Source organism: Stomoxys calcitrans, chromosome 4 (genome assembly GCF_963082655.1).
Source record: "Stomoxys calcitrans chromosome 4, idStoCalc2.1, whole genome shotgun sequence".
NCBI classification, from domain to species: Eukaryota; Metazoa; Arthropoda; class Insecta; order Diptera; family Muscidae; genus Stomoxys; species Stomoxys calcitrans.
In genome coordinates, this window is record NC_081555.1 from 72,414,277 (window position 1) to 72,486,365 (window position 72,089).

Sequence of the window (72,089 nt, forward strand, 5' to 3'; positions counted from 1 at the left end):
TGCAACTTTAGAATAATACAATAGGTTCAGAGAACATGTTGCTTTGGTATAGGAGGACCGATGAGAACCACGTCCACTAAAGCACTGGAGATTATACTAGATATTCAACCCATAGACATACAGATTAAGTGTGAGGCAGCCATTGTGGCTATTAGACTGAAGACGATGGTAGAATGGATTAAAGATAGAAACAGATTATACCATCGCGAGATTAAAGCCTTCTCTGAGAATGGCACGATTTATATCGTTTGAGCGCCGGATCTCGTCCAGAGGACTGCCGTCAAAAAACTTGGTTAACCCGGGTGGACGCAGTCCGAGGCAAGAGCGTGGGCTACAAACGCGCTTGTAACACTGTGGAATTGCGAAACGGTCGGAAGGACGACGAAAATCAAAAGGGGCGATCCGGGACGTGAGGAGACGAGCCTATTACTGAAAGGAAGCAAGATCATAAAAGATTTCGGTATCATAACAGAACGTATAGGACTACTAGCTCACTAATGCCAAATCGGTGCGGCAAGTGATACCATGTATAGGGCATGTGGAGAAGATAATGAGGCGTTGGAGCATTTCCTATGTCATTGCCCGGCTTTCTCGGCTAACAGGCACTAGTACTTAGGCGAGGATGCAATACCAGACATGAACGTGATATGAAAACCAATTAGGGGTTTTGTAACCGGAATTCCTGACTTAAATTTTATTTTTCGAGGTTAATTTTTTTAGTATTTAGAACAACAAGCCGATAGATTCTAAGATCATTGACTTAAGGAATACTGGACTTTGTTAATACTCTCTTGCAAATGTTGCCCTTGACATTACACTAACGAGCAGGAGCTAACTTCTCACATATCAAAGAGTGCAGCCCGATTTATGTTTAAGCTCAATGATAAAGGGCCTCTTTTCTATAGCCGAGTACTAACGGCATATCGTTGTGCGACACCTATTTGGGGGCAGTTTTTACATGGTATTGTACCTCACAAATGTCGCCAGTATAAGGAGGAGAAAACCACCGCTGAACATTTTTTTTGATGGTCTCGCCAAGATTCGAACCCAAGCGTCCAGCGTCATAGTCTGACATGTTAGCCTCTGCGCTACGGTGGCCAGCAGCCAGTGTGAAATATTTCTATTCACATCTATATCTTCTATGAAAAAAAAAACGCCTGTATCATCATAAATATCGTTTTGAGTTGAATGTCTCGGACAGTTTATTTTATAATATACTAGCTGAATCGGGTCCGCTCCGCTGTGCCTGCCTATACTGTATATGGAACAAAATTATCCTTTAAATATTTATATTCAACAACTAAAGAGCTCTTAGTGAAATACCATGCAACGAAAATAGTATATGTATTGTATATCGCTTGACTAACATTATAGTGTAACAATATTAATTCCTTTATCTGAATCCCATATGATCTTTACTGGTCTATGAATTCTCTAGAGGGTTTGGGTCATTTAAGCTTGGATGTTAGATATACTCCATTCTTAATGGATTTTATTTAAGCCCGATATTCTCCCTCCCCCAAAAACGTGGTCCTGAAAATGGATATGGGCTATTCCCAAGCACCTTCCATTTAAGCCCCATATTGCCATGATCGGTAAATATGAATGTCCGATTAAGGGGTGTTTTCGGGGGTGAGGAGATCCCCCAGACACTAAAGACATCAGCACAACTTATATCAATATTATTTAAACCCCATATGGCCATTGGTTCAAGGGGAGTTTAAGGGATGAGGCGTCTCCCAAACACTTGACTCCTAAAATGGTTATCAACTTCGTTTTCTAATCTCAAATACCTTTCACTTGAGACCTATATTCTATGGTCGATAAATTTGTATTCTTTTGGGGGTGTTTTGGGAAAAGGTCGGTGCCCCAAATAAATGGTCCCACATTTGGATATCATATTCATATTCTACCCCCTTATACCTATATTTAAGCCCCATATTGCAATGGTCTGTAAATAATTGCTGTTTGTGAAGTATTTTGGGGAAAGGGTAGATGCCCAGAAAATTGGTCCCGAAAGTGGGTATCAATTTTGTGGTCTACTCCCCGATGCCTTTCATTTTAGCCCCACATTGCATGGTCTGTCACTATGGCGTGCTCTACTTTAAAATATAATTTATTTCAATCCCATATCACCATTGTTCTCAAAACTATATAAAATTTGTTTTCTAATCTCTAATGCCTCTCATTTAAATCCCTTTTTGCAAAATTTAGCAAATTTGTCTGGTTTCGGTATGGGCCGTGAATACTATCAATATTAAGCTCCACTCGCTTTAAGACCCACTTTTTCCAGAATATTGTTATCACATTCATGCTTAACTCCCAAAGACCATTCATTTAAGCCCCATATTGCTATGGTCGTAAGTTTATCCTCTTTGGACACTCAAATACCTGTTATTTGAGCCCAAATTGCCATGGTCGGTAAATATATCCGATTTAGAAGTGTCTTGGGGGTGGTCCGGCAATTGGATATCAGATACGTTTTCTAATCTTAAATACCTTCCATTTGAGTCCCATATTGGTAGGTTTTGGGTGGGGCGGCCCCCCTAGGAACCCCTTCCGATATTTGGATACCAATTTTTTTTTAGGTTACTATAAGAGAGCACACAAAATTTCGCTTAAATCGCGCCACCGATCTCCGAGGTCTGGCATATCTGAAAATTAGGGTAATGGGATTAGAGTGTCCGCCCGCACCCTTAAGATAAAAAAATGAAGTTCCCTATTTTCACCATGGATCCATAACGCACCACCAGTGAAAATTTCAAAAAAAACGGTTTAGCCGTTTTTGAGTCTATACGGAAAATACAAACTGACAAACAAATACAAATCCTTTTTTTTATATAAGAGGAAGATATATAAGATATACACATACAGTGGAAGTGAAGAGCTGGTTTGAAAGATGTCAAGCTTGTGCTAGTGCCGAGCTTACATAGTAGACACGTTTTCACTGTATATTCCATATAAGTACAACCTACACAATGTGTGGCCCTTTAAGACTCCACACCTAATATGGTTGAAAAGACGAAATGTGCCCCATAGTGGTTGCTGTGTTGTGACCTCTGGCTTTTCTATTCCATCGCAAAGTTTCCGATCATTAGCTCGGCTCTAAAGACAAACAAACGAAAAATTGTGAAATAAAATGATCATCGCCCTAAAGGCTGGTACTATATTCGCTTTTCGTAATATTTTCCGCCGATTACTTTTTATACCCTCCACCGTAGGATGGGGGTACGCTATTGTAATTTCGTCATTCTGTTTCTAACTCCTCGAAATATTCGTGTAATACCCCATAAAGTATAAATATTCTTGATCGTCATGACATTTGAAGTCGATCTAGCCATGTCCGTCCGTCTGTCTGTCGAATGCTCGCTAACTTTCGAAGCAGTAAAGCTAGCCGCTTGATATTTTGCACAACTGCACAACTACTTCAATGTAGGTCGGTTGAGATTGTAAATGGGCAATATCGGTCCATGTTTTCATATTGCTGCCATATAAACCGATCTTGGATCTTGACTTCTTGAGCCACTAGAGGGCACAAGTCTTATCCGATTTGGCTAAAATTTTTATTATGACTTCCAACAATTGTGCTGAGTATGGTTGAAATCGATCGGTCTATAACCTGATATAGCTGTCATATAAACCTATCTGGGGTGTTGACTTCTTGAGCGTCTAGAGGGCGCAATTCCTTTCCGATTTGGCTGAAATTTTGCACGACGTGTTAGGTTATGACTTCCAACAACTGTGTTAAGCATGCTTTAAATCGGTCCATAACCTGATATAGCTGCCATATAAACCGATCTTGAATCTTGACTTCTTGAGTCACTAGATGGCGCAATTCATAACCGATTTAGTTGAAATTTTGCATGAGGTGTTTTGTTATGACTTCTAACAACTGTGTCAAATATGGTTCAAATCGATCCATAACCTGATATTGCTGCCATTTTAACCGATCTGGGATCTTGAATTTTTGAGCCTGCAGAGGGCGTACTTAATATCTGATATCCGACCTTCAACATACGTGTCAAATATGGTCTGAAGCGGTTTATAGCCTTATACTGCTCCTATATAAACCGATATCTCTATTGTACTTCTTGAGTTCCTAAAGGGCGCAGTTTTGCACGAATTGACTGAAATTTTACACAATGACTTCTACTATGGTCTCCAACATTCAAATCAATGTAGTCTTTCAAAAAGTAATTGAGAAAAACATAGGTTTTCAACGGTGAGAAACGAAATTTACCAGCCACAGTAGGCAAAAAAAGCTTGAACATAAACGTATTGTTATTAAGTGTAACACAGCTGCCAATATTTTTAACATTTAAATATAATAAAAAAAAAATAAAGCATACTTTTAGTCACCTAAAAAATACAGCACTCAGTCAACATATTTTAACCAATTAGAAATAATTTAAGATGAAAAGTTAAATTCCAAATGAAATACTTACTGTGAACATTTATATACAACGAACGATAGGTTATAACCACATTTTGCCATGCCAATTGTATATAACAGCATGTTCGACTGTTAAAATCGCGGATTTTGTTTCTACCGGTACCTTCAGTGATGGTGCTCTTCAAATAATTACCTAAAAAGAGTCTCATCGATTTCGCCTAATGCGAATATAAGCATCAAGTTTTTCCATCATCTGTTTTTATGCCCTCAAACATAGGATAGGTGTATAGTAATTTCGACATTACGTTTGAAACACTTCCAAATAATGGTCCCTGACCCCATGAAGTATATATCCTGGACTAACGTGACATCTTAAGTCGACGTGCGTAAAAATTAAGAATCAATCAGCAATCAAAATTTGAAACGAAGGTGGTGTTCGTTAGAGAATAAGAAATTAAATTTTAAACAAGTAGAGAAGGCAAAAATCTGACGGAGCCGGGTATATAATACCCTGATACTGCCCTATAAATGGAAATTGGGAGCCATACCTCATTCAGAACCGAATTTAGTGGACTTCGGTAGAGGTTTTCAGATGGGTTATAAACCAATTCGTATCAAATTTCGAGCAAATGTCTTCAAAATTGTAATAACAAGGCTCTATGTGTGCAATTAGGAGGGTATATATGTATATAGAAGCTAAATAGAATCTAAGCCGATTTTGATAAAATTTATCAAAAATTTATTGACAGAGATTTATATAGCGTATGGCGATAGTCACGAAGACTATCGGTTGACAAATGAACATATATATAGGAGCTTTATCTTAATCTGCACCGAGTTCGGCCAAACTCTTTAGGAATTGTGGTTGTCGTCGAGAAAAGCATTGCGCAAATTTTTTCGGACGATTGGTGAATAAATGTGCTTGCGGTGGCTCTAGAAGTGAAAATCGGGTGAAATATACATATGAGAGCTATATCTAAATCTAAACCGATTTATTTGAAATTCATCCGTAATATCAAGATTCATAAGAAAATCCTTCCTGCCAAATTTCAAAAGAATCGGTAAACACATAACCACATTATTGCAATATTACTCAAAATCGACGAACTTAAAAATGGGAACTATATCTAAATCTGAACAGATGTTTTCCAATTTCAATAGGCTTCGTCTCTTGGCTTTAAAAAATGCCATTGTCAAATTTAAAGATGACTGGATGTAAATTGTGACCTGTATGTTGTTCACAAATTATCATGGACAGACAGACGGACATAGCTAAATCGAATCAAAAAGTGATTCTGAGTCGATCAGTATACTTATCTGTGGGTCTAGCTCTCTTTTTTCTGGGTGTCACAAACAAGTGCACTAAGTTATAATACCCTGTACCACAGTAGTGGTATAGGTTATAAATAGCATATTTTTTAAAGTTTAGGTTCTTTCGCTCGTTTTCCTACGAATAAAGAAAAATTTTAAATATTGGACCAAGTTTTTTTTCAGTTTAAGATATTACAAGCTCTATATTTTACAGGAAGAATCATGACGATGGTCCTATAAATGCTTATTTGACACCACTTAAAAATTTGAACTGCTCGAGGTGTTCAACATTTACGCCCCATGTCAGCCTATGGAACTGCTAGAGTCTCCAAATTTAGCATACTCATTGGAAACCATCTTAACGTTCACTATGCCATAGTAGCGCAGAGTTTAGCATGTCCACCTATGACGCCGAAAGCCTGGGTTAGAATCCTGGCGAGAACATAAGAAAAAAACAAACAATACAAGTTGGCCCGGGCCGCATCTTGGAAACCCACCACCGTGGATTCTGCTGGGAGCTATATCAGGTTCTGACCGATTTGAATGGTACTAAACAGCCAAATCGGATGAAAATTGAGGCTTCCAGAGGCTCAAGAATTCAAACCGGGAGATCGGTTTAAATGGGAGCTAAATCATGGTATAGACCGATTTAAACGGTACTTAACATAGTTATTCGAAGTCATAACAGAATACTGAGTGCAAAATATTAAATCGGACAGAAATTACGGATTTCAGGCGCTCAAGAAGTCTAATCGGGAGATCGGTTTATATGGGAGCTATATCTAAATCTGAACCGGTATGACCCATTTGCAACCCCCAACGACTTACATCAATATTAAGTACATTAAGTATATTTCAAACGGATAGCTTTACGCGTTCCACCGCTATCGTGATTTCAACAGACGGACATGACCAGATCGACAATGGCGCAAGTACGGTCAGCTAAATGCATTCGAATTATATTAAGGAGCAATCAAAGAGCGTATTTTGAAAATTTGGCGAGGGTATAAAAGGGTATATTTTTTATTTTCCGTCAAAGCTGAAGATAGTGAAAATTTGGTACTTTTTAAAGAGTAATTTACCTAGAGAAGCTCAAAGAAATCATTATTATTTTGTTTGATAATTCTAATACATTTAAGTGTATCTATCAATAGAAAAAATAAAATGTGACAATTCCTTATCTAGTTTTGGAGGTGTTACACTTGAAAACGGACCAATTTATCTAAAAATCTTCGAAACTAAAAATCTAACATTTCTATGGGTAGCATTTTTGAAATCATTTGAAAGTTTTAGCAAAGTTTGGTCGTCCAAAAACTGCTGTTGTACCAAAGAGCATAATGCGGTGAGGTAATGCAAGATCCTTGGGCAAAGGTTTGTTCTCGTTGGATTCCCCCCCCCCCCCCCCCAATTTGACAATCACTCAAAAGAAGGCTCGGATCGATTAGTACGAAGAAATGTTGAAAAAATACGATCGCGGTGTTTTAAAATACGTACAGCGGGCGAGTCATGGATCTAAGCGGATGAGACCGAAACAAAATAACAATAGACCGTGTGGGTTGTTCGAGGAAGAAACACTTCAAAGCAAATGGTCGTTTATTTCTTCAGCAAAACTGGTAATGCGGCGACTGTTTTGCTTGAGCAACGGTCAATTCTCAGTAGTATATGATAATTTGATTGCCTGAAGTCTTGGGAGAAATTCGAAAAACGAACAAGAGAAGACGAATCATTGTTCACCATGACAATGCGAGCTCTCACATGCCAGCTCAAACCAGTGTCTTTTTGACAAGCCAAAACGTCGAATTGATGGTTTATCCGCCGCACAGACCTGACTTAGCACGGGGTTATCATTAACCTATCGCCATAATATTTCGTATTTTGCCTTTTGGGACAAAAAGAAATGGGTATGCGTTTCAAAAAAAAAAAAAAAAAAAAAATTTAACTTTTTGTTGAAGTTTACCCCTGTTCCTTAGTGGAATGTTCATGGGCAAAACTTGCATTTTGTTTTTTGGGAGACCGTAGTATACATATTCATGTGGCCCTGTCCCCCTGCCTGTCAGTTGAAATTACACTACAGTCATTAAAAATTAAGATATTAAGATGGAACTTTGCATAGAAAAATATTTAACCATAAGCTAATTAAGTAAATAGATGGACTGTATCAGGCTATATCTTTAAAATGTCCTAATATAGACCGATCTTCTGATATAGATCCTAAGCCTATAAAAGGCGAATTTATTATGCCATTGAATTTAATGAATTTTTATATCCACCATCATAGGAAGTGGTGCAACTTATCAAGTTATTCCGTATGTAATTTCTCAAAATATTGATCTGGATAGAGCCATGCCCGTCCGTGTACCATGGATTCTGCTAAAAATTTATACAAAATAAATAAAGTTGGAGGGCATAATTTTATTCTATATACCAAACTTCCGTCAAAACAGCAAAAATTAAAGTTTCTAGGAACCGAACAAGGATGATCGAGAGACCTGTTTACATAGGAGCTACATCAGGTTATGGACTGATTTGAATCGTATTTGTCATAGTTGTTGGAAGTCGTAACAGAACACCGCATGCAAAGTTTCAGCCAAATCGGACAAAAATTGCTACTTTTAAGGGCTCAAGAAGTCAAATCGGGAGATCGGTTTATACGGGAGCTATATCAGGCTATGGACCGATTTGGACTGTACTTGGTACAGTTGTTGAAAGTCATAACAGAACATGCTCAATTTCAGCCTAATCGGGCAGACATTGCTCCTTGTAAGGACTCAAGATGTCAAATCGGCCGATCGGTTTATATGGAAGCTATATCAAGTTACAGACTGATTCGAACCGTACTTTCAGCCAAATCGGACAAAAATTGAGGCTTCCAGGGCTCAAGAAGTCAAATCGGGAAATCGGTTTATATGGGGGCTATATCTAAATCTGAACCGATCCCTAACGACCTACATCAAGTGTCTATGCAAAATTTCAAGCGGCTGGCTTTACGCGTTCGACCGCGATTTCAACAAACGAACGGACGGAGATGGCTAGATCGACTCAGAACGTCGAGATTATTAAAATATATATTCTTTATGGGGTCTTAGACGAATATTTCGAGGTGTTATAAATGGAATGACTAGATTAGTATACCCCCATCCTATGGTGGTGGGTTCAAGTACACAACAAAATGAGTTTGGCAAGGTTGATGTGTTTGTTGTTCTTAGCATTGATGGTTTGTTTGTATTAAAATAGTGGAAAGTAAGGCTTTCATCTCTCTTACTGCGCTAAGGAAAGTTAGAGGACTTTTTGAGCCCAGTTTCAAAACAAAGACGTGCTCTACACCGTACTCTATGGTCTTTGGGTATGTAGGGCACCTTAATAAATTTGACAAAGATGCTGATGAAGTTACAGTCAGTCAAAGTGTTTCGAATAAAAACACACACTTGCTCAACGTTCGTAAGTTCTCTGCTATGCTATTCTTTAAATATGTCCTCGAGCTGGAAGAAGTTTGAAAAATCACTAAAAAAAGTTTCTAAAGATCAAAATAAAACAGACAAATATGAACAAAATATTTTAAGCCAAAGGAAATGTTTGTCTAAAAAGCCGGAAATTGATCATCTTTTAAATAAATTTGCTAATCTTCGGCTCGTATCTTTCAAATTAGGACAACAATTTTTTCAGTGTAGCTTCCATATATGTATATTTGGCTTTTGTGAAAAATTTTATTGATCTTTCATCAGATCTAAATAAATATAATGCTTTTACATATCGTTTAAGCAATATGCATTGTTGCCAAGTCACAACTTTTTAAGCCAAAGGAAATGTTTGTCTAAAAGGCCGGAAATTGATCATCTTTTAATTAAATTTGCTTATCTTCGGCTCGTATCTTTCAAATTAGGATAACAATTTTTTCAGTGTAGCTTCCATATATGAAAATCTGGCTTTTGTGCAAAATTTTATATATCTTTCACCAGAACTAAATAAATATAATGCTTTTACATATCGTTTATGCAATACGCATTGCTGCCAAGTCCCAATTTTATTCTAACCCTTTAAAAATATTGCTGGAAATTTTCCATTTGGTATCTAAGTAAGGTGAGAAAATTTAAATTTGAGCAGGTATTCATACATAAGAAGAAGACAAAAGGGAATGATCTACAATCATATCCATTTGTTCCTTCCTTTTACAAGAATTCGTCTGCAGACCTGAAAAATACATCCACATTGGCTCAACATAAGGCCTTCATAATAATTATGTTATTACCTTAAAGAAATAGATTACACAATTATTGCTTTTGTAATTTATTTTATTGTTACATCTTCCAATGTGGAATTAAATTTTAGTATTAAATGCATGCGGAGGATTAAGATAAAAACATTTTGTCTTTGTTAATTGACATCAACATTAAAAAATAATTTACGCTTTTTATTTAAGATATTAAATCTTATCTTAATAATTATAATTGAAATAAAAACACATTTGTGGTCTCCTACTTTTAAGTTTGGAAGCTTGTGTGAGTATCAAGATATGCTGTGGAGAGTCAAAGGCTTCAAACTTATGAATAGGGTCATTACCCATGTAATACAAGATGAGTAAGGTATTTTCTTTTGCCAGGTTTGGTTCTGGTAAATGCTTTTGGTGATTTGTTATCTAAACAGAATAAAGTGAAATAATTATTTTTCGAATTAATTAAAACAATTGTATCCAAAAATGGATACAATATGAAGGACTTGTTGTTGTATTGTTAAATATTTTTGGTTCTGGATAATGCTTTTGGTGAGTTGTTATTTAAAATAAATTTAAATGGAATAATTCTGCTTAAAACTAACGAAATGAGCAGTACTAATGTAACAATATTAAAATCGATACAATAAGGGATCTTCTTAATTCAAAAGACTTTTTGTTTTTATAAATACAAAAATAAAAATATGTACCATGACTCGTCAAAAAAATATAAAAAATAATATATATATATATTAAAATTATTATATCATAATGTATTTAAACATTAACGTGATCATGACAAAAGTGTCTATAACATAAAACAGTGATTACAGTAATACGGCCAAACCCGATTTTCCATACATGAAAATTGTATGTCAAAAGGAAAATGATTTCGGTATTTTGTAAAATGTTTACAAAAAATCGTCTAGTGGAACGTTTTTTGTCTTACAAAAAGGATAATAATTTTTTTCGAAAGTACAATTTGTAATGATTTAAAATGATGTCGAAAGACAACATTCTCTTTCATATGAAAGGAATTTATACTTCAATAATGTCACAACTAAAAAACTGTGAGATGTAATTAAAATTATGCTTAAAATTGATTTAAAAATTAGTGTGATAACATAGATTAGCATGCACCTCTCTTACTCAGATGAAGGGTTTGTTACACCAGCTTCAAATTTCATTTTGCTACTTTCCTCGGTTTGCCATTACTCTTCTTAATAACCTACTGTAGTTTTCAGATTTACTGCAATGTTTTAGAAAATTTCATTTAAATTCTAATATTTTCTAAAACATTGCAGTTTTGCAACCATTAGTGAAAATAACGAACTAATGATTGAAAGACTCAATGAGTTATTAATGGCAAAACGAACTTTTTCGAAGGAAGTATATAACTGTTGCCTAATGTTGGGATAAAGGAAAATCTTACAAGTCCTTTTTAAGAAGTGGAATAATTGTTTTCAAATATAGACGAATAGAAAAAATAATGTAATAGATAATATAATCATAGAACATAGGTTAGCTGAAGTACAGTCATAGTTTACAATCAGACTCATAATTTATTCCATTGTGATACCACAGTTGGGTATAGACCAAAGCAGCTGACGGAAATCGAACCCTCGTCCCTCGCACTGGTAAGTTGATTTCGCTAACAACTCAGCTAATGCGCCGCTTAGCATACAACTTCATCTGGTTAAAAATGGTATTTATGGCTACTGAAGCTATTTTTTCCGAAGATCCAAGATTTTTCCGCCATCCAATCAAATAAACGGGGATCTGAAATAGAGTTAACAAGCCTTTTAAAGACTTATAATTAACTCCACAAACTGGATCAATGAATTTCTCTCGTAGATGCCACAAATTTGTCTGAAAAAGAATAAAGCCATTAATAGTGTACAAAGAAAAAAAAAATAATAAATATAAAAATTCTTAAAAAAAATTTATATTACATCTTGTACTGTAAATTAAATTTTTTCAGAATACAATATAACAAAACTTTTAAGAATTTAATAAATTTTCAATGATTTTGAACAACATCAGATTACTTATTTAAATAATAATATAAAAAAAAAAACAAATAAAAGCGCGTTAAACGCCCAAGCCGAATCTTATATACCCTCCACCACGGATCGCATGTGAAAAGTTCTTTGAATGACTTTCAAATATATAGGATCCCAAGATGGAGGCCATCGTGGCGCAAAGGTTAGAATGTGCGCCTATAACGCCTAACACCTGAGTTCAAATCCCGAATGCTTGCCTCGTTTGTGAGATATCCTGCCATGTCGAAACTTCCAAATAGTGTCGCTATGCAACACGCCGTTCCGTCTCGGTATATTGAGCAGCTCGGACGAGTACGTATGGTAAACTGGGAAAGTGATAAGTTTTAAAACTTCAGTGCACAAATGCTGGTACGTCCAATGACAAAAATCATTAGAACAACACACAAATGGCTGCCAGGTATAAGAAAACACAACAAAAATTTCTAAAGCACATTTATTGCTTGATAACATTTACGCGATAAAGAAATATCCATCACAAAAAGGGTATTTAAATATGCGAAAACAACAATAACCAGATTCTGTTTCATTCATAGCATAACGAACACAGCACACCCAACCAAATTTGTTATTTAAAACAGCAAAAATGTTTGCTAAAACAGCAGTTTTTGTCTGCTGAAAATGGGAAAGCAGATATTACTGCTGATTCAGCATACATAGGGCTGCTGTATTAGCAAACATCACTTACTGCTATTTCAACCAAGAAAATCTGCTGTTTTGAATACACAAGTCTGCTGAAAAAGAAAAATTGTATGCTACTTTTTCCAGTTGCATGTTACTTGTTTCGATTAATTTAGGCATATTTTTAGAAATTTTGTTGGAAGAGTTGATTTTAATGTGGAATATTACTGTAAAGAAGCTAACTGATCCATCCATTGGTAAACATTTCGAAATGTGGCTGAGCTCGCTCGCTTTTTTCTGTATTGCCCTACTAATGTGCACATTACTGGCATGACCTTTTGTATCTAAATTTAAAGAAACAAGTAAGAGCGTGCTAAGTTCGGCCGGGCCGAATCTTATATACCCTCCATGTTCGCATCTGTCGAGTTCTTAGACGCATATTTCGAGGTGTTAAAAACAGAATGATGAAATTAGTATACCCCCATCCTATGGTGGAGGATATAAAAAGGTTATGGAAGTATATATTCAGTGGTGATTATAAACATCCACTGAGACACACATTTATATATGTGTTCTATTTTTTCTTCTGACATCCCCTTCTTAATTAAGCAGGAGCCATTTTTAGCAAAAAACAGACTTTTCAGCAGTTAGCCTGCTACTCTGAAATTGCAGTACTACTGCTGTAAAAGCAGAACTACTGTTACAAAAAATTACTGCTACTACTACTATTCAGAAGAAAGTGTTTGCTATTTTCACCAAATTTTTTTCTTAAGTGCAGATCAAAATACAAAACCATAATAGAGTTGTGCGAAAATGAAGGCTTTAAATATAATTGTGTATCATAACATCGAAATAAATCCAAATAAATTCTAAAAGAATTTGAATTACCAGCTGAGATCTGCTTATAGTTCGTAAAAATTTGAGTTAAAATATTTTACAACATTAAATTGAACTTGCCATCCTTTTCAAAATGCATAACGTTTGACGTTAAATTAATGTATGATTAAGTAATGAATTCCAAAGTAGATGGCCTAACGCAATAAATATGATTTCTTTCTATGATTCAGAAACCTACGACTTTAACATGAAATAAGAGTTTTTCCAGAAATCTCACCATTTTATAAAAATAAGTATTTTGTTTAAAAATAAGATCTTAGTGAAATTGCGGACTTTTGAAAGTCAATTTTCCCACAAAATTTGAAAATTTTTATTTAATTAGTTTCATTCGTCCACTTTAAGCCAAGCAAAAAGCATAGTGCTAGCTATTTCCTAACTCGTGCTAGTTTGTCTGAAACAGATCTATTTTTCGGTATTATTTCTACCCATTCGGCGATAATGGTTTAAATGGCCGATGCAATATGGGCGAAAATGAGAAAATGTGGCCAAATTCGATAAAAACTGCAAAAGTACTCCGATTTGGATGACATTTGAATCAATTGCAGAAGACATTGTATTTCTATTTATTTATTATGACATAAGGACACCCTGCAGTGATACAGGGTTCAACAAAGAATGTCAAAAAACTCGAAAATATAATGTTCTTGGCATCGTTTACGTTATAGGACTTTTGAGACACAAAATCAAATTGCATAATTTTTTTCTTGTATCGAAAGAACTCATCGTGATGAATAAAATTGAATTAAAAAAAACAAGCCTTATTTGTAGATTATATAGAGATATATTGGCTACCATGCCAATATAATAAGATGTTTTACCACATGATCTGCGATTTTTTGTCATTGAGAAATTAATTTCTAAGCAAAGTATTGAAGAACTATTGTTGAATCATGCCGCCTTCAGGCCTTAAGTTGCTGGTTGAAACCGCCTCTTCAGGGGAAAAGAGCCTCATTGGATATCAACGAAAGGGGTGAGCAGCTCATCGAATATTTAAGCTGCTGGTGAGCTGCTTATCGAATATATTAAACCAACCTTTATTACCAGGAACAGGCAGAAGATACTAGCTGTTACCTTTATATAGGTAGATATAAGGGGATGTATATGCGACTGGGAAATGACCACAGCTTATATGATAATCGTTATATAAGTTTTAGCCTTGGCGAAAATACTACTACGAGAAAGGCGGATTGGGATAAATTTCGGCACACATTCTGCACGACTATCCCTTCTAGACCATAAAAGGAATTGGAAACTGCAGAGGATATAGACATTATGGTCAAACGGATCACGAAGAACCTGAATAAACAACTTGTGTCTAGTGCCAAGCCAATTGACAAACAGCGACCGCCATGGTAGACCCCAGAACTGGTTGGTCTAAAGAAAGGCTGCATAAATAAAATTATTCAACAGGGCTAGAGCCACAAGGCCACCACACGATTAGGACGTCGGCTGAGCTAAGAAAATACAAGGGCGAGCTGAAAAAGGCTCAAAACAAATACTGGGTGGAGGGGTCATTTGCACACAAAAAATTTTAGGAAAAACAGCAAAAATGTTTGCTGTAAGAAGAAACAGCTATTTTTGCAAAACAGCAACATTTTCTGGGTAAAAGTTAAAAAAAGTCAAACATATTTCAAAAAACTTTATATTACATCTTATCAATTTAAATTTTACGGCCATATAACATAACATTTTTACCATTCCTGTTTTACAATTTATCAATTTTTAAACAACAGCAGACAACATGACAAATGTTTTTATTAAAATATGGCAAATGCCTCAATTGTTGTTAAGAATTAAAAAAAAATGTTTATGGATTTATTTAAAAGTTTAAAATTTTTAATTTTTTATCAGCAGACTAATTTCTTTGGGTGTAGGATTTTCGTCATCCTACCGACCGTTTCAATGTTCTGCAGTGTTACATGCTCGCTCGTCGGCGACCCCCTTAACTCAGACTGTGTGACCCCAAAGTCTAAGGTTTACCAAATTTATTGAAGCCAGTCGTCTACCTTCAATGTCAAATGCGTTACCCTTCTTCTTGTACTCCAAGACAGTTCGTGATCACACCGTCTTGGTTTTTATTGCTCTGATGGCCAGTTTACTGTCCGTAAAATTTTTCACATTCGATGTCCTCGTGTTAACACAACACCACCTCGTACATTCTGTGATCGCCCGGAGTGCGATTTTATAAAGGGTGATTTTCTAGCTATTATGTTTTTGTCAATACTGGTTTAAACAGCTCACGCACGTTTCGTGTTTTGTTTCACTGTCAAACATCTTCTAACTAAATTTTCCATGAACACTCCATTAAGGAACAGGGGATAATTCCCTCATAACAATAAGTGTAGTCCGATTAAAGTTTAAGCTCAATGATAAGGGGCCTCCTTTTTTATTCCGAGTCCGAACGGCGTGCCGCATAGCGACACCACTTGGTAAGAAGTTTTAATATGGCAGGGTAATTTACAAATGTAGCCGGCACTAGTAACAGGACAGCCAACGAAAAAATTTTCAATTTTGGGGTAAGGTTCAGCCAGAAGCACTGCAAGAGCTACCAATGCATCCAGAAAAAGTCACAGTTTGGTGCGGTCTATGGGCTGGTGGCATCTTCGAAGATGATGGGAATCGTAACGTAACTGAGAATGGTGACCACTACCGTGAAATTATATCCCACTTTTTTTGTCCAAAATGCAAGAGCTTGACTTGCATGACATGTGGATACAACAGACCGATGGACTTATTGAGAAGCGAGTTCGGGGAACATTTTATTTCACGTTCGGGACCGGTCAATTGGCCGCCTATATAGCACAATTTAACGCTTTTAGACTATTTTTTGTGGGGCTTTGTTAAATCTCTTGTCTATACAGACAAACCCGTTAAAATTGACGCATTAGAAGACAGCAGAAGAAGCATTTAAATATCATTTATGACTAATGAATTATTTTTTTGAATCCTTTAAGTCACCAGACCCGATGATGTATCACTGGTTGAGTTACAAGATGCGTCCCATAAACTGGCTCTTGGCTTAGGGAGATATACTATGCTATACCTGTGGTATGCAGAAACACAAAGGCAATTTTCAATTCAAAAGCAGGGCAACCTTACCACACGAAGTAGGCAAACATACACAGGCACTCGCAAAAAAATAATTCGTTTGACATAAAGAAAATTTTTGCCATGTAAACCTTCTGACTTGGACTTTGTTAAAGTACATGATTTTAGTTATAATTTTTGCAAGAGTTTTTGACAAACACTTAATTCCCTGACAATAACATTCATTCCTGGCATAAAGAACATGTTATTCGACGTTTCAACTTGTAGTATTTCTTTATTAATAAATTAATTTAACGCCAAATATTTAAAATGCATTGTGCATATAGAAAACGATGCCAAGTTCAGTTTAATGTTTTAAAATAAGTCAAACTCAATTTTTTATGAATTAGAAGCAGATCTCACTTGGTATTTCAAACTCGTTCATAATATTCTTGGAATATTTTCTCACAACTCCATTATGGTTTTGTATTATGATTTACTGTATTCGTTATGCAATAAATAAAACAAAAAATATTTATGGGAGTTGTTGTTTTTGCACATTTAAATACCAACTTTGTGGTTGATATTTCTTTATCGCGTAAAAGTTACCAAACCATGTTTTTGTTTTTGTATTCTTGTACCTGACAGCCATTTGTGTGCTCAATCAAAGCAAAAAAGGAAAAATGTTGTGTAAACAAGTGATGAACACACAATTGCAATCATTTTCAAGCCCATGGGCCTGCTTGGGATTATTTTCTTGTATACGTGCAAAGTAATGTGCAATAGTGTGTATAGTAGGTGGTTTAATATCCGCAGCCTCTTTCCAACCTAACCTTGCTTAAAGTTGTGGATCTAAAAAGATGGATCAGCAAAGGAACGCCTCCAGAAGGTGCAATGTCTCCTCTATTTTGGAATATGACCATCAACAACATATTATTGTCTCTGGAAGTAAAAGTGGTCGCGTATGTTGATGACGTGGCTATTGCGGTTAGGGGAAAGTTTTGCAGCTTTCTAAGAGATATACTTCAGCAAGCTTTACGTTCGACAGTGACGTTGGCTACTGAAAGTGGCCTAGGTGTAAATCCGTGCAAGATAGAAGTAGTTCCTTTCAGCAAGGTATTCAAGTTACATATAGTGGCACCTGTCTCCTTGAGAGGAGAGAACGTTCCATTTACTGAAAGCGCAAAATACCTGGGTGTTGTGCTAGAAAGGAAATTTAACTTCAAATCAAACTCTTTGGAAAGGCCAAGAATGGCAACTCATGCCATATAAGAAAGTTCTATGACAGTAGAGTTCGAATCTAACGTTGGTGTAAGGATCCAAGTATCTGGGCTACGTCTTGTCGTTCAGCAGGACGTGTAGATTGCGGCAATATAGGACTCAAATAAATGGTCTTTTGGGTATTGGCGTCGGGAGAGAGGGGCCCTCTCCTCGCAATATAAACAACACCAAACTGTAATGTAGGACGACTGAGAACATATTGTACTCAAATGAAAGGACGTGTAAGAGGGCGATCCCCTTCCCCCATCCTACCCAAAACAAAAAGGAATTATAAATAAGGATAGGGATATCAGGTCTTTGGTTGTAGAGTACCCTTTTTGGCCTCAAATTGGGTTGGACACAGGAAGGACCTGCGGATCTTTAAAAATGTGCTATCCCAAGTGGTAGCTTTGAAATATGATTTTAAAAGTTGATAACCAATACAAAAAAAATTATTTGTGTGGATCTGAACGAGATGCGTAGCCCTGAATGTTTGATCGCCAGCTTAAAAATGCTTAAAGAAAATCCATTTTCAAAAAGCCATTTTATGGTGTAGCTCACCGGGCCAGCTAGTATATTAATAAACAAAATTAATTTGTATGTAAAGTCGATTGATAAGATAGAGTATGACAATTTTTGAAATATTCACGAAATTTTTAAGCTTTTTTTAACTTTTTAAATTTGAAAACAGCAGAAAATGTTTTGCTGTTTTAGCAACAAATAACTGCTGTCCCATTTTCAGCAGGCGTTCTGCTGTTACAGCAAACATTCTTGCTGTTTTTACTAACAAATTTCTCAGAGTGTGTCACTTATCCTAACCAAACTTTTCATAATTTTGAATTTTTTAAACCTGAAATACATACACCGTAGCGCAGACGTTAGCATAACCTCCTATGACGCTGAACGCCTGGGGTCGAATCCTGGCGAGACCATCAGAAAAACTATTCAGACGTGGTTTTCCCCCTCCTATGCTGGCAACATTTGGAAGGTACTATGCCATGTAAAACTTCTTTCCAAAGAGGTGTCGCATTGCGGCACGCCGTTCGGACTCGGTTATAAAAAGGAGACTCCTTTTCATTGAGATTTAACTTGAGTCGGTCTGCACTCATTGATATTTGAGAAGTTTGCCCCTGTTCCTTAGTGGAATGTTCATGGGCAAAATTTGAAATACATACATATATACTCTGGGGGCCAAAATAAACATTTGGTTTGCAAGAAGGAGAAAGCAAGTGTGACCTATTGAAATCTTTAAGAATATACAAAAAACAAATTTTTATTCGTAAAAATTAATTTACACTCACACTTTGTAAACAGTCATCTACACATTTGGCACAATAAAATTAAAATTCTTTGGGTTTATGTCATAATGGTGCAAGTCATCCTAAGACTTCACGTTGTCTATGAAAGCATGCCAAAGAGATTTTATATGGTTATCGGGCTTACCTACTGATTTTATTCTATCGCCCATTATAGAATGCCGCTAGCTGATGTTCTTGATTCGCCAAACAAGTTTCTATCCAGATCATGGTGGTCAAGGTGACAACGTGGCCAATGTAGTGGACCAACAATCACTTTTTCCATTAGTCATTCACTTTTGTATTATATTTGAATTTGTCTCGGCGAACGTTTGTCATTAGGCATGGTTTTTTTTTATGCGTAGGCCGCTCCGAATGGTTCTTTCATCACTCACTGAACATATTAACACAATGCGTTGTAATTTTTTATTCAAATAATCTGAAGTGGGCCTAATTTGATTAAAACCAAATGGAATTTCGTGCTGTCCATTTTCATACTCCGTTCTCCGACCTTTTCTCAGTCACTGCTGATTGCACACTGAGACCATGACTGGTGGAAAATGTTCTCATATCGAGAATTTGAGAAGAACTACTTCTTCACCTGTTGTTGTGCGCAGGCGCACCTAAGTATATCAGGCAAATGGGAGCACAAGAGAGTCAGCACCACTCTTTTTACCTGGAGCGCATGGTGTGGACAATGTGAAAACTCGGTCGAAAAGAATTCACAAGAGAACACTAAAAACTTTTTATTTACGACTTTTACTGAGATAAACCTGTTGTCCCCATTGCCTCTGGCAACGGCCCACCACAAGGGTATAAACTTGGAAAATGTGCATACATGACAGCTCACATTGGAGAAAACACATGGCTACGAACACACACACACACACCTTTCAGGCATTGGTTGAATAGATATTAAGCGCGACTTAAAGAAAAAATTAATTAAAAGTCCAGTTTAAGTGCTAGTCTAAGCAAACACCGACTTATGTTAACCCTACCAGAATATATTGTTCAATTATGTGAAAAGCTGTTAAGAAGAAATTTAGATTTTTTTTTTTTTAAGTTACAAAATTTTAGTCAATGCATTTATTTTTTTATACATATACACTTATTTTCGATTAGGTTATCTACACAATAAATAAATAATATTCCACTGTGACATTTTGATTTTAAAAGTAAAGATTTTACTCACAAAGAGCAAGTAAAATTTCAAGACTTTGATTAACAAAGATACTGCAAAGCTTAAATTAGGGACATTGTGCTCGAAAATTGGGACAACATTATCTTCTTTTCTTAGTGGATCAGTTGAAATTGCAAATGAGCCAAATCCGAACCGACTTTCCCATTTGGCTTCTTCAACCCCTAGAAGGCGCATATCTTATCCGATTTAGCTAAACTTCTGCACAAAGGCTTCTGTTATGACTTCCAACCTATAAAACCTAGATGCCTAGATTTGACTAGCTGAGAGCATCCAATGAGCTTAAAAGAACTTTTGATTTCAGCTTAAAATTATATTTCTACAAAGAACATAACAAATGCCATTCTTGGGAGTTACATAGGATTCGGCCAGGCAAAAAATAATCCAATATTAATTCAAAAACATGTTTGTTCTAATACAAAATGTGAGTTTGTTATATTTATTCAAATTAAAAACAACTAAGGCGCACAGAAATGGTATTAAATTTGCCATCTAACGATCGGCAAATCTATCAACTATTTCTAACGCGATGAAGTCTATAGGTTAGGTTTAAGTGGCAGTCTATCATCAGACTCACTTAGACGTTGTCGTCCATTGTGATACAACAGGAACATTGGTATTTAGTTACTTCCGTTGAACCATTCAGATTGATTTAAAAAGCCTAACAACTTGCGAATGTTCACAAGGTTCTCAAAGAAATGAGATCCTAAAGTGCAACTGCTTCTGATTGCTAGTGCGGCACACACACACATTCTTCTTCTTCGATGTCCTCGCAGCTTCTGTAAAAGTCGTTGCTAAGAACCTTCAGTCTGTCAGCATGTTTTCCGATTAGACAGTGGCCTGTCTTGACGGACACAATGACTTAGACAGCAAAGCGGTAGTCCTCTTCAAGTCTAGATTAGGCCACATAGTTTTGGAAAGTTCCCAGTCCCCTCTTTGTGACCATCTATCAATCGTGGTTCTTCGGGCCTGGTCCTGAAAACTTAGCTTACAAGGCGCCAGAGGCATACCCACAGATTCAAGTTGCCCTGGAATGTGTGGGGTAGTTCCTAGTCTCGCATGCTCGTCCACTTTACAATTCCCTGGGTGACCCTGTGGCCCGGTACCCAGAACAGGTGAAAGATCTGTTTAGAAATACGATCTTCAGGGATTTAGTGGCTGCCTATCTGTCTGAGAAGATATTTATGCCAATCGTCGTTATGGCATTAAATAAGGATAACACAGAGTCCGTACCCGCCACATACCGAGTATGCTACATAACCTAGAAATCTGAATTTCTATTCTTATGCGACCGACTTTGGCAGCTTTCGCGATCGACTTGAAGAATTTTGCCAAGAAGTCATAAAGAATTTAAGGACGAGAGAAACGTTACCTTGTATGTGATAAAAACCCACCCCATTGATTTCAGTTTTAGAAGATAAGTATACGGAATATTTCATTCTTTTAAGAAAGCAAAAAATTTTAAATTTTTTTGGTTGGTAAAAAATATGCCTGGTGAGAACGGGTGGAGATATATCTTTAAATGGTTAAAGCTGAAGCGTTAACGAGATCTTGTGCAAAATTTTAAGGCCCTAGGTTGTCCAAGCAGGCCTCTAAAACTGCGGTATATTGAAAACTTGTTGGGGTCACTTCGGTATTTTGAGAACTTGTTGGGGCTGCCAAATCTACGTTTGTCGTCCGATTTCCAAAATTTTCTGAAATCGAAAGTTCAAATTGAAAAAAGTAAGAAAAAACGAATGAAAATATCTTCATAATTCTTTTCGAATTTTGCAGATAAGAGAGTTTTTAAAAACCAAAAACAAATGCTACACAAATTTTCAAAGAAATAACTTAGATACCCAAAATGCCCATTTTAAGCAAAGATAGTTTCCACTTCGGCAATACAATATACAAGTATAGGTAGGTGCAAAAATATTTTTGGGAGGTTTTCCACCATAGGATGGGAGTATACTAATTTCGTCATTCGGCTTGTAACTCCTCAAAATATTCACCTAAGACTCCATAAAGTATATATATTCTTGATCGTCGTAATATTTTAAGTCGATCTAGCCATGTTGTCCGTCTGTCTGTCGAAAGCACTCCAACTTTCGGAAGAGTAAAGCTAGCCGTTTAAAATTTTGCACAAATACTTCCTATTAGTTTAGGTCGGTTGGGCCATATCGGTCCATGTTTTGATATAGCTGCCGTATAAACCGATCTTGGCTGTAATTTTGTACAACGGCTTCATCTATGGCCTTTAACTTTCGTGTTAAACATGGTCTGAACCGGTCTATAGCATGATACGGCTCCTATATAAACCGATTTCCCTATTTTACTTCTTGATACCCTAAAAGGAGCAATTCTTATTCGAATTATTATAAATTATACATAATTTACACAATTATGTCAGAATCGGACTATAACTCGATACATCTCCAGTAGCATAGCAATTATTTTCTTTTATCCTTTATTTGCCCAAAAAGAGTTACCGGGAAAGGAACTCGACAAATGCGATCTATGGTGGAAGGTGTATAAGATTCGGGCCGGCCGAACTTAGCACGCTCTCACTTGTTCTTGTTTAATAAAAAAAATTGCCTATTTTGAAGTACATACGTTATAGCACCCGTTTAAGTTGGCGTATCATGTTCAAATTTCACTTAAAACGCACCTTCAATATGTCTCAAGGTATTTAAACAAGTTCTTTCAGTAAAGACTAGTCAATGAAAATTATTTTTTTTTTTTGACCAAAATATGCAAAAATACAATTTTTCAAATTTTTTGTCTAACAAACTGTACAACTTGAATGACCAGATGTGGACACTTTTTGCAGCAAGGTCGTTGTAAATTTCATCCCAAATCCAAATCATGCATTAAAAATTGAACCCCAAATTCCTTGGAAAATTCAAAGCACAAAACAGATCTCGGTCAAAATTGTAAAAAAATGAGCACTATCCAGCAAAATCGGACCACAAACGAAGATTTGGCAGTCCCAAAACAATTTCGAAATACCGAAGTGTCCGACGTTAGGGGTCTGCCAAAAAGCGTCCGGACAACCTAGGGCTATCCCACTCCGAGACGCCCAAAACTGGAAGTGATATTTTCTAAGGAATCCAATTGAATATTTTAGCATTGGTAAACTAAGTACACAATTATATTGAATTTATTATAAACAAGTAAAAGCGTGCTAATTTCGGCCGGGCCGAATCTTATATACCCTCCACCATAGATCGCATTTGTCGAGTTCTTTTCCTGGCATCTCTTCTTAGGCAAAAAAGTATATAAAAAAAGATTTGCTCTACTATTCGAGCGATATCAAGATGTGGTCCGGTTGGGACCACAATTAAATTACATGTGGGAGACCTGTGTAAAATGTCAGCCAATTCGAATAAAAATTGCGCCCTTTGGGGGCTCAAGAAGTAAAATAGAGAGATCGATTTATATGGGAGCTGTATTGGGCTATAGACCGATTCAGACCATAATAAACACGTATGTTGATGGTCATGAGAGAATCCGTCGTACAAAATTTCAGGCAAATCGGATAATAATTGCGACCTCTAGAGGCTCAAGAAATCAAGATCCCAGATCGGTTTATATGGCAGCTATATCAGGTTATGAACCGACTTGTACTTTATTTGACATAGTTGTTGAAAGTAAAATTTCATTCCAATCGGATAAGAATTGCACTAATAAGAAGTATTTGTGCAAAATTTCAAGCGGCTAGCTTTACTCCTTCGGAAGTTAGCGTGCTTTCGACAGACAGACGGACGGCTGGACGGACGGACGGACATGGCTAGATCGACATAAAATTTCACGACAATCAAGAATATATATACTTTATGGGGTCTCAGATGAATATTTCGAGTAGTTACAATCAGAATGACGAAATTAGTATACCCCCCATCTTATGGTGGAGGGTATAAAAATAACAAATTGTACCTCTGCACCACTCCTGTGATAAAATATATTCGGCATTGTCATGTCCTCCTGTCTACATATTCTTTCTGTGACGTTTGTACGTCTGTCATTTTTTGTAATCATTGTGGAGATGTGGAGCATGTGTTACCTACTCATCAAAAAATTTCCACATGAAATCCACAGCAAATCTAAGGAGTAAAGGATTCCAAGTTGACAAAAACCGCGGCATTATTTTTTTACGAAACTTACTAGTCGGACATGCTGATGGAACATCGAAATCTTTATTCCTCGTGATAATATGACGTCACAGCTAACAATTTCTGAAACGCTTGAGAAGTTGAAACGATAATTCCCGAATCATTGGTCAATTTCCCCTATTTTGCCCATTGGTTAACGGCAAGGAGTGCAAAATAGATAATCTAGAAAGAACAGCAGCAACATGCGGATTTGATAAGGTAAAGAAAAACAAGTAAAAAGCCATTAAGTTCAACCTTGCCGAGATTTGGATACCCACCAACTCGGATATACATATTTTTTATTAATTAACCACATTTCGTCATAGTACGGTGAAAAATGCAACATCTAAATAAAGTCGATATCCACAATATTCAGAAAAGCTATGTAAGCCTTCATTGTACCCGATTCATCGGTTAAAAAATTCACCTTTTATGGGCATAAGAACTCAAATCGGAAGTCTGTTATATGTATATGGTAGCTATATCCATATATAGACCGGTGTGCAGCATATACGGCGAGATGTTGAAGAACTTAACATGATTCACTGTGCCAAATTTCAGTGACATCGGACAATAAATACGCTTATTATGGGTGCAAAACAATAAATCCGGAGATCGGTCTATGTGGCATCTATATCTAAATCTAGACCGATCTGGGCCATGTTAATCACGAATGTCGCAGAGCCCAACACAAACCACTGTGTCAAATTTTAGCGAAATCGGACAATAATGCGCCTTTTATGGACCCAACGCCTAAAATCGAGTGATCGATTTATATGACAGCTAAATCCAAATCTGACCGATGGGGCCGTATTGAACAAAGATGTCAAGAGGCCAGACTCAAATGTCAGCGAAATCGGATAAAAAATCAATATCTCAATTTTTAAAGACTGTAGTGTGATTTCAACAGACAGACGGACAGACTAACGGAGATGGCTAGATCGTCTTGGATTTTACCGACGATCAAGAATAAATATACTTTATGTTATCGGAAATGAATATTTCTATGTGTTGCAAACGGAATGACAATATGAATATATTCCCATTCTTCGGTGGTGGGTATATAAATTAAAAAAAATAAGTTCTAAGCACTTTATTTTTTTGTTATCATTCATATTCAATTTTTAAGATTGGTAGAGTGGAAATTTTAAAGAATATGTTTAGATTAAAATGCGACAACGGGCCTGCGGTCAACTTGGAGAATCTAAAAGTGAGTTATTTTTACATTAAACCAAACGAAAATTTTCCACTTCAAGTAATTTATTAATCAGAATAACACTTATTATATAAAATTTGCTTAAAAAATTTTCTTTTTTCACTTAATATCTTACAACTCAAATTGTCAAATGTTCATTGGTAAAACATTGTATAAATTTTTTAATAATAATTAATAGTTCATGTTTTAAACATTATAACTACCCAAGAAGCTATGACACTGAAATCCTGAGTTCGAATCCTGGTGAGAACATCAGAAAAATGTAGCGATAGTTATACGTTATGCTGGCGACATTTTTGATGTATTGTACTATGCCATGTGAAAACCTCACCCCAAAGAGGTGTCGCACTGCGGCACGCCGTTTCGACTCGGCTATAAAAAGGAGCCCCTTATTACTGAACTTACACTTGAATCGGACAGCACTCATTGATATGTTTGCACTTTATCCTTGCTCCTTAATGGAATATCTATATATCAGAGATATACAGAAGGTTGGAAAACCCAAGGGTTTTGATTTTTGCACGAGAATGGGGACGACCTCAAATAAACTTTTGTTAACATACTCATGGTACCAGCATATTCTTCTACTATGGATCTATCGGTGTGGCATTTGGTACAAAGTGACGGTAACCTTCAAACTCAGATGTGTTACTCCTATTGAAGAACAAAATTATTTTACCACATTTAAGTCGAAGGCGATTGGTCCAAACAAAGTTGATGCAAAATTTATTCGTATAATTCTCCTCGTCTACTGCCATATATCGCAAACATTTTAATTCCATCATATCGTATATTTTGTACCCACTAATTTACTAATCTAGTCATTCCGTTTGTAACACCTCGAAATATTTGTCTAAGACCCCATAAAGTATATACAGGGTGGCTGATGAAAGCCGCTACCAAAAAAAAATGTAATAACTTTTTTTCTATTTAATAATAATAATTTAATAATTAATTTAATTAATTAATTAATTAATTTAATTAATAATAATTTAATAATTAATTTAATAATTTAATTTAACATGAATAAAAGAAAAATGTATTCCATACACCGAAAAAAAAATGTAGCAATATTCATCATTGTAGCAATATTCATCAGCCACCCTGTATATTCTTGATAGTCTGGGCATTTTGAGTCGATCTAGCCATTTCCGTCCTTTCGTCCATCTTCCGAAATGACGATAGCGGTCGAACAACTAAATCTAGCCGTTTGAAATTTTCCACTGATACATCTTTTTGATGTAAGTCGTTGGGTATGGGCCATATCGGGTTAAATTTTGGATATAGCTCCCATATAAACCGATTCCTCCATTTCACGTCTGGATCCCCTGGAAGCCATAATTTTTGGCCAAAATTATGCCTTTCAATTAACTTTATTTTGTGTCAATATTAAGCACAATCCATGGTCGTGGGTTTCAAAGATTCGGCCCGGCCGACTTTAGCACGTTTCAACTTCTTTAATCTAGTAATTATCTAACTTTTGGAAACATGCAAACACTATTCCAGTGCCAAAATTCGACAACGAATTCCATCTTATTGCAGCTCTCGGTGTTCGGTTTCAGAAAACTTTGCATAGTCAGATGTCAGAGTACCACCAAAGCGAATCATTGTTGACGGATATGCAGTTAGGATTCCGTGCTAACCATAGTTGCATTACTGCCTTAATTGAAGTTTCTAAAAAAGAATTAAGGAATGATATTGATGGTAACAAGGTTGATTTCCTGGTTCTGCTTGACCACTCGAAAGCATTCGACACCGTCGATCACAACAAATTATGGTTCAAATTCTGACGTTTTTTAACCTCTCTACCACGTCGACAAATCTCTTAAAGTTGTACCTTGCAAATCATACACAATCTGGGTATAACGGGGCTACAACTTCTAGACCATCAAGGATGGATGAATGTGTGCCAAGGGGGTCAATACATTGGTCACTTCTTTTTTTTTACTTTAGTACTGGATGGAAAAGCCGTGAAGTGCAAATATAAAACGCAAAAAAGTTTCCAGTGCCAGTATGTTTGTTTGCCATGAAGTGTTAACCCCATTTGCCAACCTGTCAAAACGATAGAAGGGAAAAAAGTGCAAATCTTTGGCATAGCAGTCAAATAATATTTATTAAGATTTGAGCAATTTTATAAATAATTGTTTTTAATTTTATTTTTCCATTCACAATATAGGATTTCTGCGGGTGGCCACACTAATTTATGAAAAACATATCACGGAAATCCTGATGACAGATGTTCTACATAAGCCTGTACTGGTAATTTATCGAGAACTTTGTTATCCTGGATAGATTTAATTTGCATACAAATTTCATTGCACTATATAGTACTAAAATTAAACACAGCTAATGTAAACGACCTTCCTTCATAGTTGTTACATATCAGAGTGCTCATGTACGTGGATGACATGCAAATCTAACCAGGGAGCTCATTGGGAAACATTGGTCAATTTGTTGAAAGACTGAATAATGAGCAAATAGTCTTTTTTAAATCCTTTGCTTACTTACTTTCTTTAATTGGCTTTGACAGACCATTTGTTCCACAAGCCGAAAGTAAAATAGCGTTCCAAGCGTCTCGATCTTCTGCGCTTACTCTAAAATCTCTGACACCAAGTGGGAGACACAACTTGATCTTTCCATCGAGCTTTTAGTCTTCCCGGTTTGCGTGTACCACCGTGTTTGCCTTCAAAAGACTTCATGCTGAAGCTTCTTCATCCATTCTGACAACATGACCTAGCCAACGCATTTTGATACGTGTAACTATGCTATCGTCGTCATACAGCTCGTGGTTCATACGACGCCTATATTCTCCATTAATACAAACTGGTCCATATATTTTACGAATAATCTCTCTCTCTCAATCATTCCAAGCACTGCCTCGTCTGCTTTCACAAGTACCCATGCCTCAGAACCATATAACAACACGGGTAATATGAGCGTCTTGTATAGTGCAATCTTGGTCTGTCACAGGTGGTCTTGTTTCTAAACTGCCTACTTAATCCAAAGTAGCATCTGTTTGCCAGTATTATTCTTCGCTTTTTTTCAAAACTTGTGTCATTCGTTTCGGTTACGGCGGTGGCGAGGTAAATAAATTTGCTGACTATCTGAAAGTTGTGGTTCCAAAATTTCTCTAATTTCTTCATCTGATCGGTTGTACAGGGCGTTTTGGGAGATGATACTGTCCATTTCGTTTTATCTCCATTAGGTTAGGTTAGGTTGAAAAGATGGTGCAAATTTTAATCTGCCCCATGCCACTATAGACATACATTTAAGCCAGTAATCGGCTTGTTGTACGCTCTCAAAACCAAAAAGTAACCGCGAAAGAGAAAATTTTAAGTTTGGAACTCCGTGCTACTTACAAATTCCATTATTGTTTTCCATTTACCGCCAGACCCATTTCACTGATTTCGTCATAGGCGAGTAGCATTTGTTGTCTGTGAGTAGTGTGCCATATCTATTCACATCTGCATCTCGTATAATCTTCTCCAGCAGGATATTAAAGAGATCACACAATAGACTGTCTCCTTGTCTGAAACGTCGTTTGGTACTAAATGGTTCGGAGAGATTTTTTCCTGGTCTAGGGTGGATTTACCAGTTCTAAAGCCGCATTGATAGGGCCCAATTATCTCATTGACTTTATGTCTTAATCTTTTGCACAGTACGCTCGAGTGTATCTTGTATGCGATGGGGAGGAGACTTATTCCTCTGTAGTTGGCACATTCCGCCTTGTCTCCTTTCTTGTGTGAGGTTTCAATTATCGGGTATGTGTTCTTCTAGCTAGATTGCGCAGGCAAGCTGATACATACGCCTCATCAGCGTGTCGCCTTCGGTCTTAAATAGCTCAGCGGGTAACCCGTCGATTCCTGCAACCTTGTTGTTCTTCAGTCGGGTCACTTCTACTTGCACTTTCTATACCATCATCAGAGATTGGTTCTGCGTTTTTCTCTTTGCCGCCATCGTCGGATACTAGAAGTTGGTTAAAATGTTCCATCCATATCCTCATAATGCTATCTGTGTCAGTTGCCAGATTTCCTCCTTTGTCTCTTTAGAAGGATGTGCCTGCACCAAAGCCATCGGTTTGATGTTTAATTATTTGGTAGAATTTCAGGACTTCATTCTGACTCCTGTATATTACAATTCTTTCACACTCACGTCTTTCCATTTCGTTTTATTTTCCTGTGGAATAAGCGTTTCTCCGCTCTCCTTTTCTACCGACACCCTCCTTCATCTGACGCGTTGCTACTAATTACTGGGTTGCTCTATATGCCGCATTCTTGGCTACAGTAGCATTTCGACGCTCCCGGTCGTACCATGGGATTCTTGGGGGAGGCTTCCGGTACCCATCCGTTGTGCTTGCAGCTTTTCAATGTCCAGCTTCCGAGCAGTATCAGATTGTACTTTCCTCGCCTTGTTCAACAGGGTGCTAACCTTTTCTGCAACAAGGTAATGATCGGAATATATATTCGCACCACAGATCGAGGCCACCGTAGTGCAGAAGTTAGCATGTCCACCTATGACCGTGATCGCCTGGGTTCGAATCCTGGCGAGACCATCAGAAAACATTTTCAGCGGTGGTTTTCCTCTCCTAATGTTGGCAACATTTGTGAGGTACTATGCCATGTAAAACCGCTCTCCAAAGAGATGTCGCACTGCGTCTGTCTGTCGAAAGCACTTTAACTTTCGAAGGAGTAAAGCTAGCCGCTTGCAATTTTGCACAAATACTTCTTATTAGTGTAGGTCGGTTGGGATATAGCCGGTTCATGTTTTGATATAGCCGCCTTATAAACCGATCTTGGATCTTGACTTCTTAAGCCGCTAGAGGGCACAATTCTTATCCTATTTGGCTGAAATTTTGCATGATGTATTTTATTATGACTTCCAAAAACTGTGATGAGTATGGTTTAATTCAGCCTATAAACAGATATAGCTATTATATAAACCGATCTGGGGTATTGACTTCTTGAGCGTCTAGAGTGCGCAATTCCAATCCGATTTGGCTGAAATTTCACACCACGTGTTTCGTTATGAATTCCAACAACTGTGCTAAGTATGGCGTAAATCGGTTCATAACCATAAATAGCTGTCATATAAACCGATCTGGGGTCTTGACTTCTTGAGCCTCTAGAGGGCGCAATTCCTATCCGATTTGGCTGAAATTTCGCATGACGTGTTTTATTATGACTTATAATAACTGTGCCAAAAATGGTTCAAATCGATACATAACCTGATATAGCTGCCATATAAACCGATCTGGGATCTTGACTTCTTGAGCCTCAAGAGGGCGTAATTAATATCCGATTTGGGTGAAATTGTGTACAACGGCTTCTCCTATGACCTTCAACATACATGTCAAATATGGTCCAAAGCGGTCTATAGCCTGATACAGCTCCCAAATAAACCGATCTCTCTATTTTACTGCTTGTACCCCTAAAGGGCGCAATTGTTACTCGAATCGGCTGAAAATTTTCACGAATAGGCTAAAAATTTTCACCAGAAATTATGGTCCGATTCGGACCATAACTTGATATAACTCCAATATTATAACAATTCTTTTCTTTTGTCATTTATTTGCCCAAAAAGAGATATCGGGAAAAGAACTCGACAAATGCAATCTGAGGCTGAGGGTATATAAGATTCGACCCGGCCGAACTTAGCACTCTTTTATGTGTTTTATTCTATTCTATGATTTGCAAAACACCTGCGATGCTTTACGTTTGAAAACAGTCTATAAACTTTTTTTTATCGATTCATGGAAACGTTTTTAGTTATTTAAAACATTTTTAAATTTTTTAAATCATTTTTAATTCGCTATAACATCGTAAATGAAACCTCAAAATTAGTTTCTCCAATATTTTTTTAATATATAGATGTTCTAAGTTAGTTTCAATTTTGAAATAAATGAAATCATTATGCAAATTTAATCAAATGAATGGATTGTTCGAATGAACCCTCAACGAATTGATAGCAGCTCTGAACAGGGACTTAGTTAGTTGGGGTCAACAACTCATTGTCTTAGCTTTGCTGTATTGTGTTGTGCTTAATGAGCAAAGAACTTTGGACGAAGAGAACAATTAAGCAAAGCGAAAAATGTTGTCGGCCACTCACCTGTTGCAGATACATAACAGACCAGAACCGAACACAATGTGAACTTGGGACAGTTCCCAGACTGTCGGTGGGATGTTGGCAGAGAATGGCATTGCCTGTGGCGGTTTCTGCAATATCTGGATATATACGAATAGAATATTCATGGGCCTTAACATTCATTCTTTGGTTTTGCCAAGTATGTATCTCCCATACTCGTAAGACCAGTTAGTACAAGCTAATATGTTTTTAGCCGCTGGATACTTTCGAGCCACTGCAAAATGGGAAGCATGTTAAAATTCATTAAGACCATCGACGACCATATTTCAACATTCATAAGTGGTGAAGCATGAAGCCTTATAAACATTTTTTAGTAAATATTCAGAAGAATGGAATTACATTCTTCCCCATAACTTTTCAAAGATTTTTTTTCACTATATTTTCCGTCGTTGATAACATGCCATTGATTGTTGATACGAGTATCGCATTGGGCGTTAACGAGCTTAAATAATTTTTCATTAATAAAATGTATGAAAAAAATACTACATTTTCTTGGAAACTTTTTGGCGAGGAAGAATTCTTGTTTGAGAAACAAACAAATCATTGACTTAAAATATATGTCTTGTACATTAAGCATCCACAGTCAAATAACAATTGACTATTACCGTTGTTGCATTTCTTTGTCCAGCTAAATAATAAACCAATACGTTTTTTTTGTTTCTTTTTAAAATTGAAAGCAAAATAGAAAACCTTTTTAAAAAGTTTTAGGCAAAGTGTGGCATGTTTCTGCCATTGCACAGCTCACAAACTAGCGATAAGGTGGAAGCATGTAATCTTTTTGTGGTAAAGCGGAAAAATAAATTTGGAAAAATTAAATATTCTATTACACAGAAAAAAATCGTAAATAAAATAGTTTTCCATTAAAAATTAATTGGTTCAATCATTTTTTGATTCAACATCATTTTTTTGTAATTACAGTCTTGATTGAAAACTTTGCTATTTTCAATAAAAAAACAAAATGATTGATTCATTTTTCAATCACAATCGTGGTTGAAAATTTTGTTGTTTTCAGTTAAAACCCTAATTGTTCCAATCATTTTTTTAATCAATCTTAAAAAATTGTCCAATACGGTGCATAAGTAAATTCAATCCCCTACAATATAAAGGGAAGATGATTTTAAAGACCCTTATGTCCCACATTTCGACACATCTGTAGCAATACCATGGCAGCCGGTTTTACGTGCCGGATTAACCCGTTGATGCCCGCTACCGCCACGGTGCACAAAACACTGCTATGACAATAACAACAAATCTATAAGGATTTTTTACACGGGTACCTGCGTACCTCAAGTTCATGTTCAGGGGGTTAATATATGTGTAAGAAATATAGAAATTAAATCGAATTTGCAAATAAATTGCAATCATTTTTTAATTGGATCAATTATAGCCCGATTCGGAACATAAGTAAATTGAATGTTGAAGACCATAGTAGAAGTCTTAGGGTAATATTCCAGTCCATTTGGATAAGAATTGCGCCTTGTGGGGGCTCAAGAAGCATATTCGAGAGAACGGTTTATATGGGAGCTGTATCAGGCAATAGATTGATTAAGACCATATTTAACACGTATGTTGAAGGCCGTTGGACAAAGTTTAAGCCAAATGGATAAGAATTGCGCCCTCTAGAGGCTTTAGAAGTCAAGATTCCAGATCGGTTTATATGGTAGCTATATCAGGTTATGTATCGATTTGAACCATATTTACCCCATATTTATCGCAGTTGTTGGAAGTCATAACAAAATACTTCATGCTAAATTTCAGCCAAATTGGATAAGTGGTTCAAGAAGTCAAGATCCAAGATCGGTATATATGGCAGCTATATCAAGTTATGGACCGATTTCAACCGTACTTATCACAGTTATTGGAAGTCATAACAAAACACCTCATGCAAAATATCAGCCAAATCGGATGAGAATTGCGCCCTCTAGTGGCTCAAGAAGTCAATACCAAAGATCAGTTTATATGACAGCTATATTCGGTTATGAACCGATTTGAACCATACTTAGCACATTTGGTGCAAATGATACCAAAACACCACGTGCAAAATCTCAGCCAAATCAATAAGAATTGCGCCCTCTAGATGCTCAAGAAGTCAAGACCCAAGATCGGTTTATATGGCAGCTATATCAAAACATGAACCGATTTGGCCCATTTACAATCCCAACCGACCTACACTAAAATTACGTATTTGTGCAATTTCAAGCGGCTAGCTTTACGCCTTCGAAAGTTAGCGTGCTTTCGACAGACGGACGGACATAGCTAAAATTTTATGACGATCAAGAATACATTTACTTTATGGGTTCTTAGATGCATATTTCGAGGTGTTACAAACGGAGTGACGAAATTAGTATACATCCCATCCTATGGTGGATGGTACAATAAACAAAGCGCGGTTCGATCTTGTATCGTTGTCAGTGCATTGCATACGCGAAAACGACACAAGATCGAAACAACAACTATACGAAAATATTGGGTTGCCCAAAAAGTAATTGCGAATTTTTCATATAGTCGGCGTTAACAAATTTTTTCACAGCTTGTGACTCTGTAATTGCATTCATTCTTCTGTCAGTTATCAGCTGTTACTCTTAGCTTGCTTTAGAAAAAAAGTGTAAAGTTTATTCTAAGTTTTATCAAAAATGCATTTACTTTCTTTTAAAAAATCCGCAATTACTTGTTAGGCAACCCAATAGGTCGAATATTTAAACAAATCCAAATTGAAAAAATTTTTAACTAATTTTCCAAAAACGGTGATTGATATTATCATTTCCGTGATTGAGGCAGTTTCAGTTAAAATTTAATTGGACCAATTAATTTCGTGATTAAAACCGATTTTTATTTTTTTTGTGTTCATTAATACATCCAAGAAGAAATTCGGGTAACACATACGATAAATAGGCGCATAGTAGGTTTGTTATGATTATAGCCTATACCACCACTTTGGTACTTTAAATTTGTGAATTTGTTTGCAACGCTAAGAAGAAGAGCTAGACCCATTGATAAATGTATTGATCGGCTTAGAATCACTTTCCGTCTGTCTGTCCATGTATTTTTGTAAACAATGTATAGGACTCATTTATTGTCAAATTCTAGTAAAATTATGCAAAATTCACTTTTTTGGCCCAAGGACGAACGTCATTGATTTAGGAAAAAAAATCGGCCAAAATTTAGATATAACTTCCGTATATATAGTTCAAACGATATGGCCTTTAAGGGCTGTACAAGCCACAATTTTTGTCCGATTTTTTCCAAAATTTATCACGAGATACTTTATTTGACTTCCCAATACGTGCGCAAAATTTCATAAAAGTCGACGCAGATTTCGATATAGCCCCCATATATATTTCATCCGATGTGACCTTTTAAGCTTCCGTAGCCACATTTTTTTTTTTCTAAATATTACCAAATTTAGCACGAAATGTCAAATTTGGCTTCCACACGTATTGCAAAATGTCATCAAAATCGGTTCAGTTCACATACATCTTTCGTCAGATATGGAATTTCAAGGCAGGCAAAATTTTGGTCCGATTTTGACAAAATTTAGCATAATGTCAAAATTTCATCAAAAAAATTACTGTTCTATTCGATATTTCAGTGGAAAATTAAAGTCTGACTAGATTTAGACATAATTCTTTTCCTTACTGGTTCTTTTTGAAAGTTTTCACTAACACATTTTATTTAGTTTTTAAGAATTTCCTACATATATGCAAACAGTTTTGCTTAGTTACACCCATAGAAATAAGTTTGGTGATATCGGCAAATACCGTCTGCTGATTTGAATTAAAAATTGTTTAACTATCGAAGGAAATTTTCTCAAATTTATCAACTTTCACACAATAATAAAAGCATTACCTATATGTTAATAAACATTTATAGGCATTTTAAGGGAACATTTTTGGTTTAATAGCATACATATAATTTTAATAGATATTTTGTCTGCTGTTATTTGAAATGTTTAAAAAAATTAAAGTTAAAAGAAATTAAAACAAAATTTACGCTCTATAGCTCTCTTTACAGCAGCAAATGTTTGCTGTTTCAGCAAAATATTACTACAGTCCCATTTTCAGTAGACTTTTTCTTGTTTTAGCCAACATTTTTGCTGTGTTTACTAACAAATATCTGTGAGTTTAGTTTATATATTTAAATTCATATTTTACGTTTTCTTTTTCAAAAAATCGCGAAAAATCACACAAAACCCTTCTCTAAAGACTAATCCTTTATTGCTACAATTTTATATTCTCTCGCTTCTCTGAAAGAAATTGTTGCCTTTTAAAATGCACCATCAAAATTCTACTGAATTGTAAATATAATAACTGAACTATAAATGCCCGAAAATCATGGACTGTTAATTGGTTGCGTTTAACTTGTATTTTGTTTTAATCTATGTCGTGTAACAATTCCTTACTACTGCCTTATCCGACCAAGAGGGATGTTTGGTGCACCCTGCAACTCTTACCTACACCACCTACCTGCCATACTACCTTTAGGCTCGCCGGCCATGCAACGTTGCAACACCTACCATCACCATCACGAATCATTTCCAATCCAATTCCAATTTAAGACTTGCCGCTAGCTAAGAACCTGCTCCCAGCGAACGGTAGTGGGATACCAAATTTAACAACAGCCCAAAAGGTTTTCATGGTTCTGATGGCATGTGAGTGTGTGTATATTTGTGTTAGAACGTTTAAATACTTGACCCAAACCCAAAAAGTTAATGAAATACATGGCATTGGTTTTCGATTACACCTTTTTCGTTTGTTTTTTGCTTTTGTTTTGTTTGGGATCTTTCACAGAGATTGAAGGAGAAAATTCATGGAAATGTTTTTAATGGGATTTTTATTTCAAGATTAAATGACAATGAAGATAAACGTAAATCAGACCTTTTCATTTGCCCATTGACAAAGTAGGGCCGAGGGATACATGGCTATATATATTTTTTTTTAACAAAAGACAACAGCTATTGTTGGGATATGAAAATACAAAATTTCAATGTAATACCCTGTTGGGGTGGGAGACTAGACTAGTCCTTTCAAAATCAATGAATGTTTTTTATGAAAAAGTATTTAAAAACTACACTTATTTTGATAGTTCGAATTAGAAATACTTTAGGAAAGGATATGGCAAGAGGTAGCAGTTGTGTAGAAAAGTAAATTGAGAGGTCATAAAAATAATCTTCACAGTTTTGTATATAGTCGTATATGAATTGCTACATGTAGGTGTTCCAGAAGTATATTTTCAGCCAAATCGAATGAAAATTGCAGCCCCTAGAACCTCAAGAAATGAAATCGGGAGATCGGTTTACATGGTTTATAGATCGATTCCAACCATATATGACACAACTATTTGAGATCATAAGAGAAATTATTGTTCAAAAGCCAAATCGGACAAAATTTGGGCCCTCTACATGCAAAAAAATAAAACGTTCGGACACATTTTTACAACAAACAAAATACTTTTACTGCGAACATTTTGCAAATGTCGCCCCAACCCTCTCTCAGAACATGTTAATATGTCCATATGTAGTCATTTCGACCAAATAAAACGGTAAAAATCGCATCCTCGTCTTCGGTTGAAGAACTTTATAGCAATGCATCTAATATGCCGTTAGGTAAATAGTTCACTTTTTCTATTTCTTTACATTTACCATCAAAAATATCAACATCGTGCACTTCCCTCAAATACCATTTATTTAAACCCCATATTGCCATTGGTTTTGAGAGGAGTTTACAGAATGAGGCATCCCACAAACACAAACACCCCAAAATTGGTTATCAAATTCGTTTTCTAATCTCAAATACCTTTCATTTGAGCCACATATAAGCATGGTTGAAAAATTTGTACCCTTTGGGGGGTGTTTTGGGGAAGGGGTGATGCCTTTAATAAATGGTCCTACATTTGTATATCAAATTCGTATTCTCCTCCCAAATACCTTTATTTGAGCCCCATATTGCTATGGTCAGTAAAAATTGCTGTTTGTGGGGTATTTTGGGAAAGGGGTAGACCCCAGAAAATTGGCCCTGAAAGTGGGTATCAATTCTTTCTCTACCCCCAATTCCTTTTTTTCAGGCCCCACATTGACATATACTCAATTTAGGGGCCCTGAAAATATATCAGCAACGTGCTCTATTCTCATATGTATATTTAAACCCCATATTGCCATTGGCCTCAAAATTGGATATCAAATTCGTTTTCTAATATCAAATACCATTCACTTAAACCCCTTATTGGAAAGCCAGCAAATATGTCCGGTTTGGGGTATGGGCCTATCTTGAAGACCCAAATTGTCTTGGTGAGCAAATACTTGGGGGCAAATACTGGTTAGCAGATTCGTATTCTACACTCAAATACCTTTTATTTAAGTCCCATATTGCCATGTTCAGTAAATAAGTCCTGTTTTGGGGAAGGGATGGACTCCCAGAAACTTGGTCCCACATTTGGATATCAGATTCTATTATTCTACCTATTCTACTCGCATATACCTTTAATTTGCGTATTTTGGGGGTTGGGGTGGTCCCCCAAACACTTGGTCCGACAATTGGATTTCAGATACGTTTTCTAATCTTAAATACCTTTCATTTGAGTCTCTCATTGTCGTGACTGGTGTATATATTGTATATATATACTTCGTAGGTTTTGGAGTAGGACGCCCCCCCCCCCCCCCCCCCCCCCTAGGTACCCCATCCGAAATTTGGATACCAAATTTTTGTTTGTAGGTTACTATAAAGAATCACACAAAATTTCGCTTAAATCCCATCTCCCATCTCCGAGATCTGGGGTTTCTGAAAATTAGGGTAAGTGGGAGGGTCCGCTTCCTAAAATTTTCGGTTTCACTGCAACATGTCGCAAAAATTCTACACTTTTTTGCACAATTGAACTCACCATAAGTATGCCACTACAAACTAACAACTGCTGCGTGCTGAAGACCATCTCTTCATGTGTCAATTCCTTCATTTAACGTGGGATTTTGTTTACGATAAAAGAACACGTTTATTTGTAATAAATTCTTGCAAGAACTTGTGACAAATGTAAAGTTTTTTTTGACACTGACAATACCATAAATTTTTGATATAATAAATGTTATTCGGGTTTCAACTTCTTATACCCTCCACCATAAGATGGGGGTTATACTAATTTCGTCATTCTGTTTTTAACTACTCGAAATATCCGTCTGAGACCCCATAAAGTATATGTATTCTTGATCGTCGCGACATTTTATGTCGATCTAGCCATGTCCGTCCGTCCGTCAATCCGTCTGTCTGTCTATCGAAAGCACGCTAACTTCCGAAATGGTAAAGCTAGCCGCTTGAAATTTTGTACAAATTCTTCTTATTAGTGTAGGTCGGTTGGGATTGTAAATGGGTTATATCGGTCCATGTTTTGATATAGCTGCCATATAAACCGATCTTGGGTCTTGACTTCTTGAGCCTCTAGAGTGCGCAATTCTTATTCGATTGGGATGAAATTTTGCACGACGTGTTTTGTTATGATATCCAACAATTGTGCTAAGTATGGTTCAAATCGGTCAATAACCTGATATAGCTGCCATATAAACCGATCTTGGGTCTTGAATTCTTGAGCCTCTAGAGTGCGTAATTCTTATCCGATTTGAATGAAATTGTGCACGTAGTATTTTGTGATACCCAACAACTGTGCCAAGTATGGTTCAAATCGGTTCATAACCTGATATAGCTGTCATATAAACAGATCTTGGGACTTGACTTCTTGAGCCTTTAGAGGTCGCAACTATTATCCGATTTGCCTGAAATGTTGTGCGACGGATCCTCTCATGACCATCAACATACGTGTTTATTATGATCTGAATAGGTCTATAGCCTGATACTGCTCCCATATAAATCGATCTCTCTTTTTTACTTCTTGAGCCCCCAAAGGGCGCAATTCTTATTCGAAATGGCTGACATTTTACACAGGTCTCCAACATATAATTTAATTGTGGTCCGAACCGGACCATATCTTGATATCGCTCTAATAGCAGAGCAAATCTTTTCTTATATCATTTTTTGCCTAAGAAGATATGCCGGGAAAAGAACTCGACAAATGCGCTCCATGGTGGAGGGTATAAAAGATTCGGCCCTGCCGAACTTAACACGCTTTTACTTGTTTTTCTTTATTTATAAATTAATTTATCGTCATGCTGATGTATACGTATTCATTTCATTTCATTCATTTTAATTTTAAAATATATTGTGCATATTGAAAAGGATGACAAAGTCAATTTTTATGTTGTTGCATAATTCTAACTCAAATTTTTACCAATTATAGGTAGATCAATGTTGGTAATTCAAACTCTTCCAGAGTATATTTGGATTTATTTCGATGTTATGAATCACAATTATATTAAAAGCCATCCCTGTTTATCTAATGATTTTTGTCATTGGACGTATCTCTGGCGAAACTTGAAAAATTTTAAAGTTCCTAGTTTAGCATCTGCCCATCACTCCATGTAGCTAGTGACCCGTACATGGACTACATGGGGATAGCATTCAGGTCCGGTACTACAGAGATAGAGCTATACAACGTGTACATACCGCCAGTTGGTAGCTGTGTCCCAATTAATGGCTAAGCTTTCAACCCCGACATAAGTGGGTTATTCTCTGGCCATAATGGTCTGGATCTAGGGCACTTTAATGCGCATCACACTTCATGGCATTCTCCCCTAGGTAACGGCCAGCGTGGCATAGCTTTGGCAGAGCAGATTGAAGGCTCAACGTTTTGCACGGTGAATGAGGATGCCCCCACTAGGATTACGAATAGGTGTAGCAGCTCGTCAGACATTTCCATTGCGTCCTTTGATCTCCTGAGTGACGTATTCTGGCAAGCCTCATCTCCCATAATTATCAACATCGACAGACCACCCGACTTCATAACCTCTGAGCCCCGGACGTCTATCAATCAGAAGAAGGCCCATTGGGCTGGCTTCAGAAAGTATACCAATAGCCGCTTCAGTGAACTGCCACCCCCCTCGGAGGTGCTAGTTGCCGAGAGCAAATTCCGAGACATCATTAACGCAACAGCCGCTTGCTTTATATCAGCCGGTCGAATACCCCAAGTGCAGCCCAATTTCCCGGCGCGCAGTGGTACTCGCAGACGAGCATGATGGGATTAGTTGTATGGACCCCACTAACCCCAGAATCAGCGAACTGAATTTGGAAAACAGGGTAGTCAACGAATATAAGCGGAATTTGTGGGTGGAACACTTGGAGCAATGTAACTTAGGCACCGGTGTGGTCTACTTCGATATTTTTTACAAAATGCAATGAGTATGAAACATTTACATTCTTATTTTAAACCCATTAGAAGCTTCACCTACTATAAAAGGCCATTTCTTTGCTGTAAAACAAAAAAAAAACTCATTTATGGAAAAGCGTTTCGATAGCCACAAACAACATTCGTTTACCTGGCCAATAATTATTCCGTTTGCGAGAGAGGGGGTGAGTTTTTGTGCGTATAGACCAGTGATGGCAAAAAACTCAAGCTTTTGTACATTACTATGTACTTACACAAGAAAATAATCCCAAGCAAGCCCATGGTCTCCACATAATTGCAATTGTTAAGCAGCTCAGTTGCTCAAGTTTACCGCCCGCACTTAATCGCGTAATGTATTTATTTACATGATAATGCTTACTTTTGTAGCATAAGTCCATTACGTGGTGCAAAAAATTTTCAAATCAATAGTTTTCTTGCAATAAAATCAAACAACATATTTTTTTAAATGCCAATGTTTTCAATGTCATGAAGATTTCGCTTAGGATATGTCAATGCATTTTAAATGGATACGAAAATTTCTTTTTATGTGTATACCGCCCTTCAGGCTTAAGCCTAGTACTGACTTCTTTCGCAGCGAAAATGCCTATTAAATTATTGCGAAATCCGACGGACTCTATTCTTTGTCAGAACACAAACAAAAGTCAAAAAATACACAACAAAGACAACATCATTTAAGCAGAGTTGATGGGTGTCTATTTCGTGAGCATTTGATTGCATTGGCAATTAATTGAAGCGAAATTTGTATTGCAGCAGCGACATGTCGCTACTATTTTGCTTATAGAACTCAGTGCAGCGACATGTCGCTACTATTTTGCTTATAGAACTCAGTGCCACTTCTACGGAATGTATTCGCAGTTTCTTCGTCACCATGTCTTTATAATGCGCTTTGACAGGTATTAAGTCTAAAAAGCCAAGTCAGTACTAGGCCTTTAATTTAAAAGGAATAAACATATCGTAGAGAAATAATCTGCACCCTAAAGGCAAAAAACTTAAGAATAACATTTTAAGCCATTTTGACCGTTTTGTCGTTCTGGTGCTGAAATCCCAGCCGAATATCATAATAATATTCAGAAGTAAAATTTACAATGCTGTTTGGGCAAAACTTCTTAGAAATCGTCGTAGATTTCCGTGTTTTTAACAATACGAATTTACTTATTTCTATTTTTGTTTGCCCGTTAGGGAGAGGATAATTTTTATGATAATGTTTACAAATATATGTCTAACGTCTACAGTTGAAAGGACAAATTTCCTTACATGCCATTCCCCAGCACCGTATCTTTGATCGGAAACTCAAACTGTAGAAATAAAACTGCACTAATTCCAGTTTTAAAGTCAATGGGAATGTTTCTTTAGCTTAGACAACAACCGTCCGCATTACAAACAGGGTGATACAGAGCCCAACAAATTGATTTACTTCTCTTAAATGTTAGGAGTACAACCATGTTCCTATTAAAAAAAGTAAATCCATATTGTTTGTAAGCAAATAATTAAAGACTTTTTTCTTGATCGAAAAATTTTCTAATTATTGAGAACCAAAAGAGAGACTTAATACTGGTGGGTGGATTCTACGTAATATTGACACAAAATAGAATTAGGTGAAATGCATAATTTAACTCTACGTACCAAATATCTGCCAAACTAGGCAAAATAAAAGTTTCTAGGAAGCGAACAAAGACAATCGAGAGATCGGTTTATATGAGAGCTACACAAGTTAAAGACCGATTTGGACCGTCGTTGGAAATCGAAGCAGAACAGAACGTGCAAAATTGTAGCCAAATCGGACAAAAATTGTGGCTTCCAGGGGATCCAGACGTGAAATCGAGAGATTGATTTATGTGGGAGCTATACCAGTTTAAAGACCGATTTCAAACGTACTTGGCACAGTTGTTGGAAGTCGTAAGAGAACACTACATGCAAAATGTTAGCTAAATCGGACAAAAATTGCGGCTTCCAGGGGCTCAAGATGTTAGGTTGATCAGGTTACAGATCGATTTCACCCGTACTAGGCACGGTTATTGAACGTCGCAACATAACACTACATCCAAAATTTCAGCCCAATCGGATAACAATTGCGGCTACAAAGAGCTAAGTATGTCAAATCGGGAAATGGGTTTATATGGGAGCTATACTTAAATCTACTGCCGTGAGCTTTCTCATTGGTCATGTGGCGGCCACGGACACTGTGTTAAACTTGATACAATATCCTATGTTCTAGGCAGTGTGGATTACACCCTACCTGAGCCACTTTTTGATAAAAAATTACTGTACCACTATTCCTGATAGAACCGATTGGAACTAAGATATCCCTGGTAACAGAAGTTACCTAGACTTCTATACGGATGTTCCAAACTAAACGACCAGGTGGGCTTTGGGGTGTATTCTAAAGACCTATAACTGGTCATATCGAAGAGGTTACCCGACCACTGCAGTGTGTATCAAGCAGAGATGCTTGCAATTAAAGAAGTGGTGGAGTGGCGAAGATATAATGTCATTACGACGATTGGCATAAATATCTTCTCAGACGGCCAGCCAGCAATTAAATGCCTGGAGAACGCATTTCTGAACACAAAAACCACCCTCGACTGTCGCACATCTCTCAATGAGATGGCTGAACAGTTCAAAATACACCTGTTTTGGGTGCCGGGCCACAGAGATATCCCAGGGAATTGTAAAGCGACGAGCTTGCGAGACTAGGAACTACCTTACACCCTCCAGGGACACTGGAATCTGTGGGTATGCCTCTAGCGACATGTAAGCTAAGTTTTTAGGACCAGGCCCGAAGGGCAACGAATGATAGTTGGTCAGAAAGAGGGGACTGTGAGCATTCCAAAACTATGTGGTCTAGACTTGAAGAGGTCTACCGCTTTGCTGACATTGGCTAGAACAGACGTCTCAATCATTGTGTCCGTCATGACAGGTCACTGTCTAATGGGAAAACATGCTGACAGACCGAAGTTTGCCAGCAACGGCTTTTGCAGAAGCTGTAGGGACATCGAGGAAGAAGAGACTATAGAACACCTTCTGTGTGTGTCCCGCACTAGCAATTAAAAGAAGTTCCACTATAGGTTCTCATTTGTGTGAACATTCGCAAATGAGGTTAGGTTGAAAAGAGGGTGCAGATATTAATCCGCCCCATGCCACTATGGACATACACCTAAACCAGTAATCGGCTTGTTGTGCGCTCTAAAAACTATAAAGTAACCTCTAAAAACAAGTTAGGAATTCCGTGCTACTTACAAAATTCTTAATTGTGTTCAATACCACTCCCCTAAGTTGGTTCATGTCTGATATTGTGTCTCCACCTAAGTACCGGTATGTGTTGGACGCGAAAGCCGGGCAATGACAAAGGAAATGCACCAACGTCTCATCATCTTCCCCGCATGTCCTTCACATGTCATCACTTGCCGCACCGATTTTACACGAGTGAGCTAGTAGTCCTATGTATCCTGTTAGGATACCAATAGCTATACTGACCTCCTTCTTGCTTCCTTTCAGTAATAGCCTCGTCTTCTAACGATCTGAGGAGACGAGCCTATAACTGTCGCAAGTTACTGGGCCTTTTTAATAAGTATACCCTCCACCATAGGATGGGGGTATTCTTATTTCGTCATTCTGTTTGTAACTCCTCAAAATATTCGTCTAAGACCCCATAAAGAATATATAAATTCTTGATCGTCATGACATTTTAAGTCGACCTAGCCATGTCCATCCGTCTGTCTGTTGGAAGCACCCCAACTCTCCAAGGAGTAAAGCCATCCGTTTGAAATTTTGCACAAATACTTCTTATTAGTGTAGGTCGGTTGGGATTGTAAATGGACCACATCGGTTCATGTTTTGATATAGCTGCCATATAAACCGATCTTGACTTCTTGAGCCACTAGAGGGCCCAATTCTTATCCGATTTGGCTGAAATTCTGCATAAGGTGTTTTTTACGATTTCCAACAACTGCGCTAAGTATGGTTCAAATTGGTCCTAAACCTGATATTGTTGTCATATAAAACGATTAGGGTCTTGACTTCTTGAGCCTCTAGAGGGCGCAATTCCTATCCGATTTAGCTGAAAATTTTCATGACGTGTTTTGGTATGACTTCCAAATTCGTGCCAGTTATGGTTAAAATCAGTCCATAACCTGATGTAGCTGCTATATAAACCAATCTTGAATCTTTACTTCTTGAGCCACTAGAGGCCGCAATTCTTATCCGATTTGGCTGAAATTCTGCATGAGATGTTTTTATGATTTTCAACAACTGCGCTAAGTATGGTCCAAATCGGTCTAAAACTTGATATAGCTGTCATATAAACCGATCTGGGTGTTGACTTCTTGATCCTCTAAAGGGCGCAATTCCTATCCAAATACGACTTCCAAAAACTGTGCTAAGTATGGTTCAAATCGGTCCATAACCTGATATAGCTGCTATATAAACCGATCTTGAATCTGACTTCTTGAGCCACTAGAGGGAGCAATTCCTATCCGATTTGGCTGAAATTTTGCATGACGTGTTTTGGTATGACTTCCAAAATCCGTGCCAATTATGGTTTAAATTGGTTCATAACCTGATGTAGCCTCCATATAAACCGATCTGGGATCTTGACTCCTAGAGCCTCTAGAGGCCGCAATTATTATCCGATTTTGCTGAAATTGTATAACGGCTTTTCCCATGACGTTCAACATACGTGTCCAATATGGTTTGAAGCGGTCTATAGCCTGATATAGCTCCCATATAAACCGATCTCCCTAATTTACTTCTCGTGCCCATAAAGGGTGCAATTCTTATTCAATTTGGCTGAAATTTTATACAATGGCTTCTACTATGGTCTCCAACATTCGATTCAATTATGGTCCGAACGGCCCATAACTTGATATAGCTCCAATAGGATGGCAATTCTTTTCTTTTATCCCTTGTTTGAGAGATACCGGAAAAAGAACTCGACAAATGTTTGGTCAAACTTGGCATGCTTTTACTTGTTCTATATTTAGAAATATCTTTGTAAATGAAGCTAGAAATAAAGATCAGCAGCCGGAAAATTGATGAAAATTTGCCATTTAATTATATGTTGACATATTTTTTCATTTAAGACACATAAAACAAAACAAAAAGCTTTCCTTAAATTGTCATAATAGAAATATGTGTCTAAGCACTTCTTGAGGTAGGGCCCCTTGCCCCTTTACACCTCTCAAATGCCAAGAATAAACAAAGCAAAACAAAAACTTACACAAGAAGCATTAGCCAACATTGCCACAGCTGCAAGAGCTTTTGTTGGTAACAATACCGTGCAGTTGTTGTATACTATTAGAGGGTCTCCCAATTTTCCCCCTCCGCAACGGAAAATCGAAAACTGGGCCACATGCGATCGAACAAGAATACATTTCGTGCCTGTGACTGAGCAAATCATTGAATAAATGAATGCAATTGTTGAGCTTGGCTTGAGAGTGGTGTGCGGTAATTGCTCGGTTTCGACATGGTAGCTTTTGTGTTGTTGTTGTTGAAGCGATGACGAGAGTACATTTACGTTATGCGACTTGAATGTTTTAGTTGTTGGCTGTGGACTTACATGAGTAATTGACTAGAAGGCAGCAACGATAATAAGAGAGCAGACTTTTACGTTCTGCGTCATGGTGCGAATGATGGGCTTTTCAGCGTTGTTGATGGTACCTTTTATAACATTGTTTTTATTGCTGTTGTTGTTGCTGTTACATGTATTCATTTGATGGGAAGAAAATGTGTTTTGGGGTGGGTTGGTTACCTAGCGTGCGGTGTGGAGGCGGATCAAAGAGGTGTGTGTTGTTACGGTTTGTTTACTTTGAGAATAAGAAATCGCACTCTACCTTAGGCAATCTAATCTTACCATGTTGAATATGAAGATACAGATTTTGTTGACATAAATGCTTTATTTAGATAAAGTCGGGCGTAACCGACATTATTAATAACCTACGCAAAAACACTGAAAGAAAAAAAGAGGTCCTTTTTAATACCTGCTGTTATTAATGCATTTACGTTACTGGCACAGTGGAAACAGTGTGTATGAAAATAATTGCTGAATAAAAAGAACAGAGGTATGTCGGGATGTAAATTTAGCCCATGAACATTCCACTAAGGAACAGGGGCAAACTTCTCACATATCAGTGAGTGCAGTCCGATTCAGGTTTAAGCTCAATGATAAGGGGCCTCCTTTTTATAGCCGATTCCGAACGGCGTGCCGCAGTGCGACACCTCTTTGGAGAGAAGTTTTACATGGCATAGTACCTCACAAATGTTGCCAGCATTAGGAAGGGAAAACCACCGCTGAAAAATTTTTTTGATGGTCTCGCCAGGATTCGAATCCAGGTGTTCAGCGTCATAGGCGGAGATGCTAACCTCTGCGCTTCAGTGGCCTCCAGTCGGAACCATATAAAAATTAATAAATACTCAATCGAATTAAAATTAAATTCAAACAATTTTTAATGGTACCAATGTATGGCGCTTAAGAACTCCACACCTTATGTGGATGAATAAGTCCTCTAATCCAGGACAAAACGTGTCCCATAGTGCACTGTGGTCGGACTTGTATGGAAAGACCGGCCAAAAATACATATAAGCTACATTTATTACCCGATTTCGATGAAATTGGAAACACTTGTACTATTTATACCGATGGTTCAAATCGGGCTATATTTCGACATAGCTGCCATATTGACCAATCTGCCGATGTTGAGTGTCTAACGGCGAGTTGCAGGAGGCTCCTCAATAACTAAGGTGAAAATGGTTCATATCGGACCATATTTAGATATAGCTCCTATATGAACCATACTCAAGATTCGAGCTTTTGAGCCCCTGGAAGGTCCAATTTTCATTCGATTTGGCTTCATTTTTGTACATTGTGTTTTATTATGACCTCTAACATACATGGAAAGTATGATCTAAGTATGACTTTTTTTTTCGTTTCTATCCCACTATGCGTGGTCATGCAGCTCCTACAGTTCATGGTACATACGACGCCAATACTCTCTATCTATCCAAAATGGTACATACATTTTACGAAGAATCTTTCTCTCAAACTCTCCAAGCACTGCCTCGTCTGCTTTCACAAGTAAGACAAGGCTCGAAACCATTTAACAACTCTTGTATTATCAGTGTCTTTTATGGTTTAATTTTCGTCTGGCGAGAGGTGGCCTGCTGCATCCTAATTAACAACTGTTTGCCAGTATTATTTTTCGCTTTATTTTGGCTACGGTGCAGCCGAGGTAGTTTAAGTTGCTGACTATCTAAAAGTTGTGGTTCCCAACTTTCTCCATTTTCTTTATCAGACATTTAGCAGTAAGTGTCATCCTGCAGAGTCTCATTAATTTTACAGGGATACCAAACTTAGACATATCTTGAAATAAATTTGAACATGAAAAGATGTCGAAAGCGATCTGGTAGTCAACAAAGAGTTAAGCTCGTGTCTTTTGCATTGGCGCAGTGTAAATATCTGGTCTATGGTATATTTACCAGGTCTAAAGCCGCATTGATAGGACCCATTTATCTCATCGACTTTAGGTTTTAATCTTTCATACAGTAAGATCAAAAGATTATTGTATGGGATGGGGAGGATTCCTTTGTATTTTTCATATTCCATTTTGAATACTTTCTTCTGAACTGGATATGGTATGCTGGGATTCCAATCATCGGGTATTCGTTCTTCTAGCCAGATTGCGCAGATAAGCTGATGTATACGCCATATCAGGGTGTCGCGTCCGGTCTTAAATAGTTCAGCGGGTAACCCACCGGCTCCTGCTGCCTCGTTGTTCTTCAGTCGGGTCACAACTACTTGGACCTCATTCTGACTAGGAGGAAAACATTCCATACCATCATTAGGGATTGATCTGCGCTATCCTCTTCCCCGCCATCGTCAGACACTAGCAGCTGGGTAAAATGTTCTTTCCACATCCTCAGCACACTACCTGTATCAGTTAAAAGATTTTCTTCGTTGTCTCTGCAAAAAAATGTGGCATCGATTTGATGTTTGATTCTTTGGTAGAATTTCCGGACTTCATTCTGACGCATGCACTCAAGTCTTTCCATTTCCTTCTTCTTTCAGCGGAAGAGACGTTTTTCCTCACTCGTTTTCATCCGATACCTCTTCTTTATGTGGGGCGTTGCAACTGATCGCAGGGTTGCTCTGGAATGTTCGAGTAATAACGAGAATAGTTGCTGTGTTTTATGGATAGATAACCCAAAAATAAAACTCAAAAAATATTTCTAGTGCAAGTCTGTTTGTTTGCCAATAAGTGGAAATGCCATTTGCAAAGCTGTCAAAACAATACGAGAAAAAAAGTGAAAATATTTGTAAAATTTATAACTAAAATTTGTAAAACATGTATTGGCATTGCAGTCAAATAAAACTAATTAATATTTGTGCAAGCAATCGTAAAAATAATTGGTTTTAATTTTAGTTTACCATTCACAATAGATATATTTCTGCCAGTCGCCACAATAATATGTGAAAAACATATCAAGGCAATCCTGGCGACACATTTTCTACATAAGCATGGACCGGTAATTTATCCAGTACTTGTTGTCCTGGATAGATGTAATTTACATAAAAATTTCATAGGCATGTGCCTTTGCTCAACTCATGCAGAATCTCTCTTAGTGAAGAATTTGATTGACTTGGGGCAATTTTCCCTCTTTAAAGATCCTATTGGAAGGGAGAAGGGCTTGGATGGAATTTGGTATTTTTGCTGTCTGCTTCAATTTTTCATTCCATTAGTATGGAATTGTGGTATTTATACGACAGTGTCCTCCAAATTATGTATTGGGCCCACGGGTGGATTTTGGACTTCAACGTACATTAAAATTTTTGTCGGCTTGGTGCCTATGTCTTTAATATTTTAGTAGTTTGATAATAAATCTAAATTCACACACACCACATAACTTCTCAAGTCCACTGAAATCCAAATTTTTATAATTATGTAATACAATATCTCCACCAACTACTGTCCATAAAGACAAAAACAAAAAAATTGTACCCATAATAACAGAAAAGCCCATTGAACGGCCGGGCCGAATCTTGGAAACCCCCCACCAAGGATTCTGCTAAAAATGTATACAAAATAAATTTAGTTAAAAAGCATAATTTTATTCCACACACCAAACTTCTGTCAAACCAACAAAAATTAAAACTTCTAGGAACCGAAATGGGAGCTATATCAGGTTATAGACTGATTTGGACCGTGTTTGACCGTATTTGGTATAGTTCTTGAAAGTCGTAACAAAACACCGCATGCAAAATTTTAGCCAAATTGGACAAAAATTGCGGGATTTATAAGCTCAAAAAGTCAAATCGGGAGATGGGTTCATATCAGGTTATAAATCGATTCGGAGACACTTGGCACAGTTGTTGGAAGTCTTAACAGAAAACTGCATGCACTGCGGCTCAAGAAGCGAAATCGGGAGATCGGTTTATATGGGAGCTATATCACGTTATAGACGGATATGGACCTTATTTGGCACAGTTGCTGGAAGTTATAACGGAACATTATTTGTTGGAAGTTATAACTCAAGAAAAAGAAAAAAATTACTGCTTCCGGGGCCTCAATTCTGAACCGATATGGCCCATTTGCAATTCAACAACCTACATCAAAATTAAGTATCTGAGCAAAATTTCAAGCGTTCAACCGCTAACGTGATTTCGACAGACGGACGGACATAGCTAGACCGACTCAGACCGTCGAGACGACTAGACGAATATATCGAAGTGTTACAAACGGAATGACTTGATTAGTATACCCCCATCCTATGATGGTGGGTATAAGAATAAGGTTTTTCAAAAATCCCCTGCATACTAGCTTTCAAAATTTGCAAATACTTTATAAGGTATATGAAGTGTGCTTTTATTTCTCATTGACACATTAGCCTTTGTGTGAAACTACTGTTGTACTTACCTCTTTGAGTTCCTTATTCAGAAACTCAATTTCTCACTTCTTCGTTTAAAGTCAATGTAATCGACTTGTTTTAAAATTCTGCTCATAACTCCCATCTTGTCAAATGAATTGGATATCATCTCATTAAAATGCTAATGATTGGAAATCTGAAGCCATCAGATCTATCAGAAGATACATGACTCAATAAAAGTATGCATGTGTGTTTGAGTGTGAGTGAGCACATCTTTGTCGGTGAGTATTATTAACATAATTTTACAATTCCAGTTTCGCTTTTATCCATGTTTCTATTCCTATTTATTTATTGTTTTCATTTTTATAGCTTTGCTAACTCCCATCCAAGAGATCTCTCTCCATACAGGGATGTTGTGTGAGTACGAGGGTCGAATGAGTTGAGAGGGGAAGATGTTAAGAAAATGTAGATGTGAAAGGTACAATGTGAACATAGAGCAGACACAATGGCTTCGAAGAGAAAACCAAAGTGTTTAATTTTGGAATCACCTTAGTGGTGTATATATGCAACGTAAAAGACAATTTTTATACCCATCACCGACGGATGGGGGTATATTCATTTTGTCATTCCGTTTGCAACACATCGAAATATCCATTTCCGACCCAATAAAGTATATATATTCTTGATCAGCGTAAAAATCTACGACGATCTAGACATGTCCGTCCGTCTGTCCGTCTGTCTGTTGAAATCACGCTACAGTCTTTAAAAATAACTTTGCACAGATTCTTTTTTTGTTCATAAGCAGGTTAAGTTCGAAGATGGGCTATATCGGACTATATCTTGATATAGCCCCCATATAGACCGATCCGCCAATTTAGTGTCTTAGGCCCACAAAAGCCACATTTATTATCCGATTTTGTTGAAATTTGTGGCAGTGAGTTGTCTTAGGCCCTTCGACATCCTTCGTCAATTTGGCTCAGATCGGTCCAGATTTGGATATAGCTGCCATAAAGACCGATCCTCAGATTTAGGGTCATAGGCCCATAAAAGCCACATTTTTCATCTGATTTTGCTGAAATTTGGGACAGTGAGTTGTGTTAGGCCCTTCAATATCATTCGTCAATTTGGCCCAGATCGGTTCAGATTTGAATATAGCTGCCATAGAGACCGATCCTCCGATTTAGGGTCTTAGGCCCATAAAAGCCACATTCATTATCCGATTTTGCTGAAATTTGGGACAGTGAGTTATGTTAGGCTCCTCGACATCCTTCGTCAGTTTGGCCCAGATCGGTCCAGATTTGGGTATAGCTGCAATATAGACCGATCTCTCGATTTAAGGTTTTTTGCGCACAAAAGGCGCATTTATTATCCGATGTCGCCGAAATTTGGGACAGTCAGTTATATTTGGCCCTTCGACATCCTTCGTCAATTTGGCACAGATCGGTTAAGATCTGGATATAGCTGCCATATAGACCGATCTCTCGGTTTTACGATTTGGGGCCATAAAAAGCGCATTTATTGTCTGAAGTCGCCGCTATTTGGGGCAGTGAGTTGTGTTGGGCCCTTTGACATCCTTCTTCAATTTCACTCAGATCGATCAAGATTTGGATATAGCTGCCATATAGACCGATATCTCGATTTAAAGTATTGGCCCCAAAAAAGACGCATTTATAATCCGATTTAACTAAAGTTTAACTCATTGACTAATGTTAGGCTTTTCGACATCCATGCTGTATATAGTTCAGATCGGTTTATTTTTAGATATAGCTACTAAAAAGACCAATATTTTGTTACACAATTGAACAATGACTTGTTCTTATTAGTATTTGGTCCAAATCGGATCATATTTCGATATAACTGCTATGGGAAATAAGGTATGCAATTTTCACTGGATTTTGATGAAAGGTGGTTTACATATATACCCGAGGTGGTGGGTATCCAAAGTTCGGCCCGGCCGAACTTAACGCCTTTTTACTTGTTATTATTTTTTTACGCGAGATTGTTGCTTGCTAAATTCTTTTAAATTGCCATCTTTAATGAAATGTTATATCTAACAATTCACATTGTGTAGTGATGAATGGTAAGTATTTAAATTTAGTCCAAGTCAGCATATACAAACACACTCAAGTTTTCAATGACACATATACAAGGTTTTGAATGCAGTCGCTTATTCAATGGGTCAATAATAGAATTTCTTATCATACATATAGACAAAGGTAGTTAAGACCTTAGCCAACATTTGAGAAGTTGATTAATATGAATTTAAATTGTGGAGGCGCCTATGCATTCATTGGTAACAACTACAGGTTAGTTGACACGAAGTTCACACTGGTATATCTGTCAAACTAGAAATTACAGTTGCATGATATTTGTGTAATTAACAGAAATAAATTTATTCGTAATGTCGTTCAAGCGTGATAGCGTAACCGCGTTAAATTTTTTTTTGCCTATTGTTGGCGAACTCAAACAACTTAATATGAACACAATTTTATTGTACCCCTATAATGATATATGGAGGTGGTGAAAAATGGATTGGCGAGTGAAGGCTCGAATTAAACGAAATCAACGCCGTAGGGTTATTATTTGAACAAATTCGGCACGAACATTGAGTGGTCTAATAAGTACAAGTTATTGTTCAATTTTGTAGAACAAAGTATTAGTCTTTTGGTAACTATATCCAAATATAGACCGATCTGAACCATATACGACACGGATGTCGAACAGCCTTACATAAGTCACTGTGTCAAATTTCAGCGAAATCGAAATTTAAATGCGCCTTTTAAGGGGCCAAGACTTTAAATCAAGAGATCGGTTTATATGGCAGCTAAATGCAATTTCGGCGAACTCGGACAATAAATGCGCCTTTTATGGGCGGTCTACATGGCAGCTATATTCAAATCTGGACCGATCTGGGCCAAATTGAAAAAGGATTTCAAAGGCCCTACCACAACGCATTGTCCCAAATTTCAGTGACATGACAATAAATGCGCCTTTTATTGATCTTAAACCATAAATCGAGAGATCGGTATATGTGGCAGCTATATCCAAATCTGCACCGATCTTGGTCAAATTGCAGAAAGAAGTCTAGGGACCTAACGCAACTCACTGTCCCAAGTTTTGGCAAAATTGGACAATAAATGCGCCTTTTATAGGCCCAAGACCTTAAATCGAGGGATCGGTCTATATGGCAGCTATATCCAAATCTGAACCGATCTGGGCCAAATTGATGTAGAATATCGAAGAGCCTATCAGAACTCACTGTCCTAAATTTCAGCAATATCGGATAATATATTTAGATTTTATGGACCTAAGTCGGTGGATCGATCTATATGGGGCCTATATCAAGATATGGACTGACCTAGCCAATCTTCGAACTTAACCTGGTTATGGGCAAAAAAAAGAATCCGTGCAAAGTTTCAGTACAATATCTCTATTTTTAAAGACTGTTGCGTGATTCCAACAGTCAGACGGACATGGCTAGATCGTCTTAGATTTTTACGACGATCAAGAATATACATATTTTATAGGGTCGGAAATGGATATTTCGATGTATGTATTACAAACGGTGGTGAATATAAAAATAATACTTTATTCTTTTTCAAGAATGTGCTCAACATTTATATTTACACCTCTTAGGCAACTTTGTATAAATTTTGTTTATAAAATTATTTAAGTTAATGTTTATTGTTTTTTTTTTCATTTATATATGTTATTTAATATATTCTAAGATTTAAATCTTATTATTTTTTTTAACACAAATATATTCGTATATACAATTTTAGAATAAGTCAATAAACAAAGAGCTTATTGGTCTGAATTCCAGCGAAATCGGGTAATAAATGCACCTTTTATGGGCTTAAGACCTTATATATTTATATATATGTATATATATATATATATAAATAAATAAATATATATATATATATATATATATATATATATATATATATATATATATATATATATATATATATATCTATATATATATATATATATATATATATATATATATATATATATATATATGGTCCGACGTACGCAATATTGAAGTCGGATGTCGGGGCCCTTAGTATAACTCATTATTATAAATTTTAACGAAATCGGACAAAAACATACGGCTTCATGGGCTTAAGACAATAAACAGCCAGATCGGTTTATATGGCAGCTATAATAAAATATAGCCCGATTTGACCCATTCAAGAACTTAATCTGTGTATGGAAGAAATATGTGTCTTTGCAAAATTTCAACTCGATATCTCAATTTATAAAGACTGTAGGGTGGTTACAACTGTCTTTGAATTTCACAACTATCCGCAATATATTGTACAAACTTTGTAGAGTAGGAAATTGATATTTCCATGTGTTGCAAACGAAATGATTTATGTTGTAACCACACACCGCAAAATGTAAGAATCTTATATTAAGGTATATGACATTGTAATTGCACCCTAAATTAGTTTATTTTTAACAAATTTAGCTTGATTTTTTTACACTTGAATATTTTTGAAACTTTAATGCAATACTGAAAAGTACTCTTACATTCAACTACAAATTTTAAAATTAGACTAAGATGGTACTATCTTAGTCTAATTTTAAAATTTGTAGTTTCCATCCCTGTGTTCCGCTTTTCATTTCTGTCACGCAGTGTCTATCCAATTTGCCAGATGCCACTCTGATGGACTTTTCTGTTTATGGAATTTTAGAAAGCAGGATAGAGACTAAACTAGCAATATAAAGACTTACAACCACCGATATTACGTCAAAGTCCGGTTAAAATCGTGATTTTTGAAACTATAGCAGTTATATCGACATGTGGTCCAATCTGAACCAAAATCGTCATCGACGTCGAGTTCACTTTTCAAGAGCATAAAACGGAACATTGCTTTATATGGTAGCAATATCCGAATGAATTTCGACCATGGTGTCCAGAGAATACAAATGTATTTTTCGAATTTATTTTGTTTTCCTCTTACATCTTCCTAGAAAAATCTAAAACAACGCGAGTGGATTTTTTCCTACATCTAATAACACAATATATGATTAGAAAAATTATATCTTAAACACTTATACTAAGGAGGGGTCCCAACCTCTGCTGATTCCATGTAATCAGGTTTCTCCGTGGTGAAATTTTTTATTTCTCCAATATTTGCAGCGGTTGGATGAGTTTAGACCGGCTATAATCATCAGCAGAATTGCTAGAACAAAATAAACATTTGTCCAGCATTTCCAAAGACGTAATTTCATCATCTCGTCTTTTACTACTATTCTTCTTGTATAGATTCTTCCAAAGAAAGGACTTGATGGCGGGAAAAAATGTCATCTCCATCTTTCCAATATTTCTATGACTTCAGAATTGTTTTGTGTGGGAAAATCTGCTATATTTATCAACGTTTAAGCTCCCACAAACGGAACGCTGGCAGCTCCAAAGGTGACTGTTGCTTGCTTTTCATTCATGAGTTGGGTTTAACGTGCACGATTTAAAATTATTGCTGGATTCAATTCTTGGTCCTTTGGTTCTTCTTCGATGGCGATAATTCCATTGGCGACTATCTTCTCGGTAATTTCATTCCATTCTGTGTCGGCCGCTCTTCGTGCTCTCTCCGTGCCGGCTAAGTTTTCGTTCTGTTCACGTCCTGTTTCTTTGACTTGAACTTGCAATCACTTGGCATGTTTAGGAACATTCTTTTTCCTCTTGATGAGCATTTCAATGGTGGTTTTTAATTCCTTGCGATCGACTTCCAAAGCAGCAGTATGCTGTTTGCGCTCCTTATTCAAATTGGCTTCCATATCTCTCAATTGACTCTCCTCTGTTTACCCATTCTTTGTCTGCAGTTCTCGTCCAAATTTAAAGCTCATTTCTTTCATATTGACTTCTAGAGAAAATTTTGCATTCTTGGTTGGCTGCATATCATTTACCAATTTTTATACCCTCCACCATAAGATGGGGGGTATAATAATTTCGTCATTCTGTTTGTAACTACTCGAAATATTCGTCTGAGACCCCATAAAGTATATATATTCTTGATCGTCGCGACATTTTATGTCGATCTAGCCATGTCCGTCCGTCTGTCTGTCGAAAGCACGCTAACTTCCGAAGGAGTAAAGCTAGCCGTTTGAAATTTTGCACAAATACTTTTTATTAGTGTAGGTCGGTTGGTATTGTAAATGGGCCATATCGGTCCATATTTTGATATAGCTGTCATATAAACCGATCTTGGGTCTTGACTTCTTGAGCCTCTAGAGTGCGCAATTCTTATCCGATTTGAATGAGTTTTGCACGAATTATTTTGTTATGATATCCAAAAACTGTGCTAAGTATGGTTTAAATCGGTTCATAACCTGATATAGCTGCCATATAAACCGATCTTGGGTCTTGACTTCTTGAGCCTCTAGAGGGCACAATTCTTATCCGATTTGCCTGAAATTTTGTACGACGGATTCTCTCATGACCGTCAACATACGTGTTTGTTGTGGTCTGAATCGGTCTATAGCCCGATACAGCTCCCATATAAATCCATCTCTCTATTTTACTTCTTGAGCCCCCCAAGGGCGCAATTCTTATTCGAATTGGCTGACATTTTGCACAGGTCTCCAACATATAATATAATTGTGGTCCAAACCGGACCATATCTTTATATCGGTCTAATAGCAGAGCAAATCTTTTCTTATATCCTGTTTTGCCTAAGAAGAGATGCCGGGAAAAGAACTCGACAAATGCGATCCATGGTGGAGGGTATATAAGATTCGGCCCGGCCGAATTTAGCACGCTTTTACTTGTTCAATTTGTGCTCCCAAATTGGAACTCCAGGGAACGTTTACCCATCTCCAAATCAACAAACTTTTTGCCGGAGATGCTTTGCGTGTAGATCAAATATTTATTTTGTAGCGTTTTGCGTTTGTTATCCATGTCGTCAATTTTATTACAGGCGAAGTCCATTAAATGTATCACGTTCTTGGGCAAATTGCTCAGAAATGTTTTTTTGCTCAGTTAAATTCTTGTCAAAGTTCTTTTTTTCTTCTCCAGTTCGATTGTTGCTCAGACTGTATCTTCTTTATACTCCAAAGGATCGTTTTGTGCCGTCAATTCCTTTACTTCTCTTACCAAAAGTTTCCAATTCTAACCCCATTCTGGAGATGTCAAGTGTCCCTTCAGGCTCTGATTTCACCATAATGGAAAGTGTTATTTATTTCTCATATTTCTCGAGATCAGCCATTTTTGTAAATTTAAGTTTGGGCAGGAGTCTAGTTCAGCTACATTTTGAGATGTTGCCCCCATTCGGATTTTGCCCTCTCTCGAAAACTTAATTTGCTGTGGCTTTCAGGTTCCCCTTCAGGTCTCCACTTACATTCAGGATCAGGTTCCCCACATATCTTAAAACGTATTGTGGGGCCGCACTTAGTTACGGCTTCACCTCGATCCTTTCCAGTACAAGGAAATTTCATCAAGGGCTCGAACACATTAGGTTTACAATTTCCAGCTCCATTCAATTTGATCAATATTGTTTTCTTCTTGGCTTCAAACAAAACAGTTCTTAAATCTTCTTCTGGGTCATTATGTAGCACTCAATCTGCTTCACGAACAGATCCAATGCCATGGTTTTTAATTTTATGTCCTCCTCCCGCGGTATCAATGTTTCATCCAGTAACATTGTTACTTTATTTGATCGAATACTCTTCATTCACGCGGAAAAACATACTCAGTTTTCCGAAGTAACAAAAATTTAAGAATTAATAGGAGACCCGATCACTTTGGTGGTAAACAACACTGCTTTTCATTTATTTAAAATTTCAATACATTCTACTTTAAAAATCTTACTAGACTAATTGTCTCATAACGGGATTTTTATGTATCTTTATAATCACAAATTTTTTACAACAGCCATAATTTACACATTGCTTAGCCATAAAATGTCATTAATATTCACTTAACCTAAGCAGATAAAATATAAATCCATTGGACTGTAAATATTTCTAATTACTAAGGGATGTTTACAACGCTACATTAATCATAAAATCGTTATCTAGGTAACAAAGGATTCTTTTCGAATGATTTTCGAACACGAGTAATAAATGTGCCTTTTGTGGCTGGTATACCTTAAATCGGGTGATCAGAATATATATGATAGCCATATCCAAATATAGACCGATCTAGACTATACACCTTTAGAAAAAGCTAAACATGGTGTTGAAAATTGACCACATTGGTTCATGAAAGTGAATCAACACACAGATGTTATCCGATCAGCCACAAATGTTCAGAAATCAACAATAATTTTTGTGAACTGAAGGTCCACAGGCGTTCACGTTCTCTCTACATGTAGTGCACAAGTTTTTTTTTTTAAAAATTGTATACATTTTTTGTGTTGCTGCTGCTGAGAATCGAGCCTGTGTCCTATCCAACCCATCATTGTGTGTTAACAAACTTTAACACCACATTGAGACACAGCCGCTTATGTAAAAACAATGTTTTAAAAGTCATTTTGTAGGGATGATGTTCGCAACGACCGATGCAAACAAACGCGAGTTCACAAAATCAACCCCGCCTGTTGACAATATTTTCAGCAACACCTCTGTACTACAATGACACCTTTGGTGTATGAATGTACGACGTGGTTTTATACCCTCCAGATGAGGGTACATTAATATAGTAATTCTATACGAAACACCTCGAAATATTAATCTAGGACCTCATACAATTTATAGACCTCATTAAGGTTTATTCTTAATCGTCTCGACATTCTGTGTCGATCTGGCCAAGTCCGTCCCTCCATTGAAATTTTGCACACATACTACTTATGGATTAGGTCATTGGGGATTGCAATTAGGCTATATCGGTTCAAATTTGGAAAAAGCTCCCATATAAACCGATCCACTGATACGACTTCTTTAGTTCCTAGAGGGCGTTTAGGCAATGATTTCTACTTTAAGCTCCAATATTCGTGTCAAATATGGTCTGAATCGTTCCATAACCTGATATAGCTCCCATATAAACCGATATCCCGAATGTACTTCTTGGGCCTCTAGAATGCCCAATTCTTATCTGAGCCCCCCAGAATGCGCAATTCTTTCCCGATTTGTTTGAAATTTCGCACATTGACTTCAACTACGACCTTTGTGCTAGCTATAGTCATAGCTCCCATATAACCTTTTTCCCGATTTGACTTCTTGAGCAACTACGGATAGCTATCTATTTATGGCCTATCTATCGATCTATATCTCTTTAGCACATTTTTATTTGTTTTTATTCGTGTAATTATATTGAATAAAGCAATGCAAATACAAATTTCTCCCTAAATATTCCATTAAGGAACAGCGGGGATTCTTTTCTCATATCAATGATATCTATCTGATACAAGTTTGAGTTCAAAAATGTCTCTTCCACATGACTTCTTGTGGCACTAGAAGCCGCAATTGTTATACGTTTGGGTTGCAATTTTGAACTGAGTATTCGGTTACGACTTCAACAACCTTTCCGTACGTTTCAAATTGGCCTCTTAAATGATGAAGCTCCTATATCAAATGAATTCCCGATTTATAATCTCGATCCCCCTTGAGAAGTTGGTGTCCGATTTGGCTAAAATTTTGCACGTCCAAATAGGTGTATAACCTAGAGCTATTGGTTGCCCAAAAAGTAATTGCGGTTTTTACATATAGTCGGCGTTGACAAATTTTTTCACAGCTTGTGACTCTGTAATTGCATTCTTTCTTCTGTCAGTTATCAGCTGCTACTTTTAGCTTGCTTTAGAAAAAAAGTGTAAAAAAAGTATATTTGATTAAAGTTCATTCTAAGTTTTAATTAAAATGCATTTACTTTCTTTTAAAAAATTCGCAATTACTTTTTGGGCAACCCATATATATTGGAAAATATTGAAAATGAGATTTATGTAGAAGCAATATAACTGCACAAACCGAATAAACCCAATTTTAATAAAGAAAAATCTTTTTACAACATTTCAGCCAAATCGGATGAAAATTGCGCCCTCTATAGGCGCAATATATCGGATCGGATTCAGTGTCGGATCGCTTATTTTTGTTTAATTTTGTAAAAGTTGAACTTAAGCGATAGAATCGATAAAATAATATTAATCGAATTTCAGACAAAAAATACAATGTCGATAATGGTATCGAAAGTTTGCTAGCTCTATTATAATCTGATATAACTCCCCTATTAGTTTTCTACTGTGCCAAGAAGCTTAAATTTTTGCAGAAATTTAGTTCGCAAAGTAAAGTCATTTGTGAAAATTTGTAGCAGAATCAATGACCTAAGATTTGGCCCGACCGAACGTAGCACCTTTTTGCATCTTTTAATTTGAGTTTTTGAAATATTAGCTTTTATTTGTTCTCAACTTATTGCTTGCACCTCGTATTGTTTGCATTTGTCGTAGCACAAAGAGGTAGTTGTTGCTGTTGGTAACTTTAAAGGTAACATCAACGCCACCACTAAATATCAGCGGCAAAATAATCATCGAACAACACCACAAACAACAAAAACAACAACGGTAAACTGCGTGAACCCCCAATAAAAGAGAGGCCCCCACAAACATAAACAATAGCAGTAAAAGCAACGAAATCATCGCCACAGAAAATCATCGTTTCTAGACGCGGAAAGACAGACGGCCAGACTAGCTGACGGTTTTCAGTTTGTTTGGCTTGCTGGTGTTGACTGACTGAGTTGGCTGACTAGGCTGAATGGCTGGCTGTTTGGTTCGTGGTTGTGCTGTTTACAGTTCGAAATACTCTGATTTTTCAGTTGAATGACAAACGGGAAACCGCGTAGTTCGAGCAGCAACATGCAACATTTTTGGTATTTCCCTGCAATTCATTGCAAATTAGAAATCGATTTTTGAAAGAAAAACCACCGAAAACATCAAAATAATCTTTTAAAGTGCAATAGTTTTGGAAAATTTCATGATTAAGTGATGCGAATTCGAAAATCCCTTATGCACGCACCGGGAAATCAAATTCCACTTTTATTTAATTAACAAATGAACAATGAAGAAAAAACCGAAAACAAAAGAGATACCAATGTGAAAAAATTTATTGTGGGTAATAATCAAGTAAATCTATAATTATTAATCAATTAAATTCAACAAGTACATCATTATTTTCATCAACAACTCATTTGTGTTAATGCAACAACGCATTGTGGAGAAGAGTGAAGATATTTTTTTTATCAAATCAGCTGTTTTTTCCTAATTGAAGTTTAGTTATCGGAGTTGTTAAAAATGCAAACAAAGCCCATGACATCCGTATACATACCGCGATGGTTGCCATGTGAATTGTCACATTAAATGAAACGGGCTACAACAAAGGAATTGTTTTACACACCCACCCATCCACCCACCATATCAATTAGCTGATGGAAAAACTGTGGATATTTTCTCCTACCGTAATCGACAAAGGATTTATGCATTAAATGTAATTAAAGAATTGAAAACAAAAAACAAACACACAAACACGTCAATCAACATAACAGAGTTACCGCCAAATCAGCAAAAAGGCATGCAGGCGCAGAATTCTTAAAAATGTTTAACAATAATCATCTTTAAAAATGTTTAACAATGGAATCGTCTTTAAAAATCATATAAAGTTATCATAGAAAATTGATAAAGTTTTATTATACCCTCCACCATAGGATGGGTGGTATACTAATTTCGTCATTCCGTTTGTAACACCTCGAAATATGCATCTAAGGCCGCATAAAGAATATATATTCTTGATCGTCATGACATTTTAAGTCGATCTAGCCATGTCCGTCCGTCCGTCTGTCGAAAGCACGCTAACTTTGGAAGGAGTAAAGCTAGGCGCTTGAAATTTTGCATAAATACTTCTTATTAGTGCAGGTCGGTTGGGATTGTAAATGGGCCAAATTGGCCCATGATTTGATATAGCTGTCATATAAATCGATCTTGGGTCTTGACTTCTTGAGCTTCCAGAGGGGCAATTCTTATCCGATTTGGCTGAAATTTTGCAAGTAGTGTTTTGATATCACTTCCGACAACTGTGCCACGTACGGTCATAATCGGTTGTTAACCTGATATAGCTGCCATTTAAGCCGACCTTGGGTCTTGACTTCTAGAGGGCTCAGTTCTCGTCCGATTTGAAATTTTGCTGGGAGTGTTCCAGTATGACTCCCAACAACTGTGCCAAGCATAGTCTAAATGAGTTCATAACCTGATATAGCCACCATATAAACCGATCTCCCGATTAGACTTCTTGAGCCTCTAGAGGGCGTAATTCCTATCGGATTTGGCTGAAATTTTGCACCACGTGGTTTGTTATGACTGTTAACAACTGTGCTAAGTATGGTTGGCATCGGTTAATAACCTACTATAGCTGCCATATAAACCGATCTTACGTCTGGACTGCTTGAGCTTCTAGAGAGCGTAATTCTTATCCGATTTGGCCGAAATTTTTCATGATCAGTTCATATCCTGATATAGCCGCCATATAAACCGATCTCCCAATTAGACTTCTTGGTCTTCTAGAGGGCGCAATTCTTATCAAATACGGTTTAAATTTTACATATGTTGTTTTGGTATGACTTCCAACAACTGTTCCAAGAATGGTCTAAATCGGTGTATAACCTGATGTAGCTGCCATATAAACCGATTTCCCAGTTTGACGTTTTGAGCCTCGGAGGGCCCAATCATTACTCGATTTGCCTGAAATTGTGTAAATGGTGTTTTTCTATGACTGACGTTATCTATTTGAAAAAGTCATTCAAAGAACTTGACAAATGCTATCCATGGTGGAGGGTATATAAAATTCGGCCCGGCCGAACTTAGTACGCTTTTACTTGTTAATTTTGTTTTAAAATTATTGTGTCATTAAAAAACGAACTAATTTGCTAAGTTAATATTGGAACCAAATTTGCTTAAACTTTAATAGCCTTATTCACAAAGAATTAAAATTGCTCTATAAACCTAAAATAGGGAAAATGTTCTTTTTTGTATTCACAAATACTAAATAGCCTATTCCTTTTATATATCAAATTTAAATTTGAAAAAGTTATTATTGGATATAATAAAATGACAATTCTCAATTCCACAACCAAGTAAGCTATATGAATGAATGCGAAACAAGGCAAATCGCGCTTAGTTCGGCTGGGCCAAATTTTGGTAACTCCCCACCATTGCTTTTTTCTTTTAATGGATGGATCTATCTATTCGCGAATATTAAAGATCATAAGTGGTTGAAATGAGGTACGTACTGTAGCTCAAAATTTCCGCCAAACCCGACGAAAATTTAAGAAGATTAATATCCAGACCAGTTTTTGACCATATCTGTACTGAGCTTCATTTATAAAATCAACGGTAGAGTTGCTCTCACTTCGGCTCTTGATGCTTAAAATAAATTAATGACGATGAATGAACTGTAGGCCCGACAGACGGGAGGATAGAGAGCAGCACTATTGTAATGATGATTAGACTATTAGCGTGGATGTGATCAAATCCCATCTTGTCTGGCAATTTCTTTTCAGTAATCAATTAAAATCCTTCATTTCTTGTGATATTCATTCCCTTGGTCAAATTAGGTCAACCCTTTTCCCCCTTTGGGAAAAAAAATAACGTAAGTAAAATAATGATGTCGACATCTCTCCATCAGGATTACACAGGTTCAGAGAAGGTGCTGTCTTGGCATAAGCAAGGCGATGAGAACAGAACCAATTAACTGATTCTGCCAGACATGTGAAGACTTTGAGCGCCACACGGGTTGGAACTCTGAGCTCCGATTTGTGTGATTTACAACGGCAGTTGCGGACAATCAGCGGTATCGAGTGGAGATTACCTACGGTAGGCCGGCCAGCACCGGCGGTTGCTTAAAAATGTAGTGCCTGTGATACTCGATATGATAGGCCAAGTTATTCGTGCCTTTAATTAACCAATGGATATAACGTTCCCGCGGCAATCGGTCCCATGGATCGAAACAAACTTGCTCACGTTTGGAGCTTGACGGGGACCACAAACATATGTAGCAACAATAACAACAACAGTTGAGTTCGAGTGCATAACATTTTTTCCAGTGTCACTTTATTTTGTTGACGAAAAACTAATTATTAAAGCTACGCAGACGGATCAAAGTTAGAAGAGAGATTCCAGAGACGGAGTTCTGTTTCCCTTGCTGACCATAGCAGTGATGCGTCAGGGAGTACAATTTAATGCGGGATTGTTGAGTGTGAACTTCTTTTAGGATAGTAAACGGCTTTAAGTGGGATAACATCCAAGACGGAAGGGCCAAGAACTATCTAACAGTGTTAGGAGACAATTGACGCCTTCTCTGAACATGACATTATTGTAACATTTTAAAAAATCTTCAACCATGATTTTTTTCCAAATCTACTTAATTTGATATAATCTCCAAAACCCGTTTCCCGGAAGGAGATCTGCGAAAACACTCCTCAAATAAGTAGATTTGCTCATATTGAAAATGTATGGGAAACCTCGTTGCAAAACACGAGATTTCCGAAATCTCATCGCAAATCTAAATTTTCTGCAAGTGGAAACACGGTCTTACTGATCATCACCAATAATCAGAGATGGTGCATAGTCAACTCAAGAAATGTTCAATAGGCAAATAACAATCAAGATAGTGAAGTCACGCACTGTCTGGAGTTCTCGCCTTCCCTGAGTATGACAAAATCCGCATCGGTTTGGTGCTGGGCCATAGTGGAGTAAAGGAGAATAAAAGGGTAAAGGTCTTGACTGCAAGTGCCAAAGTACTGCTATCAATAAACTTCATGTGTGAGAAGTTTGCCCCTGCTCGGTTCCCGGGCAAATATTTACTCTACGCCCAAATGCATTTCTTTTGAATTCTATATTACCACTTAGCCCTTAAAGTATTGTATATATAAGCTTCGTGATCTACTTTCAATTACATTTTATGTGAGCCCCATATTGGCATGATCGGCTACTCAGTTCTGTTTGCGGGTGGGGTGGACCCCAGGGTCTTTGTCCCGAAATTGAGTATTAATTTCCACCCCAAATAGCTTTTATATAATAGGGAGGTATTTTGGGGCTGCTCTCGAACCACATGACTTTTTGATTGGATATCAAATTCGCTTTTTTCTCTCAAGCACCTTTCGTTTGAGCTCAAAATGGTCGTGATTGGTCTATACATCCATTTGGCGGGTTTTGGTCGGCCCCCGGGTCAACTGACCCCTACAATAGAAACCATGTTTCGCACAAACAATCTCAAAGATCTGGAGTTTTTTAAAATTTGGGTAATGAGAAATGCTTTTTAGGGGAGGGATGGCACCTCAAATATTTCGACTCAAATTTGCATATCAAATTCTTGCTGCACTTACAAAGCCCCATATTTCAATGGTCGGTATATATGAACCGTTTGTAGGGTGTTTTGGGGCTGGGGCGGCCACCGGCACTTTGTCCTAAAAATATATATCAAATTCGTTCTTTACTCCCATATAGTAGGAAATGAAGTTCAATTTATGGGGTGCTTTAGGGCGTACCCCCAAACACTTGGCTCCAAAATTGGATTTCAATTTCTACTCACAAATACCTTTCATTTAAGTCCTATATTATCATAATGGGCATTTTTAAGAGAAAAAGTGCCACCTAGACTTGAACTCAAATTTTAATGTCATATTCGTAATTTAGTCCCAAATACCTTTCATTTGAATCCCATATAGCAATGGTCGGCTAATATGCCCATTTGGGGGTGGGGCGCCCTCCCATTACTTGGACCTAATTTATTAAACCATAATTAAAATTACAACATTGTAATCTGCTGGCGAATAGTTTTCATTTGAGTCCCATATTGACATGAACTTCGAATATATCTGTTTAGAGGAGTTTTGGGGTTTGGGCACCCCGCTTGGTACTTGGACCAAAATTTTTTATACGATATTCGTTTTCCAGTCTCCAATACCTTTTATTTGATACCTTTATTGTGCCCATCGAACCATTTTTGGTTATGGATGGGGTAAGGGGGAGGGTCCTCCCCCATCCGATATCTAAAAATTATACAGCCTATGCTTCCTTCTAGACAAACCTATGCAATCTATGAAAATTTTAAGAAAATCGGTTCAGCCGAGTCCAATATAGTCATAATGAATTTAATGCCCATTTTGGGGCGTTTTTGGGGGGTCGAGTGACCCCCTATACTTCAAACTGATTTTGTATACCACATTTGAAATCTACTCCCTATATATAAAACAAAAAAATTTTATTGTTGTTTTCGTACATTTAAATATCTACTTTGAGATGGATATGTTACCAAACAATGTATGTGCCTTCGAAATTCTTATTGTGTTTTCTTTTACCGAGCAGCCATTTGTGTATTGCTCTAATGATTTTTGACATTGAACATAAAACTTTCCGAGTTTACCACCCGCACTCGTTCATCCGCTGCTCAATATACTGACTGCTCTTTTCTCAGTGAGAATGTGCCTATACTAGTGACGAGCACACAATTGCAAATATTTGCAAGTCTATGGGTCTGTTTAGCATTATTTTCTTGTTTACGTACGATATAATTTGCAAAAGAGTAAATATTTTTGGCACCTGGTCTATACGTTAAAATTCTCACCCTTTCTCTCTAATTGGAGAGAAACAAGAGAATAATTATTGACCAAATATACGAATAATGTTTGTGTTTGTCGTAAAAATTTCCCAAACGTTAATTTTTTTGCGTGTATGCACAACGTAGATTTTACATTTTATGTACATAATTTCAATGAACAATTAGCTTGCTATCTATAAAATGTGGTTTGTCAGTTAGCCAGTAATATTCGTTCATTATTTTGTCAGATTTTTTAGTTAAAACCATGACATAATTGCCCGATAGTGTACCGTAAACAGCTGAGTACAATTTTTTCTTGCGGAGTCCACTATCTGTCAATGAGTTTTGGTTGTGTGTGTGTATTATAGTTAAGAACCATAACACACACAAACAACAAAAAATGGCGCGAACTAGTAACATACACAAAATCAGAGTTGCCCTAATCACAGATTTTGACAGATATTGCACTCAATATTTTGTTGCTGGGCAACTGCCACTACCTGTAAATGAATATATCTTGGTTAAAACTAGGGTGATCAGTTCGGTTTTTTGCCGGTTTTTTGAGCCCAATATACTAGTCGGTTTCTTGAAAATTGCTATTTTCGGTTTCTTGCCAAATTAAACCGGTTTCTTACTAATGGTTCAGATCTAACCGTATTTGGTGATAATTAGCACTTTAATTTCATTGAAATGTCTTTTGAATATATATTCTTGTGTTGTGCGTATGTTACTTTAAGCTTTTCCTCTTAAAGTAAAAATTATTTTTCTGCCACTTAAACCTAAACTTGCTTTTTAGCTGCTGCTGGCTGAGTAGCAAGGGGCGGATTAAAATTTGCACACTCTTCTTCAATTTTAGTTAACCCTAGATTGTTTAATCAGTTAATAATACTTTTTCTGTTCTTGTTCTTGTTGGTTGTAAATCTCGTTTTTTGGCCAATTTATACATAGATCATTAGCTTACACCATTCAGTTGTTGGTTATTGGCCGGGTTTCATATATTTTTACATTCTGGCTTAGTCTACCCTTTCATAATTGATCCAAGGAATCACTAACATGGAATCACTTACTTTGTATATTCACATATTGGCACGCCTAAAATAAAAATATATGTAAAACAAGTAACAAGGCGTTAAGTTCGGCCGGGCCGAACTTTGGATACCCACCACCTCGGGAATATATGTAAACCACCTTTCATCAAAATTCGGTGGAAATTTCATACCTTATGTCCCATATCAGTTATATCAAAATAAGTTCCGATTTGGACCAAATACTAAAAGTACACTAGCTATATCTAAAAATAAACCGATCTGAACCATATACGACACGGATGTCGAAAATCCTAACATAAGTCACTGTGTCAAATTTCAGTGAAATCGGATTATAAATGCGCCTTTTATGGGGCCAAAACCTTAAATCGCGATATCGGTCTATATGGCAGCTATATTCAAATCTCGACCGATCTGGGCAAAATTGAAGAAGGACTTCGAAGAGCCTAACCAAACTCACTGTCTCAAATTTCAGCGACATCGGACAATAAATGCGTCTTTTATGGCCCCAAAACCTAAAACGTAGATATCGGCCAATATGGCAGCTATATCCAAATCTGAACCGATCTGTGCGATATTGCAGAAGTATGTCAAGGGGTTTAACTTAACTCACTGTCCCAAATTTTGGCGACATCGGATAATAATTAAGCATTTTATGGGCCCAAAACCATAAATCAAGAAATCGGTCTATATGGCAGCTATATCCAAATCTGAACCGATCTGGGCCAAATTGAAGAAAGATGTCGAAAGGCATAACACAACTCACTGTCTCAAATTTCAGCAAGATCGGATAATAAATGTGGCTTTTATGGGACTTAGACCCTAAATCGGATGATCGGTCTATATGGCAGCTATATCCAAATCTGGACCGATCTGAGCCAAATTCACGGAGGATGTCGAAGGTCCTAACACAACTCACTGTCCCAAATTTCAGCGAAATCGGATAGTAAATGTGGCTTTTATGGGACTTAGACCCTAAATCGGATGATCGGTCTATATGGCAGCTATATCCAAATCTGGACCGATCTAAGCCAAATTCACGGAGGATGTCGAAGGTCCTAACACAACTCACTGTCCCAAATTTCAGCAAAATCGGATAATAAATGTGGCTTTTATGGGCCTAAGACCCTAAATCGGCCGATCGGTCTATATGGGGGCTATATCAAGATATAGTCCGATATAGCCCATCTTCGAACTTAACCTGCTTATGGACAAAAAAAGAATCTGTGCAAAGTTTCAGCTCAATATCTCTATTTTTAAAGGCTGTAGCGTGATTTCAACAGACAGACGGACGGACATGTCTAGATCGTCTTAGATTTTTACGCTGATCAAGAATATATATACTTTATAGGGTCGGAAATGGATATTTCGATGTGTTGCAAACGGAATGACAAAATGAATATACCCCCATCCTTCGGTGGTGGGTAAAAAAAATGCAAAATATCTCCTCGTCTATCTTCTCCATACAGAAAAATATTTGGTAGCAATAACCTCAATGTCAACGTTGGTTATCACAACAGACAGATTTCTAAACCCTCGATAGTACGTGAAACCGTCAGCAATAGATCAGTAAACAAAAATTGGTTGATGCAATGCATCTATTTTCTATGTATACATAGATCTTTGAAGTACTCACATGAAATCATCTTTCGTATGATATTCATGTGGTACCACAAGTCTGCTGAAGGATTTTGCGGGTGCTGGGTGTAATAAATTGAGGATGCATTTCAGGTTTATGTGGTACATACTGTACTTTGCATAGTTGCAATCAAGTGGCAAACACCTTTCGTAGGTTAGCATAGCAGATGTTCTATAGTCTCTTCTTCCTCGACGTCTTCACAGCTTCCGCAAAAGTCGATACATGTAACCTTCAGTCTGTTAGAATGTTTTCCGATCAGACGGTGACCTGTTATGATGGATACAATGACAAAGATGTCTGTTCTAGCCAGCGACAGCAAATCGGTAGACCTCTTCAAGTCTAGATTTGGCACCTTATTTTGCAATGTTCAAAACCCCCCCTTTGTGATCATCTATCATTCGTTGCCCTTCGGGCCTGACCTTGAAAACTTATCTTACATGTCGCTAGAGCTATACTCACAAATTCCAGTTTGCCTCGAATGTGTAAGGTAGTTCCTAGTCTCGCAAGTTCATCTGCACACAGAAATGATAACTTTTTTACTGTTCAGCCATCTCGTTGAGAGATCTGCGACAGTCGAGGGCGGTTTTTGAATTCATAAATACATTATCCAGGAATGGCTGCCTGGCTGTCTGAGGAGATATTTATGAACACCTTTCGTGTTAAAGCATGAATATAAATGTTCAACATCTAGTTTTACACACGGGGTTTTGGGATTGGAACAGCCCTCCCGACTCTTGACCTCAAACATGAATATAAACTTGCTACGTTACTCCCAAATTTCATTTTTTCACCCATATTTAAGTGGTCGAACTTTATATCGGCTCGTGGGGGGATTGTATTCTATTCCCAAATACCTTTAAATTAAGCCCACAATGGTCTAATCGCCATATACGTTCGTTATTAAAATTAATAAAATTTGGGAGTAGTATCAATAATAAAATCAAAATGTGAGGGAGAAGTCTTTTTTTATCAGACCCTTACTCTTCGTCTTTAGATCCGTACTCTTCTTCTCATATTGATCCGAACGGTAACTAAGCGCTCGCGAGATTTTTGTGGTGGGCGATCCCCTAAACCTTTACGTCAACTTCTGATGCCATACTCGTAGTATTCTCCCTAATAATTTACAATTGGGACGCATAATGTCCTAAAGTTCCAATTCAATTAAAAAACTACCCCAAATACCTTCAATAGGGATACTTTACACCAATAACTAAATGATTGGGTATTGACGTATAAAATCAATGGGTTGGTGGACTGATGACCTTGTTTGCCCCAGTAAAATACCAAAATGCTTGTCAATCATGTTGACTAGGATAAGTTTTGTCTATATCTTTTTTAAAATTTAACAAAATTGTTCTAACAGAAAAGTAAAAAACCAAAGGCTTTTAATTATTTAATTCCCTGTTTAAACAAGTTTATAAAACGTTTGTCGCAATTTTCTGTCATAGAAATTTTGAAACTAATTGCAATAAACCTATACCTAAAACCTTAAACCTTGACATTTTTGCTATTTAATTTTTTTGCTATTTGTTTTATTGTTTTCCTTGACATCGAATTCCCTTTCTCGTTTAACCATAGAAATGTAAGTTCATCTGATTACCGAATTCAGTAATTTTCGCTGCTGTAAACAATTTTATTTTTATCGATTAGTTAAAAGCAAAGCATTAAAAACAAACACCAAGAAGCATAGTCACGAATAGAATTGGACTATGAAAAATAAGAGGTGTCGTCTTGATTTTAGTTCTAGCCACAAAGGGAACTTTCATCCGAAGGCAAATTATTTAACTACTGTAATTTATTTGGGTTAACACCGTGATTGTGAGCAATATCAATATGTTTTGTGTCGAAAATATCTAGTGAATCTATTGTACTTAAAGAGCACTCTAAAAAGTTGAGTTCTAAGATTGTTACACTTATGTCGTGTAATACTCACACCAAATCTAGCCCTAATTGATCCCGATTAGGGATTTTCTTGAAACGTTCATAAAATTTT

The 72,089-nt window shown here is 37.0% G+C and overlaps 1 protein-coding gene across 5 annotated transcripts; it reads right to left on the minus strand.

Annotated features, from left to right (window-relative positions):
* Nucleotides 1-11,398: 11,398 nt before the first annotated feature.
* Nucleotides 11,399-48,706, minus strand: LOC106088562 (uncharacterized). Of its 5 annotated transcripts, none has more exons than XR_009398131.1 (2): nt 48,506-48,706; nt 11,399-11,780 (listed from the first exon to the last, which is right to left on the minus strand). XR_009398131.1 is itself a non-coding variant. In XM_059367857.1 (2 exons), exons 1-2 carry the CDS (start codon nt 41,410-41,412, stop codon nt 11,571-11,573), a joined length of 354 nt encoding a protein of 117 aa, XP_059223840.1. In that variant the 5' UTR covers nt 41,413-41,447; the 3' UTR covers nt 11,399-11,570. The 5 variants fall into 5 exon arrangements, 2 of the variants coding, with proteins under 2 accessions (XP_059223840.1, XP_059223841.1); XR_001221472.2 differs by lacking the exon at nt 48,506-48,706 and adding an exon at nt 19,220-19,738; XM_059367857.1 differs by lacking the exon at nt 48,506-48,706 and adding an exon at nt 41,269-41,447.
* Nucleotides 48,707-72,089: the final 23,383 nt, after the last annotated feature.

What these genes read in the sequence shown, in the direction of transcription:
- LOC106088562 (XM_059367857.1), bottom strand. Translation starts at nt 41,412, where the DNA reads ATGGACTTATGCTACAAAAGTAAGCATTATCATGTAAATAAATACATT. An exon ending in GCTTGGGATTATTTTCTTGT is followed by an intron (nt 11,781 to 41,268) that starts GTAAGTACATAG and finishes ATTCTTTTTCAG; the next exon opens with ACAAATTTGTGGCATCTACG.